This window comes from Uranotaenia lowii, chromosome 1 (genome assembly GCF_029784155.1).
Source record: "Uranotaenia lowii strain MFRU-FL chromosome 1, ASM2978415v1, whole genome shotgun sequence".
Classification (NCBI taxonomy): Eukaryota; Metazoa; Arthropoda; class Insecta; order Diptera; family Culicidae; genus Uranotaenia; species Uranotaenia lowii.
In genome coordinates this window covers 101,082,650-101,147,035 of record NC_073691.1, presented here as the reverse complement: position 1 = coordinate 101,147,035, position 64,386 = coordinate 101,082,650, and the positions used below count along the sequence as shown (strand labels likewise).

General features: G+C 42.0%; 4 protein-coding genes across 4 annotated transcripts; 3 read left to right on the top strand and 1 right to left on the bottom strand.

The window, feature by feature from the left end:
- The first annotated feature begins 12,570 nt into the window (after positions 1–12,570).
- On the top strand, positions 12,571–13,804 carry LOC129737666 (peptidylprolyl isomerase domain and WD repeat-containing protein 1-like). Its single transcript, XM_055728827.1, has 3 exons — positions 12,571–13,165; positions 13,230–13,422; positions 13,486–13,804. The coding sequence occupies exons 1-3, from the start codon at positions 13,149–13,151 to the stop codon at positions 13,576–13,578; spliced, it is 303 nt and encodes a 100-aa protein (XP_055584802.1). The 5' UTR covers positions 12,571–13,148; the 3' UTR covers positions 13,579–13,804.
- Positions 13,805–20,436: 6,632 nt separating this feature from the next.
- On the top strand, positions 20,437–23,686 carry LOC129737701 (uncharacterized). Its single transcript, XM_055728861.1, has 3 exons — positions 20,437–23,301; positions 23,364–23,462; positions 23,517–23,686. The coding sequence occupies exon 1, from the start codon at positions 20,437–20,439 to the stop codon at positions 23,074–23,076; it is 2,640 nt and encodes an 879-aa protein (XP_055584836.1). The 3' UTR covers positions 23,077–23,301; positions 23,364–23,462; positions 23,517–23,686.
- Positions 23,687–26,045: 2,359 nt separating this feature from the next.
- LOC129737667 (uncharacterized) lies at positions 26,046–37,707 on the top strand. Its single transcript, XM_055728828.1, has 3 exons — positions 26,046–26,217; positions 30,711–30,920; positions 37,470–37,707. The coding sequence occupies exons 1-3, from the start codon at positions 26,153–26,155 to the stop codon at positions 37,495–37,497; spliced, it is 303 nt and encodes a 100-aa protein (XP_055584803.1). The 5' UTR covers positions 26,046–26,152; the 3' UTR covers positions 37,498–37,707.
- Positions 37,708–53,150: 15,443 nt separating this feature from the next.
- LOC129737699 (uncharacterized) lies at positions 53,151–53,876 on the bottom strand. The gene is made up of 2 exons (XM_055728860.1): positions 53,352–53,876; positions 53,151–53,186 (listed from the first exon to the last, which is right to left on the bottom strand). Exons 1-2 carry the CDS (start codon positions 53,874–53,876, stop codon positions 53,151–53,153), a joined length of 561 nt encoding a protein of 186 aa, XP_055584835.1.
- Positions 53,877–64,386: the final 10,510 nt, after the last annotated feature.

Sequence of the window (64,386 nt, the reverse complement as noted above, 5' to 3'; positions counted from 1 at the left end):
AATCTCCTCACTGCCATCGGGTAGCTGTCTGGAAACTCCATGAAATCCGATTTCCACAGAAGGGGTGACTCGAAGCGGTTCCCGACACGTCTGGTAAACGTTTCTAGAAGCATCAAGGCTCGCTGATCTTCTTTTGATGCAGGTATCTCGGATTGCGGGTTTGCGCTTTCAACTACGAAGAACCTCTTTACTGACTCGTGCAGATCCTCGTCGCATGAGCATTCGCATACGTGAAGATTGTGTGTTACGTTACTTTGATCGCATCGTTGGCCGTACACACACCAGCCGAGTCGTGTCTTTACGGCGACTGGTCCGGCAGTTTTCCCCTCTTTAGTTTTCAGAGGCAGAGAGAGATGAAGGTTGTCTATGCCTATGAGGATACTAGGCTTGACATTTTGATAACTCGTTAGAGGTATCCCTTTTAAATGCGGGTGATGTTTTATTGCTTCTTCCACTAGAAAGCTTTGCGTGGGAAGCCCCAGGTGCTTCACGGTTCTAGCACGCATCGATTGCTTTCGTTTATGATCTTTACCGGAAATTTCAAACGAAACCATTTGGGACTCATGTTCGATTCGTGATGTTTCGGCTGTCCAACGTAGGCATAAAGGTTTTGTGGTTCCTCTGATGCCCAACTTTTCGACCAGATCGCCTTCCATTAAAGTTAAGTCTGAGCCTTCGTCACAGAAGGCAAACACGTCTATGCTTCCTTTTGCTCCATACAGCGTCACGGGCACTATTCGGAAAAGTGTGGGTGATTCTAGCACTTGATGTGTGAAGATGTGTGATGGGGCTTCCATTTTCGATTCCTTAGGAGAATGCAGCAGAGGGTGGTGACGATGGTCACAGCCGTCTACCTCGCATCGCTTTTTTCCCCAGCATGGTCTCCGGCCGTGCATATAGAGGCAATTTTGGCGCGCACTTTCTGCCATCTTCCGTCAACCGTTAGTGATTTGAATTGATCGCACTCGCGTACACGATGTCCAGACTTATTACAGATCACGCAAGTGTTTTCAATGGTTTTTTGGCGATTCTGATCAGCGTCGAAGTTTTCCGGATCCATGGTTCCTTCCGCATGTGAATTCAAGAACCCTTTCTGCTTTGCGTTATCTCGAGAGACGGTTCTTCGATAGTCGGGTTCATATGTAACGACACTTGACGCATCATTCGCCACTGCTGACATGTAGTCACCGAATGTTTTTAGGTTGACTGCCGAATGGTCGCGTTTGTACCTAGCCCACAGCATCTTCTGCTCCGTTGGAAGCTTGGCAACGAGCTCCTGGAGAAGCGAGGGGTTAGATAAATGATCCGTTGCGTCGGCTGCTTCTATGTGGTAACATAGTTCCTGTACGGCAGTCCCGAACTCGATGAGGCCTTCTAATTTGTCCGATTTCGGAGCCGGTATGGTTCGAACCTTATGAAGAAGGGCATTGATAAGCAGTTCTGGTCTACCGTAGCGTGTATGTAGAGCTTCTATGACGTGAGATACTCCTGATGGCAACAGCAACCGGCTACGTACTGCATTGAGGGCCGGACCTTTCAGACATCTCTGTAGACGAAGCATATTTTCGCCATCCGTAAAACCGCAGGCCTCGGTGGTGTACTTATAGTGAGAGATGAAGATGGGCCATTCGGCTGGATCCCCGGTGAATGTAGGTAAATCGCGAGCCAGAGACTGTCGTGCTGTTAACTGCTGCTGAGTAGGAAGACTCATTGGTACTGACGCTTGATGTGATACGAATTTTGAATGACTCGGAAGCTGAGACGAAATAGGTATTTCAAGCGGCAGTTCTGTTCGCGACTGGCAACCTGCCACCTCCTCATAATATTGAGTTTGAGGTGCATTAGATTCATCAAAAGGGGGAATTAGATTGATCTCATTTCTTTCTACCAGGCCGCCACTATTGGTGGACACCTGGTTCCGTGGGTTATTTTCATTGGTCGTGGTGGCATGTCTCGGAAAGTTGTTTTTTATGGGCTCTAACGTAGAACGCAGCTGTTGGTTCGGAATTGTTTCAGTATCCCGAGGATCAAATTCCTTACTGAAGTTACACATTTCTCTAAGACTTAGATGAAGGGAGTTCACTTGCTCTTGTAGCTGTTTGAGTTGTTCGGTCGGTCGGTCCGGAATTCCCTGCAGGCGTTCCAAAATTCTCGCAAGTTCCGAAACTGTTTTCGATTGTAAAGATGTGAAATCTCTGCTTCGAGCCGTAGATGGGATTTGTTGAACATTTGTTGATAGTGACAGCGCCCCACGGGCCATTGGCGGTGCTAGCGTGTGCACCGGCTGATAGGATGGCATCACAGTAGGGAGATTAGACGAGGAAGGTTCTTTTGACGTGGATGGAGGCGCATTGTACACCGGGTCGGAAGATTGTTGTACTATGCCAAATCCTTTCGCGTGAGCTGAATTGGATGTGGTACTGTCAACGCCGTGGACGGAGCGATTTCTTTGGGATTTTTCTCCTTCATAGCAGAGGCAGGAGTATCGTTTATCCACTGCCTAACACGTTGTTCAGCTCGAAGTCCGCTGCGCCTGGTACGATTGCTCCGTGATTCCTCAAGTGCCAAACTACTATCTAGTAATTGCTGTTCCTCTTCAAGGTGTTTTCTTCGTAGCTCCAGATCAACACGAGCCCGTTCCAACTCCTGTTTCTCCCTTAACTTGGATAAACTTTCAGCAAACTCGGAAACTGATCGACTGCCCATAGCTTGGCTGTTCCTTGTCGAATTCGCAATGTCATGCGTGCGGCATCCAGGGCACACCCACGCCACATCTTTGACCTATTCATCGACGTTAGCACAAGAATAATGCCACCACACGTCGCAGGAATCACACTGGACCATATCTTCCGCCGAGTCCGGTCGAGGACAATTTACGCAATGGTACTCTTCGTTGTCAGCATTCTGGAGTGTGGACATTTTGATTGATCCGTAGCCATCCGCCAATTGAAATTTTGAAGTTTGTTACGAGACAAAAAAAGGGCGAGCACTGCTTTCGATAGCGTTTATTAACCGCTTCAAACTTCGGGAAAAACAAAGTAATTAGCGCATTTAACAAGGGGAAATTGTGGTAACTTACATTTCAGTTGCGCTTTATAAAAAAGATTGAGCCCTTTAAATGCTTAAAGTGGAATTGATACGTCCTGCAAGGGCAATTAATATTTAATAAAATGTGGTTCATCCTAACCTCAAATGTGCTTACTTCGTATGTGCTTAACTGTGAATTAACTCCTATTTCCACTATAACTCGTAATGAACCGATTGATTGAGAATCAAAGCTTGAGCTACGCGAATCTGAGAGAAGCAAATTATAACAATAAATTTAACAATAATTAATAAATTTCAATAAGATATCCTGCACCTACGTCTTCCAGAGCTAACCGAGGGAAATACAGCGTAATAGTGACGGCTTTTTCGCTAATAGAGAACGTGGTTTCCGAATTGTCAATCGTCGAGTCGTTCGATGACACCAGTGTGGCCATCGTCGCTGTTTGATTCCGCAACATTCTCCCCCGGGTGTATTCTGGTGCTCTCACGGGATACACGTTTTTCCTGAACGTCAAGCAGCGCCAATCTGGATACGGGCCTGATGTGTCTAGAATTACCTACTTGTACGATTGCTCGGCGTTCGTATCCATCGGAGTTTGGTAGCATTTGGATGATGCGACCACGTTCCCATTGGTTCCGCTTCATGGGATCTACTACTAGAACTAGATCTCCTTGTTCCAGTGACCTTGAATGTTCGAACCACTTTTGCTGCCTTCGTATTACGGGGAGGTACTCATGTAGCCAGCGCTTCCAGAACGCATCAAGTTGGCTCTGTATTAATTCCCAGTGTTTCCCAAGTCCTTTGCGTAAGATAGTAAGTTCAGCATGATCCAGTTGCGCCTTTCTCGGTGTATCATTTCTGTGGTTTCCACTGGAGCTTAAAAGCAGGAAATGGTTAGGGGTGAGTGCTTCCGATTCATCTGATTCTAGAGGCAAGTACGTTAGGGGCCTTGAATTGACAATTCGTTCTGCCTCCACGATCAGCGTCTGCAGCCCCTCGTCGTCGTGTCGTGTATACTTATCTTAATTGTTAGCATCGGAATTGGATCAATGCGTGAAGTTTCTACAGCGTCGAATCAGCCTCTGCGCCGGCCTTTCTCTTAAAGGGAAACGACTCAATAGGAATCTGCAAACATAAAATGTACAAGAAATGATGAATAAAATTCAAGGGCCGAAATGCAAAACAAACCTGTAACGATATGAAGGTGATTAAGCAACAACACATTGTCCATGGCCCCTTCTAGTAAGTGACCAGTCTTCCAGTTTATCGGTTCTGCCATCTGTTGGTTGAATGAGATTTTAGAATTAAAAAAAACAGATAAATCAAAACATATTAAAAAAAATATTGTATTCGATTGTAGAATGAATAATCATATTTTGAAACCCGAAATCTTGAATTCACCAAAAGGGTTTTCACTGCGTTTAAATTATCAAGGATATTCCCCAACAAACACTTTTTGCTGAATAAACGCTGAAAAAATATCGTGGTTCAATTTTTAATCAGCAATCTGGCTGAAAGAAGGTATCAAAAATTCACTAATTCACGTGTCTTCAGCCTTTAATCATCTTGATCTGGAGAAGTTATTCAGCAAACGTCATTAAACGTCAATTGACGGATCATCCAAAAAAAAAAATAAAAAAAAAGTCAAATGTCTGTCTGTCAGATGTTTCGCACCCGCTTTTTCCCCTGTGTGTTGTTTTTTTTTCGTTTCAACTGCCCCGACTTTTATATTGGAGGTTTATGGCCATAGATCGAACTACCAAGAGAAGACTACTGGTATATTTAACAGGTTTATTAAGACTAACTTTTACTTGAACTGATCGTTTCTTAAATAGCTAAATTTACAGGTAACTACACGCAGAAAAATTTATTTTAGAAACAATAAGATTTCGAACGAAAATAATAAAATTTTTGGTTGGGAAAAAGCACAAATATATTTTTGGCCACATTGAATAAAAGTATCGATTTGATTTAAACTTATCGTTTGATTTAAAACGAAATACCCCCTTTTTGAAAATGATCCATCATACTTGTCAAAATAATAAAATTTAGCGTAAAGATTACAACACAAATCTGGTTAAAAAATAACAAGATTGTGATGTTTGAAATCAATTTATTTTTTTAATTTGACTTGAAATTAATTTATGTCTGTTTATACTGTATACTTGCATTTCGGATTTCTATATTGTATTTTAAAAAGATTTATAGCATGTTCAAAAGTTTTTATTGGAATTTATCAAAAACTTACAATTATTAAAATTTTCACGATCGCTCGAGCCAGTTGGGCAGGAGAACATCCTAACGGCTGTCATCGGGAAGGCCTGCTCTTCGACTTCCTGGTGGTGATGTTCATCGTGAACCAGATGCGCAGGAAAAGGACGAAGGTCTCTTCGTCCTGGAAAAGCCGAAGCGTTCCCCGACGGCCAACACATACGCCAAGAATGCCAACCGGGAACCTGATTTATAACACTCGATCGAATCCAGCAGCTCGATTGTATCCAGTTGAGCAGCAGTGGATGGAAAGGGTAGACGGCACGTTTTGGGTCGAAGCATCTGGAACAGAAATTTAAAAAAAGTTGAAGAAAAAATGGATGCTCTAAAAAAAGATGTTTTTCCAGCCGTTTTTGAGAAGTTTTCGGGCTAGTTAGGAACTATGAAACCTACCTTTAAAGCTGCTTTCAGCATAAGTTTCTTCGCCTTAACTTTTTTGATGACTTTTCTCGCTGTTGTGTTTCGGATCCTGAAAGTTTTTCATCTTTTTTTTTCTTTTTTTCAAGTTATCGTTTTTTAGTTACACGTTTATCGAAGAAACCTCATATTGGATTTAAAATAAACCAAATTGCATTTTAATGCAATAAACAAATGAGCGTACAAAAATAACAATATTTTTCGTTTATCTATATTCCAAATTTTTGTAAAAGTTATCCAAAAATCTGCTTTTAAAATAAAAAATAAAATAACAAAACGTTTTGTTGGAACCACTCCCCATTCTTTTTCTGCGTGTATGGTAATTTCAGTTGTTTATTATTTTCCCGATTGCTCAGTTTTCCACCGTTATCTCCAACACTCCTCCTCGATGGAAGTACTGAGGCTGCTTCTCGGAATTGCTTCAGTTTTGTTGCTTGTAGGGGCTTCGTTAACATATCTGCGATCATCTCTCCAGTCGGGCAGTAGGTTGTGTTGATGGTTCCATTTTGCTGCATTTCCCGGACGAAATGATGTTTGGTTTCGATATGCTTGGAGCGACGACCAATACCAGGGGCTATCAGTTGTTTGATGCAGGATTGATTGTCCTCCTTCACGTTCAGCGGTAAGTCCACCTTGACAGCAAAATCACCCAGCAAGCGCAATAGCCAGGCAATTTCTTGGCCACATTCAGCCAAAGCGATGTATTCTGCTTCCGTACTGCTCAAAGTCACACAAGATTGTTTCTTCGAGCACCAAAAAATTGTTCCGCCACCCAATTGGACCAAGAATCCAGATGTTGATTTTCGATCCTTGGAATCACCTGCCCAATCAGCGTCGACGTACACAATCAGCGGTTGAGTTGTTGTTCCCAATAACAACTCGTGATCGATGGTGAAGTGCAAATATCGCAGGATCCGTTTTGCTTCAACCCAATCGGCTTGTGTAGGACAGCTCACTTTCCGCCCAAGAATGGATACACAAACGGCTATGTCTGGGCGGGTGTTGACGGCCACGTAGAGTAAACCACCAATCAGACTGGCGTAGTCACGGTTGTTCGGCAGTTTACTACTCTCCTCCTTGGTTTGCAGATGGCCGGGATCCAACGGTATCTTCGACTGCTTGGCGTTGTCCAAATTGAACCTCTTCAGCAACTTGGAAATGTATCGATTCTGGTTCAGCGCAATACCATCCTCGTGTCTACAAATTTCAATGCCCAAGAAATGTCGTAGATCTCCTAGTGACGTGACAACAAACGATTTATTTAATTCACACAAAATTTCAGCATACTCCTCCTCGGACGGACAGGCCACAACGATGTCATCCACATAAATCGCCAGATACGTGCCACCACGGAAATAGAGGCAGCTGTCGTTGGTTGATTGTTGAAAATGCATCTTCTTCAAGGCTGCATCGAAGGTTTGGTTCCAAACTCTGGCCGATTGTTTCAAACCATACAGACTTCGTCGTAAGCGGCAAACCGTTCCATCTCGATTATTTGGCAGACCAGCAGGGATTCTCATGTAGATAGTTTCGCTCAATTCGCCATTCAAATATGCCGTCTTCACATCGGCATGCTTGAGGATCATTTTTCGCTGAAAGGCAATGGTAAGAAGGATTCGTAATGTTACCTGTTTTACCACCGGAGCGAAAACTTCGTCGTAATCCGTGCCAAATTTCTGTGTAAAGCCTTGGGCAACGAGTCGGGCTTTATATCGTACCACATTTCCGGCCTCGTCTTCTTTCCGCTTGAAAATCCACTTCGAGCCGATAACGTTGACACCAGCTGGCTGATCGACTATATCCCAAGTTTGATGCTGCTGCAATGACTGTAGCTCGTCGTTGATTGCTGCCAACCACAACTCCTTTTCTGGACCACATACTGCTTCGTTGTACGTTCTTGGTTCCGGGATTTGCTTGGAAACCAAATTCGTATACTCGCTGTACCTCACTGGCCTCACTCCTTTCGTGGATCTTTCGGACCTCCGGACTTGGATTGGGGATTGCAGCTCCTCACTGCTGATATAATCGAGGCTGCTATCCAAAGGCTCCTCCTCAATCAATGTAGACTCTGGATCCAACTCAATTTCGGTCTGCAAAGATTCTGGATTTTCGGTTTCTTTTTCTTGATTCGGTGCCAGTGGAGAGAAATATTCCACTATCTGCGACGGTTGAGCCAACTTTATTCCGGAACCACTGTTCAGGAAACGAGCATCACGACTGACAACGAATTTATCAGTCACAGGATCGATGAACCGATAGGCTTTGTGTTGATCGGAGTAGCCTACCAATATCATTTTCGTTGCTTTCGGTTCCAGTTTGCTTCTGGTTTGATCTGGAACATGGACGAACGCAGGACTTCCAAACAACTGCAAGTGTTCCAGCCTGGGAACCTTCCCAAACCAGACTTCGTACGGCGTTTTCGAAATGGACCTTGTCGGCAGACGGTTTTGTAAATAATTCGCTGTATTTACCGCCTCCGCCCAGTAGCGATATCCCAGCTTCGAATCCAGCAGCAAACAACGAGCCATTTCCACTAGGCTCCGATTTTTTCTCTCGGCTGTCCCATTCTGTTGCGGCGTGTAGGATGTGGTGTACTGCGGGGTAATGCCTTCTTCTTTGTAGAATCGTTGAAATTCTGATGACTTGTATTCACCTCCCTGGTCAGATCGGATCACCACCGGTTTTCTCCCAAAACGATTTTCAACAGAACGAACGTAGTGCTTAATAACATTTATTGCTTCAGATTTTCTTTGTAGGAAATACACTGCACTATATCTTGAGAAGTCGTCAATCATGGTCATGAAGTATCTCGAACCACCAGAAGAAACCGTGTTCATGGGACCACAGATGTCAGAATGGACCAGATCCAGTACACGATTTGATGATGTTCCAGATTCCTTGGGGAAAGGGAGCCGTGCCATTTTCCCCTCCAAACAGCATTCACAGGGTTGATTGGTTGCACAGGGACAGTCAGTAATTTCGATACCATCCGCCAGACTTTCCCTGACCAATCGTCGAATTGCTTCCGGATCACGATGGCCAAGTTTTCTGTGCCACTCGAACATGCACCCTTCAGTATGTGCATTGGCTGCTACTTCCACTCGGGTTTCTTCGAAGTAATATAACCCTTGCGACTTGAACGCAGTTGCCACCAGTTCATTGTTACGCCAAATCAAACACTCACTTCCGGAAAACTCCACTTCGGCACCTTTTTCAGTCAGCTTGCTTACGGACACCAGATTCGATTCTAGACCCGGTACGTACAGGACACCGGATAGGGTAATAATGTTCTTGCCTCCCTCAGCATCGCACAGCACCAATTTACCGGTTCCCTTGGCCTTCACTTCGGACATGTTTCCATCAGCTACTCTCACACTCATGCCAGATTCCGGAACCAATTCGTCGAAAAAATCCAAATTTCCGCACATGTGACTTGTTGCACCCGAATCAACGATCCAGGATTTGGTAGCACATTTCGTCGAATAAGTCACAAACGCAAACTCTTTCTCACGCGCAAAATTTTCTTCAGTTGCGACACGTGCACGTGGTTTGAATTCACGTTTGAACGGTTTCCTTGGCAACTTTTTCGCTTCTTCTTCCTTTTTCACTGCTGGACAATCACGCCTCCTATGTCCTGGTTGGCGACACTGGTAGCATAGCAACGGCTTCGATGTTTGGACACGTAACAAGGACTCACTTCGGTTGCCATGGTTTCCTTCACTCCGTTTGATTGCTTCGTCCAACAATCGAATTTTGACCATTTCGATTGTCAATTCGTTTTCCGGCTTGTTTTCCAAAGCCAGACCCAGATTGTCGTACGACTCCGGCATACTCCGCAGGACCATCAGCATCGAAATTTTGGCAGGGATTTCATACCCGGCCTTGGCGATTCTCTCGAACAAATCTTCCATTTGGTTGAGATGGGCTTCCAGATCTCCACCTTCCTGGTACTGCATGTTGATAACCTTCCGCAACATGGCCAGAACCGACGTAACACTCGAGGTTCGGAACTGTCTCTCCAGGGCGTCCCAGGTTTCGCTCGATGTGTTGCACCTCTGGATAATCCTTCGCTGGCTCGGCCCGACCAACAAAGCAATTGTAGCACGTGCTTTTTGGTCGCCTTGATTCCACGCCTCGGTAACCGGATCCGGGGCTCGACTCCTAACAAACTTCCACAGGTCTTCTCGCACAAGGAGCATCTCCACGTTGAAACTCCAGCTTTCATAATTGGTACTGTTGAGTTTCTCGATTGAGTACTTGCTTCCATCCATTTCTGGCAAATCCAATTGCGACGAGTTTTTCACCAACACTTCAGAAACGGTTCTTTGTACTTTCTTCACTCCTGGGCCCATAACCTATTGGAGGTTTATGGCCATAGATCGAACTACCAAGAGAAGACTACTGGTATATTTAACAGGTTTATTAAGACTAACTTTTACTTGAACTGATCGTTTCTTAAATAGCTAAATTTACAGGTAACTATGGTAATTTCAGTTGTTTATTATTTTCCCGATTGCTCAGTTTTCCACCGTTATCTCCAACATTTTAAACCTCCGGCTTGTTGGTCGCATGCCGCAGTACGCAGAACCAATCATGAAATCTGCGGCGCAATGAAAATTTGTCGTTCTTAAGCGACCAACATGCCTCTGAACCGAATATTTTTTTAAAATAAGTGTGAGAGAAATGATCTTTTTTTTCAGTTTTGGGCACCAAAAATAAAATTTTGCGAAAATTTATTCTTTATTTCAAAATTAAGCTAAATGAGAAATCATAAAAAAATCTCATTGCATAAAGAAAAGAAAAATTCCCCTCTCATTCCAATCAAGCCGCCATCATGCAGGGCAATTTACCACAGTTCACTGTCTGTCAAATTCCAATGGTAGCGAATGGTTGAACAAAGGCTGAAATAGTGTTATGGAAGCAACCCTTCAACTCCTCCTATTGGCTGCACTGTGACTTCTTTAAACGCTGAAACATGGTTATAGTTTGTCTTTATTCAACCATTAAGCTGAAGCAGCAATTACGCTTAAGCTCAGCTTTTGTTCAGCGAATTGCCGTTCTTAAGCAGCCAAAATGTTTATTGGGTCTGGTGAAGATATAAAAAAAACTTTTAAAAATACGACTAAGTTCAACCTTATACATACCGCGTTACCTTTCTTCAGCAGGAACTCGGTGAAATAGCAACTATCCTGCTAATGGCTAGTTGAAGCTATTTTTTCGGTTTATACTCTAGCTTCTAATTAACTGCCCGAATAGCAAAGATCATAGCAATAATATGACCATACTTTGATTTTCAATTTAACAATGAATTTCAACGTAAGATCTCAGTATTTATGAACCACTTTAAATCATGATGTCACCACATTTTTTTAAGTGACCTTGAAATATATAGTTGATCCATAATAGCTTCGTTCAACGGTTGGCAAAAATCGGTTTCAACTGGTTTCCGTCAACTGGTAGATGTTCAACGAAACAATGTTTTGGTCGAAACTAGTCAGGTCGATGTTCAATGGAGCAAGTTGAAACTAGTGGAAACTAATCCAGCTCGGCAGCAGGATTGGTTTCGACCTGGTAGAAATCGGTCGAAGTTAATTGGGAGACAGGTGATCAACTGTCAATCCATTTCTACTTGTTTCGACTCATTTCGACTAGGTTCCATTGAACAGACTTAATATTTCATAGTTGCCAAATAAACGAAAATCATCATATAACAATAGTTGTCTTATGATGTTCAATGTAACAGTGTTTTCAATGGTAAAACAATAATCGCAGACTCCAGATACCCAGACTGATCAGTGGCGGTTGAGCCCATACAACTGCGAATCGCCCAGTACCTTACGCCATCTATCGGGGCATCGTGAAACCATTGTGTTTCATCAAGAAAAAAAAATGCACTTGATAATTAACAAGCCAAATGAAAACTGGTTTGATTTAATCACCTATTAGTATTTGAAATTCCATCTTGAATATTTTCAATTTGGTTTTTGCCTTCAATGTTGAATTGTTTGCTCTAATTTACTGTATCATGATAAGAAATGAATGTTGTACACACAATGACCGTTGATCGATTTAGATGAAAAAATACAAAACTTACGTTATATCGTTCCTTAGTTGAGTGCCAATTATTTTGGTATTCAGTTTTGATTTCTAAATTTGTCCGGCTGAGTGACAGTTGGAAATTTTTAATGTCCGCATTAAATAATTTATTGAGTTCTGACAAAAAAACAAACACGCTATATTAAATCCTTGAAAAACTTTTATTTCAATTTATCTTAACTGTTTTTGGCTCATACCTTGATTGGTTTGAGGAGTGAAATAAGTTATTAACATTATCGTTGGATTGATTAGAACTTGTTTTGACAATTTGCAGAAAAAATGAAGCAGAATAATAGAGCTATAACGACGAATGTATTGGCCAGCTCTTTAATCCTATTTGCTGCTGGTAGTGTTGGTGATGTAATGCTGGTTGTTTCACTGTAACTTAAATTTTTATTTAGAAATATAACCTCAGAAATCTTTTAAGCATAATTCTGGACTAGAGGAAAATTAACCTAAAAAGCCTAATTTTTTAGACTATTTTTTCCAACCAACTTCAACTTTTTCTCTAAAAGAAATTTTTGAAAAACAAGGGCAAATATCCACTGAATTTGAGACATTGAAAAATGTGTGTTTCAAATCCATTTCTCTTTGTTTCCAAAAATTTTTCACCTTTTACATTTAACCGAATTCTTTGATTCAAAGTTTTGTTTAAATCATAGTCCAAAAGTAGTTAGTATTCAAAATGAATCCATTCTTCAAAAATTATAATTTTGAATGAGGTTCATTTCAACGTAAATAAGCAATAATTTCGCTGTATTATTTATCGAATTCAATACTTTTCCACACAGCCAAAACGAATTTTGAATGGTAAAAGAACATGACTATCTTGATGCAAACAAAGATCATTTTTATTTTCTTGTCGTTGCATGAAATGTCAAATAGCGTTTGCCCGTGTGAGTGAATTCGTTTTATGTTTTGATTTCGATGTGACGAATTCACGTTCGTTTTTTTATACCCATTGATAAAAACAATTACACGTGCGATATTCAATAAATGGTTTGAAATTTGACCAAAAAAAATAATGAAAACGTATAAAGCACTTTGTCAGTGTTGTCGAGGTTTTCAGGTTCAGGTTTTCAAGGCTGGCCAAAGTACATTCGCATTAAGCACCACAAGGCCGTGCAGCAGAAGCGTCTGAGGATCCCGCCACCGATCCATCAGTTCTCGTAGGTTCTGGACAAACACACGGCCCAGCTGCTGTTCGGTCTGTTGGAAAAGTGTTCGGAGTCTTGACGGGAAAACTACTCCGGGTGTACGACGAGTACTTGGCACGATATAGCGAAAGCCAACAGTTGTCCCAGGCCTCTCAAACATGGAATTTGGACGAAGGTTTGTGTTATAGTTACCCAGTGCCTAGATTCATGTAATATTCAATCAAATGATCTCATTTTAGGATGGCTAACGAACTGGATTTAGAGAAGTCGGAATCTTTTGCCCTAATCAACATTGCCTTCGACTACAGTGGTCATTTCATACTGTACCCCACCATACTCGGAAAAAAAATGGTTAATATTGAAACCAATATGTGCGCAAAGAATATCGGGAAGAATGATAACCTTCGTCCGATACATTTGACACTGTTCCAGGTAAACTACTTGAAACGGTTTAATTTGAAAATTTCTTAATTGATTTTTTTTTCATTGTTTTAGGGTCGCGTCAAAAACTCCAAGACAGCATTAACGCTGGAGCATGAAGGCCGTGCCGTGAGCCGTGAGACAAGGCCGTGCTGCAGAAGCATCTGAAGATCCCACCACAGATCTTGCAGGCTTTGGAAAACACACGGCCCAGCTGCTGTTCGGTCTATTGGAGAAGTACCTGCCGGCTAACGCTGAGGCCAAGGCCGCTGGCAAGAAGGAACCTTCGGCAAAGAAAACCAACCGCCTGCGTCAGGGCGCCAACACCGTCGTCGAACTAGTCGAGCAGAAAAAGGGTCAGCTGGTTGTGATCGCTCACGATGTTGACCGCATTGAGCTGGTCATTTTTTTAAGTCTAAGATAGTGTTTATATGACATTACAATTAGAACTCTTTTCAAAAACTGAGCTTTTTTTTGCCGAAAAGTACCTACCCGAAAAGACTTGCACCGTGAAAAAACCATGTAATCACAATACCATGAATTTGATGGTTTACATCATGACTTTTTACGATCCACGATACCGTGAATACACATTGAAGTCTATAAACTTTCGGTTGCTTTTTGATGGTCAGCAATATTGTAATAGGATATTTCACCGTGTAAACGCTTTTTATTGTCTTTTGCTGCTTCTAGATATGATTTTTTGGGATGGTCCGAACGGGTTTCTTTTCCTTGATTTCAGATGATGTCAAGCTAGTACTCATCCTGATATCGTTGAAAAATCATCGTTTTAGGGGCCGTTCAGTTACCACGTGGACAGAAAAATGAGATTTTTGACCCTCTCCGCCCCCTCAGCGTGGACATTTGGCAATCCCCTAACCCCTCCCCGGATGTCCACGTGGACAGATTTGAAATCGTTTTTTTTAATACCTATGTTTTGTCAGTTAGAAAACACCACTTTAAGCCTTTTTGTTATTGAAATGGTTGATTTTGAAAAAAACGAATAAAAATTTCCTGACATAAAATAATTTTAAAATTAAATTTCTAAATCATCATATTTATCACTTGCTTTCAAGTTGCTTCTAGGTAATTGTTTAAACTTTAACTGGAAAGCTTTGACATTTTAAGATTTTGATTTAAACATCTTATTATTTATTCACCTTTAGAAAATATTTTAAAAGTAAGTTTGTCCACGTGGACATGACCCAAACCCCTGCCCCCCCGCCCCCCTCCGTGGACAAGCGTAGACATTTTCATACACCCCCTCCCCAATGTTCTCCACGTGGTATGTGAACGGCCCTTTTGTCGTAAATTGTGGCAAAAAACTCCAACTCATAAAAGTTTACTAATGAACTCAAACATTAAACAAAGCGTCGTGCAATATTGCAAGTGTTAATTGAATTTATTTTGATTGATCAAGATTGAGATATGAGTTTCTTCACATATCGTTTAAAGTGAGTTTCTTTATGTCAAACACCAATGTAACATAAATTACGAAAGTAATTCTAACGTTTTGTTGAGATCGTAAACGATTCTGTCGAAGTCGATGTATTTTTTATAAGCTTTATGGTTGAGTTCTAACCAAATTAGGTTAATGCGCTCTAATTCAAAAATGTTTTTTGAGTGGTTTTTTAACCATATCGTGTAATTTTTTCTATCAAAAGTAGGTAATCAATAACGACCGTGTTCATCTCTAGATGTTAAAAAAAACAAAAAGCACAATGCAAATGTGTGTGTTATATATCAATAGCGTTTTAAAGTTTACAGAATAATAGTTATGTTTGTGTAAAAAAATTGCTTTAGTGTATGTGACCGTTAGTTTCACGATAACCCGTAGATAGCGCTGCGGAACAAGCGCCAAAATCAGCCTTCAGTGGTCAGTCTGGGTATCTGGAGTCTGCGCAATAATCCAAACTATAACGAACATTGGTAAAAATTTCCTCTTTTTACATTTTTATTATTTTTCGTGTAAACACAAATTTCGATCCATCGCGCGCCATTTTGCCGGATGATTTTTTCGCGATTTTTTCCCAGATAGAATCGGGCCTTCGGACAAGTTCTGTTATTAAAAAGTATTTTAGAAGCCGGGGCAAAGCTGGGATTCGATCGGAAGGCACAAACCTCGGTGGTCTTGGTGAGTACTTTTGGCTAACATAAATAGTAAACATAGAAATAAATTGAATACTATGTCTTTCCAGAAACAGATGGAGTTTGGCCACCCGAACCTGAGACGTGGATCTCATTATTGGGTGAATAGGAAAGACCGCTGGAGCACAACGCATAATAAAGTTCTCGCTCAACTTCGAGGCCTAGGGCTACAACATGCGAAATCCCAAGTTATGGTTGCTCTGGACAGGAGGGAGGCATCGAGCAGCCGGCAGGAAAAGCTTCAGGTAGAAATAAGAATATAAATAGTGGAAACAGTGGAAGTAAGTGTATTTAAAATTTTCCAAAAGCAATAAACATATTTGGAACATATATCTATAAATTGTCTCTTTTTATTAAAAAATGTATCCTTCGAAGAAGAAAATTAATGAAAACAAATTCCAACCATGAAATTCCACGGTTACGAGGGTTTATACATAATATGAATAAACATTGAAGTGCATCATAGTTGAAACGATGAAAAAACATTCGAAGACTATGAATTCCACGGTTCCCATTAGAAAAAATGGAAGCTGAAATAACCATCAACTAAATAGTTTTGTGTTTTCAAATGCATGGTTTTTCATGGTTAAGTTGCTTAACAACCCCCCTTTTTCATGGTCAATTCTTCCAAAACCTGTAAGTTTAAAACCTACCACCCCACCGGCGTTACAGGGACTCCCTTTATTAGGCCTCAGGGCGGCTCGCTTACCAAAAGAAATCGCAGGGAGTTCGAACTCTAAGATCAGGAAAACCCCAATTATGCACTTCTCTACCTTTATTTGACAATTGCCATGCGCAAACTAGTAATGACTAGATAGTACGGTACCTTTAAGGGCCAAGCCCTGGTTGTCGCTGTTGAAACTGGCGGATCTACGGCGATGATGACGCTACTGCTGACCAACTACTCTGTCAGTCCAATTCCGGCCGGCAACCGGGATTTTCCTTCCGCGAATCTCTACACACTTAGATTGCATATTTTCTCCTCGGGATAATGACTCTCTGAAACACAGGGTAATGGCTGAATTCATTCGAAGTTCGTATGGGAACCCTCCCGAATCTTGGGACAGTTGATTTCTCCTGAAATCCAGGACATAATATTCACGAATGCACAGGCACTCTAACTCCTGTATCATGGGAAAACTTCAGCTGTCAAAAGTTTTCTGTCGCGTTTTCTATAGTTCATCCTTTTCTGTCTTACGTATAACGTTTCGCATAATTTTCCCTTTTGAAATAAACTAATAGTCGTTCGATTAAAGCGGGAGTGGCTGAAAGTCTAGCGGGCGGTAGAGATCAACAGGTCGAGGAATTGGCCGTTGGAGAATTATATACCGATGCTGCTGCTGCTGACTGCCGGAGAAGTTGATTGCCGATGAAACCGCTGCTGACTGCTGGAAATATGCTTCACAAAATAAGGCCGCGGATCTAACGGATAGGTAAAATCCGGTGGAATCAGCAGCAAGTTATGGTGCTGGGGCAGGTTAGTATTTTCATCCAATTTATAATCGACTGAGAACTGATATTTGGCTGTTCTTTGTTTGCAGGTAAATCCAACATAAATTACATAACCATCAGGAAAGGCAGCTGCTAATGTGCTAATTATGACAAAGGAATGTTAAGTATAATTGATTGTGAATAAATGTTAATAATAATAAACAAAAGATTTTGTTATTTTGGTGTAAACATATCTGAAATTCTTGTAAATACCGGATGGAAACCATTCCGAACCTACAGGAATACTTCGAAACTCCCTGCAAATTACAGGAGAAAACTGTTTCGAACCTACAGGTGCATGTGACAGTTGTTTTCCTGAGCTGTTTCTCTGTCCTGAAATCGTCCTGTAATTTCAGCTGTTAAAAATACAGGACGAAATCCTCCCGACCACAGGAGAAAAGATTAAGTGTGTACGGTGAGGACGAATGAGCGGGTTGGAGAGCTGGTTGGTCGTTCCGAAGGGTTCGTATTGCGGAATCGACAACCACCTTCGACGTGTGACCGTCCGGCAGATAACTTCTATCCGTGACGACCGGGACTAAATACAAGGCCGATTCAGGACCAGGGTTCAGGGACCAGGTTGACTGTCGTCCCGCCAAATGGTTGCTTTTGGCCAAAGACTTAGGGGTCCTGTTGATGAATCAGGCGTTAGTGTTCCGGAAAGGAACAAAATGGCGGTTCGGCGTCTCCTGGCTTACCTGGTGTCTGGCTTTTATCACTTAGATATGGGTTTTGTGTGCTGGATGTGTCGTGCACTTTGTACTTCACAGTTTCGTAGTACTAATCGAAGTGAGCCAGCACCAGGAAGCCGCCTTTGTCCGGCCTTGAACCGCGAGTATAGGTCGTTGCTCTCCCATTGTGGCGGACACGATCGTTCGCCTTCGTGAACTCGTCGGGCGTCGCTACCGATCGGGATGGTTACCAAGCAGCGCGGGTTACCATAGATGGCCCTCTCGTTGTCAGGTGCTGAAGCTTCGTGGCTGCATACTGGTGGCTTGTGGCGCTGTCGTCGGCTTTGAAAACTACATTATTCGGGGAAAACCATCACCCATCATTTTCCCTCACTGCGATATTTAAAAACTACAATTACCCGCGACAAATCACTACAACCTCGATGGAAGTGTTATCTGACGCTTACACTCTCCCCCGGACCGGGAAAAAATATTTCTTATGTAATACCGAAGTATTACTAGAAATATTTTTCGCCTACCTGCGCATTCGCAGCGAACCAAACCAATAACACACGCCATCTGAACCTTGCCTTCACAATTCAAGATTCACTCGGCCAATTTAACAGGTATTTACGGTAACTTTGAGACATTCACCTACAATACAAAAGTTTAGACACCCAAATTCGTCTGAACAACGCATAAATAAGGCTTGGTATTGTCATTGAGTATCGGGGTCATAAGGCATCAGCATCGTAATCGACTCCGCTCTGTTTAAAGAAATTCTTTACTGGCCATCAACGTTCCTTGAACTCCGGCCTCCAGCGATTAAGTTCCACAAGGGAAGCCTCCGACAGATACCGCCTATTCATTTAGAAAGCTTAAAAAGTTTTGATTTACTGTACAAACAAACATGTGAACTAAATTAAAATACCAAGTGCAAACAAAAATTTAATTAATAATAAAAAGAAATTATTCTAAATCACAGTATATTTTGGAGCGTATTTATTATTTTTCATTATCAATATTACACAAGTTTAATTTTCCGTGTTTTATTCTATTGTCGGAGTTCCAATCTTCTTGCGTGGGATTATAGCCCACAGATTGGGTTTCCAGTTTGAGCGTGTAGGAAAAAAGCGGTAAACGTCAGATGAAAAATAACGGATTTTATTGTATTTCTGGATCTCGTCGCAACGTGTTTTGCAAACGTTTACTAAGTTCCAAGTGCTTTAGCTTTTCGCGAATTTGTAGTGGATAATATTAGGTTTCTGATATCTCCAAGTAAGTTTAAGCCTTTTATATAATCGCCTTCAATACTAATTGAAAGGTTTTCCAAAATCTAGCGATTTGTCGCTCGAGGTTGACGAAGAGCGTTCTCGTTGAACATTCCGGTTTCTAGGGCCAATTACACTGTGATTCAGCTCAAGTTGCCCCGTTTCCATGTAAGTTTTTTTTTATATAGAATTGGAATATTTGTTAATCTAAACATCTTATCAGACGCTAGGCAATCTGTATCCGGAACGCCGGAACGTAGCACTCGAGTACAGACGAGTTAAGAAAGGGAACTATTTGTAAGTAACCGAATTTGTTTTTGTTATACCTCAATTTTAAATAAAAATGCCTTTGCAGTTGAGTCCTGTCGAGGACAGTTTCCCGTCATTACGGCATTAAGTCTATCCGAGACAGACTACAGAAAAACCCAAACAAGCTCAAAAATAACCTGCGGAATGAGTGCTACGGATTCCAATCAACATAACCTGCAAATTTCATCCCAGCATAATTGCATAGGATGCACGCAGCCGGATGAAATCCAGGATATGGTGGCATGTGACGAGTGCTCCCAGTGGTGGCATTATAATTGCGCCGGAGTAAATGCCTCTATTGCCGACAAATCGTTCCGTTGTGCCCAATGTACCGGAAAATCCAGGAAAACGAATACTTCTTCGTTCCATACAATGCGATCCACTTCCTCAAAACATTCAACATCTTCGCTGGCCCGGCTCCGGTTGCAACAGCTGGAGGAGCAAAAACAGTTGGAAGATAGATTGAGGAAAGAAAAGGCAGAGCAATCAGAAAAGGATCGATTGCTCCTGGCAGAGCAAGCAGAGAAGGATCGATTACTCCTAGCAGAACAAGCCGAAAAAGATCGTTTCTATCTGGCGGAAAAGCACCAACTACAATTGGAATTGCTGGGCGAAGAATCTCAAGCAGGAAGCGAACGTAGTTTCGAGTCACGGGAGCAGCTGACCGAAAAGTGGATCCAAAGTCAGGACATCGGTAATGGAAACCTGTTGGCTTCATCCACTCCTGTAGCGGCACCTGTACATACTGGTGCGGTGCCGAAAATCGTACAGCTGCCAGCGATAGAGGAGGAATATTGTTTACCGGAAGATTCACGAATAGTCCAAGGAAGGCGACCACAGACAGCAACTAAGCCAGCCGTGGCAGTCTGCCAAATGCGGACAAATTGGAAACTCTCGTTAGCTTCGGACGTGAAGTGAGGAATTTGGTGACGTTCATTGAAGCTGCTCGTTTGCAGTCCCACCTAAACAATCCGGAGCTCCTTTCCGAACTGGTGTTTAAACTGCCTCCAAATTTACGCCTCGAGTGGGGAAAGCTCCTAGAAAACATTCCGGAGCCGTCGCTAAGAGATTTCTGCAATTATGTGTCATCGCTCAGAAGAGCTGCCTGCAAAGTCATTCCACCAGGCGACCTTGCAATGGATGGTCAAATTCGAAGAGGAACCCGCAAAGAAAAAGAAACAGGCTTTCTCAATACTCATCAGGAGGTTTTCTCGAAAACGGAGAACACTTTGCCGAAGCAGAAAGGAGATCCCAGACCCTGTTTAGCGTGCGATAGGAAGGGCCACAGGGTCCGCGACTGCGAGAGATTCAAGAAATCTTCGTTGGACGATCGTCTGAAAGTAGTGCAGGAGAAACAACTGTGTCGACGATGCTTGGCACCACACGGCAAGTGGCCGTGTCGAACGAGACAACCCTGTGGTGTGGGCGGTTGTCAGGAAATGCACCATATGTTGCTCCATTGTAAGCCATCGCCATCCACCTCGTATGGTGCATCCGGAATTGTAACAACACATCGACACAAACAAAATTCCACGCTTTTCAAAATCATACCGGTTATGCTACATGGGAACGGCAAGTCTTTATTGGTCCACGCATTTCTCGATGATGGGTCCGACTTGACTCTCATCGAAAGCAAAGTCGCCGATGAACTGGGCCTAGACGGAGTAGAAAGACCTCTATGCATAGAGTGGACAGGTAGCGTATCACGGAATGAAGATTCTTCTCGTGTCGTGCAGCTGACGATATCCAAGCCGAAAAGTGAAGAAAGACATGCCCTGACGAATGTGCGCACCGTTCCAGATTTGGGATTACCGAAGCAGTCGTTGAACTACGACCAATTGGCAAAAGATTTCCCCCATCTTCGTGGTTTACCGATTTGCAGCTATACCGATGTTACTCCCAAAATATTGATTGGAGTCGACCATGCAAGACTGAAGTTAACGCTGAAAAGAAGAGAGAGAAGTGCTGGTGAACCCGTGGCAACCAAGACGAGATTAGGCTGGGTTATTTTCGGTGGACAGAGTGCTACGAATAATCTCGCCCGAACCATGGTCCACACCTGCAAGTGCAGCAAAGACGACGAATTACACGTTCTTGCCAGAGGAAACCTAGCAGCCGCACCTAGTATGGGCATTGCCGAACATGCTCCGCCAGAAACCAGCGAAGATCAACGTGCCCGAAGAGTCTTGCAAGAAACTACAAAGCGCATTCCGTCCGGGAAATACGAAACTGAAAAATGTTCCGCTCAATATACGAAGAGTCTGAACGCTTCCGAACATCGTGTCCGTTATCCAGAAGCAGCAGCCGCCATCGTAGAAGGCACGTATGTCGACGACTTTCTCGATAGCAGAGATTCAGCGAGAGAAGCTGTCGAAATTGCGCAAGGAGTGGTCACAATAAACGGTGCAGCTGGCTTCCAAATCCCGACGTGGCAATCGAATTCCATCGAGGTTCTTCGAGAGATCAGCAACGAAAGCGAAAACTCCACGAAACGTTTTTCTGTGGATGGAGTGACTGCAACGGAGCGAGTTCTTGGGATGGTTTGGCGGCCAAGCCCAGACGTCTTCGTATTTGAAAATGTATTTCGTGATGATCTTCAGACACTGCTAACCGGACACATCATTCCCACCAAACGTCAAGTTCTTCAGGTGGTAATGAGCCTTTTCGACCCCCTGGGAATAATCGCAGCCTTCACCATCCACGGAAAAATCCTCATGCAGGATATATGGAGGTCAGGTGTGAATTGGGACGAGTCTATCCGGTTGACGGATTTCGAAAACTGGAAGCGCTGGATAGGAGTGCTTCCCGATTTAGCGAAGGTGACGATTCCAAGATGTTATTTCCCGAACTACGATCCTATTAGCTATGATTCTCTGCAACTGCACATCTTCACAGATGCAAGCGAGACAGCTTACGCTAGCGTAGCATTTTTTAGAATAGTCGATCGAGGATCACCGAGATGCTGTCTAGTAACTTCGAAGGCGAAAGTTACCTCACTTCGACCACAGTCGGTTCCTCGGAACGAGTTGAATGGTGCAGTCATTGGAGCGCGACTAATGGAGTCCATTGTCGACAGTCACCAGTTGAAGATATGCAAGCGATATTTTTGGACAGATTCATCCGTAGTGATTTCGTGGCTTCATGCCGACCCACGAAAGTACCGGCAGTATGTAGGATTCAGAGTCGGTGAAATCTTATCGAAAACTCAAGTCAACGAGTGGCGCTGGATAGCGTCAAAACTGAACGTTGCGGATGCTGCGACAAAGTGGGAATCCGAATGGCCGTCACCATATTTGTTTCATTTTTACCATCGCTGTCGAACCAAAAATAGAACTGAGAGTACCATAACATTAGTGCCGCTGGACTCTCCGGATGATCCTGTACTTACTCCTAATTGTTTCCTGCTTATGACATCGAGTGGTTCCTGTGCACCGAAGGTGGAAATTGGTTCGACGAGTAACCTGAAAGCTAATTGGAGAACGATGGAAGAAATTTTAAATCAATTTTGGAAACGCTGGATCGAGGGCTATCTACCAACAATAGCAAGGCGGACCAAATGGTACCATGATGTTCGACCGTTGCAGGAAGGAGACCTTGTTGTAATCGTGGACGAGACCGTGAGGAACGGATGGTTACGAGGGCGTGTAAGCCGTTCTTATCCAGGATCTGATGGGCAAGTTAGGAGAGTAGACGTAGAAACTAGCTCAGGTATATTACAGCGAGGAGTTGCCAAGGTAGCACTGTTAGATCTAGATGTGACAGGTAAAACCTACTAGCGTAAGGTGTTACGGGCGGGGGTGTTGCGTGGGATTATAGCCCACAGATTGGGTTTCCAGTTTGAGCGTGTAGGAAAAAAGCGGTAAACGTCAGATGAAAAATAACGGATTTTATTGTATTTCTGGATCTCGTCGCAACGTGTTTTGCAAACGTTTACTAAGTTCCAAGTGCTTTAGCTTTTCGCGAATTTGTAGTGGATAATATTAGGTTTCTGATATCTCCAAGTAAGTTTAAGCCTTTTATATAATCGCCTTCAATACTAATTGAAAGGTTTTCCAAAATCTAGCGATTTGTCGCTCGAGGTTGACGAAGAGCGTTCTCGTTGAACATTCCGGTTTCTAGGGCCAATTACACTGTGATTCAGCTCAAGTTGCCCCGTTTCCATGTAAGTTTTTTTTATATAGAATTGGAATATTTGTTAATCTAAACATCTTATCAGACGCTAGGCAATCTGTATCCGGAACGCCGGAACGTAGCACTCGAGTACAGACGAGTTAAGAAAGGGAACTATTTGTAAGTAACCGAATTTGTTTTTGTTATACCTCAATTTTAAATAAAAATGCCTTTGCAGTTGAGTCCTGTCGAGGACAGTTTCCCGTCATTACGGCATTAAGTCTATCCGAGACAGACTACAGAAAAACCCAAACAAATCTAGTACAACATTAATCATTAAAATTTCATTTGTGTATTGTCAATTGCATGAATTTTTAGACTATTGAGAGAATCTGATTTGACAGATAACAATTCCGCACTCACTAACACCATCACATTCTTTATATAAACTATCATGTGCTAAAAGTTGAAAAGGGACTATATGAAAAAAGGACCAACATCAGAGTTCAGTTACCTCAAATTATTTCTACCAAAAAATCAACTTTCATATGCACCGTTGCCGTCTTTAACAAACTGCGCTGATTGCACCTATTTAGACCCACGTGCAAATAATTTGCGCGCAGTAAAATTTGCTCACAGACCTATACATAGACAATGACACATATCGATATTCTTTACATCTTTGGATAAAATTGAATTAAAAACAATTGCGACTGGTGTGTCAGTAAAAATTGTCAGTGAATCCATATTGTTTGGCTAATTTTTCAGTAATTCGAACAACGTCCGAAATGCATGATTTATTTGTTCCACTTACATTCTTGTACCCAAATGTACAGAATGCATTTTGTTTTCTGTTCGTTTCTTTTCATTTGTTGATCGGTCAATTTTCGTTATTAAACTCCTTGGTTAGCATTTCAATTTTCGCCAGAACAATAACGATTATGCCGTTTGGAAATGTGATTCGAAAATCAGAAGCGAGCAACGGCTGATTTGAAAAACTGACACAGGTTGTCTATGTGTGCGTCAGTGCGAAAATATTTCTGCGTGGAAATTATTTGCACAGGAGTCTAAATTGGGATTGAGCCTGCTAAAAAGAATAAAGCTTGCTCTTTACTCTTACACAGATTTCCATAAGAATGACAGCTAATCGGAGTGAAATTGGAGTGAAGCCTATTGCTCTCTCTGTTTAATACATGAGAAATCGTATACCAGGATTGCGAGCGCGCCCATCGCCTATAGGTGCAATTTCCGCAATATGTGAGAGATTTTCGGGTTAGATTTCGAACTGTCAAATGCTGTCAACGATTGGAGACGATCGAGATGATCACCATGGCACGTGTGAAAAATGTGGTTGCTCTGGATGCTGGTGCTGGACGTGATGGACGGTAAGTGGCATGAATTTTGAGTGTGCCGGCAAGCGAAATCGCGCTTTTCTTGTTTGTGAGGATCTATTGGCCTTATAGATCCTTCGAATAAGAGTGGTGTAATGATTTCAGCTTATTTGTACACTTTAAATTTTTTTGCCCTTGCCCCATCACGAGGATTATTATTCGTAAGTATGGATTTAAATTTATTAAATTAAACAAATAAAAGCATGATTTTCTTAAACTCCTGACTATTGTTTGCCTAATTGCATGAAAAGTTTTGATTTATTTAGTTATTTTCAAATCATAAAATCGCGACCTAGGACAATTTTACTAAGTGCATGACCTTGAACTTGAATGTATGGATTTAAATTTATTGATTTGGTTAAATGAAAGTCACTTTTTCTGATACTATGGACTATTGTTAACCGTATGGCATGAAATTTTTTCACTTATTTAATATTTTGCAAATCATAAAATTTCAAACTTAGAAAAATTTTACTAAGTGCATGACCTTGAGCTTGACCTCTACTCCACCTTCCATGATGTGATCATAGGGTTACCATTGAAGCACATCTATCTTATTTTGTTTAAAGTGATTAATTAACGATTCTTAGCCTAATTGAATATATTTTTATGAGGACAAGAACTACGAATAAGAAAAACACTGAAATTCCAACACTTTCTCAACACTAATTACCTAATACTTTTTTATTGTTTTTTTATTGTTTTTTTTTTAATTTTTTTTTAACTTAACTTATTCTAACTTAATGATATCTCTAAAACCTATCCTTATTATAGCTAAAATCATTTAATTGTAAAAAAAACTAACTAATTTTTCATATTTATATTTACAGGTGCTGCACAGCTATGATGATCCTTCTGCTGGTTGATGGAAATCCTAGCTGAAATTATGGATGCCATGAACATGATGTGGACTCCTCCACTCTGTTTTTATGCTTTTCAGGAATCATAAGTTGCAGAAACATGTATGGTGATTTGTGACTGCGGCTTAGGTCAACGGAGGTAATTTATCGGCTTCTGGTTATTTCAGCACACACAACCCTTATTTAATTGATGATCTCGTGTGATGAAGCTTAATTAATAATCCTTATTAATGGTTTTGAAGCTTGAATACTTGCTCGTAGATCACGCTAACACTCATTTTTATTAACAGTACCCCTGTAATATTTATTTTTACATTGTTGAGATTTTTCTATCCTTTTTTATTCTTTTTTTGTATGCTTTACGCTTTTAGGTCGGCTGCGGAAAATGTGCCGAGAGATTTCCCTGATTCATCTGCAACCTCAAAACAGTTGGTGCCTCTTTTGGCGATGATGACGCAGGGAACAAATTGTGGGCCTATCTTGGCGTTGAAATGGTTACCCGCCGAGGATTGTCGGAAGCTCCTTTTGAAGACGCGCTGGCCTACCGTAAAAGAGGGTAAGTTTCTATGCCTTAGATTATAGCGCCTCATGTTGTCTTCGTGTGATTTTTTCAAATGACTACGCACATGTTCACCTACTTTCTTACTAAGGCCTCTCCATCTTTCAATTCTCTCCTCTTCCGATTCCTCAACCACCGGCTCCAATGTATGGTCCGAGCCTTTTGACACGATTTCGTGCCCAAAAACTATTCTATGAGGAGAGAATTTAGTCGAGGCATGAACTGTGTTGTTTATCACAAATTCCATTTCTGATACTCTTGTGTCCCAAAGTTTTTGATCGCATTTTACGTACGAACGGATCATACTGTTAATGGTTCGATTAAGTCTTTCTGCGGGGTTGGCTTGACTTCGATGTCGAGCATTGGCCCAACGTTGGATGTCGTACCTATCCAGTAACGCTCGATACTCCTTTGAGAGGAAGGTACTAGCATTATCAGAAATTACAATCTGTGGGGTTGCAAATCGCCTGAACCACGACTCTTCCAGTATTTTGCAGAGACTAACACTCGAAATCTTTTTCACTGGAGTAAGTAGGCAGTACTTAGAGAAGAGGTCCATTACAACTAATAAGTGTGCATTTCCCTGCTTACTCCGTGGTAAAGATTGAATGTAGTCCATGCAAATTATCTGGAAGGGTCGGGCTGCAATTCTCTGCTTGCCCATTATTGGTGAACTAGATACGGTGGAGTGCTTGTTTATTTTGCAGTTTTCGCATTTTGCAATGTATTTTCGAATATCTGTACTCATACGTGGCCAGTAATACCGGCGTTTTATTTTCTCAACACACTTATCAAACCCGATGTGGAGATTTTGATCATGCTCTTCTTTGAGGACCTGTGTGCGCATCGAAGTCGGAACACAATGCTTCCACTCAAAACGGTAGTCCATTGTGTCTTCCTTCGATGCCACGAATTTGAGCAGTTTTCCGTCTACAATTTTAAAATCTACATAGCTCTCAGGGTCGGACTCAACTGCGGAAAGCAATTTTCGATACCACCCGTCCTCGGGCTCTGCATCCAGAGTCTCGATGGATCGGGACAACGCATCTGGTACAATATTGTCCTTCCCTTTGCGATGCCGGATGTCCATATCGTACTGCTGCAAAAGGATACTCCAGCGGCTCAATCGAGAGGATGACCGCCACTTTGCTCGCATAATGAAAGTCAGAGCGGCCGAATCTGTCACTAAAGTAAATTTAGTTCCTTCAATGTACCCTCTAAATTTCTCGATACTGCGAAGGGCAGCCAATCCTTCCTTTTCAGCCGCGTGGTATCTCAATTCAGCTCCTTTCAATTTCTCTGAGAAGTACACGCAGCGAAAAGATTTTTTAATTCAAAGGAAAGTGCCGCAAAAACAAAGGAAAATTTCCTTTGAATTTGGGATAATTAATTTTTGTTTTGTTTCAAATACATTTCCCTTTGTTTCAAAGATTTTTTCTTTTGAAAAATCTTTGATTCAAAATATGAAAGCTTTGATTCCAAAAACAGTTTCATTTGTTTCAATGTTATTTTCTTTTGCCACAATGTAACCTAGATTTAGATTTAAAAGCATTTATTCATTGAACCATTTTCATTTATTCCAATTGGAAGAAATATTTCCTGTTGTTTTGAAATTCCTATAAGGAATTTCAAATAATGAAAAGAAAGAATTTTAGATGCTAAATATATTTTTATTTTCAAATGAAACACTAAAAGTTACAAACTGCTTCACTAGCATCGAATCATTCGGTCCTAATTTTCGTCGACCTGACCGCTGGATTTGGAGTGGTGTCATCTTGTGCAGCTTTCACCTCCGTCGGCCCTGGTCCTGGAAGAACGCAATCACTTATAGAAAATCTTCAATATTCACTCTGTAATTGACATACTTACCATCATCATGAATCCTTATAATTTAGCTAACTCTTATCTACATTTTCACACGACCAGCCAAACTTGATTCGATTTCCGAAAGATCTGTTCTTCTTGCAAGTCAAATTAAAATATCTTTGGAATCAAAGGCTGAAGTTTTTATTTAAAGGAATCATTTCTTTAAGTTTAAAAGCATTTTTCTTTGGTTCAAAAAAATTTGATTTAGTTTCAAAAGAAATAAGCTCAATTACCATTTATTTAGAATCAAAGTATTTGCTTAAAATCAAAATCCAAAAATATTTAGTTCAAAGAATTAATTCCTTCTTTCAAAAAATATTTTTTTGAACCAAAAACAAAAGTTTTTGATTCAAATAAAACAGGAGTTTGATTCAAAAAAATTAAAGTTTTGACTCAAAATCAGTTTTGTTTTGTTTCAAAAGCCTAGTTTTCTCTGCGTGTACGCAATGACCTTCTCCTCACCGTTATGCTCTTGTGTTAGGACACCGGCAATCGCGTTATCGCTAGCGTCAGTTTGGACCACGAAGGGCAGCGAAAAGTTTGGGTTGGCCATTACAGGAGCGGCGATAAGCTGCTCCTTAATGGTCTGGAAGGCTAATTCTGCTGTCGCACTCCATTGCACTCTCTTGGGCTTGTTTTTAAGCAAGTCTGTGAGAGGTGCAACGGTGCTGCTAAAATTTGCGATGAACCTGCGGTAGTAATTAACCATACCGAGGAATCGTCTTAGCTGTCGTACCGATTTAGGGGCCTGGTATCCGATGATCGCTTGAATGCGATCAGGATTAGGCCTCAATCCATCTTGGGATAGGACGTATCCAAGGTACGGCAATTCGCGGCAACAGAATTTAGATTTCTGCATGTTTATGCAGAGATTAGCTTCCCCCAAACGTTTCGCTAGCTCCTTCAGTTTGGCCAGGTGGTCTTCAAACGTCAGCGTAGCCACTACAATATCGTCTAAATAAACGAAAATTGCAGGTTCTAAAGCTCCAAAACCGAGTACGCGATCCATGCACTTACTCAAAGTAGCAGGACTCCCGACCAGACCCATTGGACAAGATTTGTACTGAAACAAACCTCGTCCTGGTACTGAGAAAGCCGTGAATTTCCGGGAAGCGGAATTCAACGGAATCTGTAGAAAGGCCTGTGATAGGTCAATGGTCGTGAGATATTTTACAGGACCCAAATGACTGAGAATGCGATCCTGGTGCGGCAAGGGATACGCATCTCTTTTAGTCCTCTCATTCAGCTTTCTGGCATCTAGGCACAACCGTACTTCTGCACTATCCCGTTTAGCCACCGGGATGATAGGAAGAGCCCAATCGGATTCCGATGGTTCAACAATATCATCCCGCAGTAGGTTGTCCAGAGCTTGTTGTACTTTCGCATGAATGTGAGGACTCCAGGGGTATGGGTTTTTGCGTACAGGTTCTAAATTTTTACATTCATCCTTGATTTGGATGGAATGTTCAATCACGTGGGTCTTCGTGAACTTCCCTGGACCAGCCACTATAAAGAGCTTCTTTACTTCCTCCAGGTGATGTTTTTGTTCATCGGACAGCTCTTCTTCCTGGTCTAGCTCTTCATTAATACCATCATCCAAAACGTCTACTGGCTGTTCTTGAATGCTGGGGGAGATCCCGAACTTTAACCAGAAATCATACCCCAGCACACATCTGCGTTTGAGATTTGGTGCGAATAGAACAGGCAAAATTTTCGTGCAACCGTTGAAGGTAATCGGAACTTCAGCACATCCCTCAACTTCTAATTTATCTCCCGACGCAGTCTGCAAGTTTACAGACGCCGGAAGCAGTTTCAAATTCAACGATTTCCTGATTCTATTCGCACCGAATCCCAAAACAGTCCTTGCTGCTCCGCTATCTAGTAAACCGATCAGCTCAATTCCCATCAGTTGGACCCTCGCAAAAGGTCTGGCGTCTCCACTGAGCTTAACAAGCAACGTGGCTATCTCGTCAGCTTCTGGAGGCGCTTCCAATTGCGAGTACCCCAACTGTCGAAGAATTGTAGCTGGGTCGGAATCAGAATTAGCTTGAGGGCTTTTGGGATTTTTCTGTTGACTACCCCGCCTCACTGGGTAGTCCCTTTCGAGTTTTTTAACTCACAAAAAGGACACTCAGATGTGGCGAACCCTGGGAACCCACAGGACCAACAGAAAAGGTTTCTGTTCTGTCTACAGTCCTGAAAACTATGCCCATCCTCATGGCAATTGAAACAAATACCCTTTTTAACAGGAATGTAAGCACGGACTATCCGTTGTAAGGCGTTAGTCCCACTGGGTCCCGGTCTTTGTCCGCTCTGTCTGTTATGGGAAACCCATTCAGATTGTTGCTTCGGCTTCGTACCAGTATTTTGGCTTCCACCTACTCTTTGATTTTTCTTACTTTGCTTGGCAAAGTTTTGTGAAATTCCGCGGTTGAAATTTTGATTTGAATCAGGGTCGTGATAGTCAACCTGAGACCTGTACTGTCTCTCACTATTTCCGGGCCAATTGTATTGCTCAATCTCGTCGATTGAATCCGATGATCTATTGGAAAAACGATTCTCTTTCCTAGCATAAACTTGCCAATTAATGGCATCAAATTTTTTTCCAAACTCCCTCATTTTAGCGATCGTATTTACGTTGGCAGCCAACATCGCAATTTTGCAATCCTCGCGCGTGTTCCGGAAGAGGACGTCAAATTTCCGGCCTTCATCCCACGGATAAGACATGTTCCGGAAAATTCGAACCATATCGAGATAATAGTCCTGGAACTTTTCCCGAGGACCTTGCCTACGAGAGTTCAATTGGCGTTCGTATTGGAAGTCGATGTCTACAGGTAAAAATTCGTTTTTTAATTCACGTACTAAATTCTCCCATGTTTCGAGCTCGTTATTACCGTTTACCTCAATAAACCACGAACGCGCTTTACGCGTAAACAAATAATGCGCGCAAGTAAATAGTTCGTGTGGTATTCCGATCTGAGCGTGTACCCGATCTGAGCGTGTAGCCTATCTGACTTCGCCTGTTAATCGGGTAACACTGCGTCGCCGACGAGGCCGTCGGCGCCGCCACAGCAAACCGTCATCGAGCCGAAAGCGGCGAACCAAGGAATCGGCCATTTCTCCATTAGACGTGCAGGCGAGCAGGTGTGTGTGAACCCGCTGGGCGGTTTTCTCCCGAGTTTGCTCTGAACTAGAAGAGCCACAATGGCGACCGAAGCAGGCTATAAAATTTGAAAAGAACCCTTTTTGTTTCGGGAGAAAACCGTCCAACGTGGTAGTTTTAGTGAGTGCGTGTTTTATATAAAGTGGAACAAAGTGCGTGAATCGGCCCATCATCATGAGCTATTCGGTAAGTCTTCAGACATCCATTTTGTTTTCACCCTAACCAAGAACACGTGGTGGCCCCCATTTGGAAAGAAAGGGATTACGCCACCTACCTAATTAAAAATTACAATTATAAATCTGGAAAAATAACACATTGTTGTTAATCCTTTTTCACTTTCGTAAGTGTGTCATTTGAAAATAAATTTATCTTACAAAAAAAAATATGAAATTCAGTTTTTAAACACTGTATTCCATTGCCACTTTGACTAAACAACAAAATCACTTACTGTTCATCACCTGACGCCGGTTGTGAGCACAGCGCTTACTTTCGGTTGTTAAGTGCGAAAGACCCCTTTTTCTATTGTCGGCAACCCTATAAAAACATAATTTTCACTCTAGCGTGGGAAGAAAATCGCCATTAAACAATTTAAAATAGTGGGAGCCGTTTTCTCCTGACGGATTGACAGTGTATCTTGTCCGATGATCATCTGCACTTATGTCCTCTGGATGAAATGCACATTTACGTTCTGCTACTTTTGAAGCGCCAAATGTTTTTGATTCACGTCAATTTACAAAAATCAACACCAAATCAATTAGTTACTCTACTCCTTTTATTATATATGCCTTTTTATGACGACATTAAAAAAAAAAATTATTATAATAATGAGGTGAAAATAACAAAGAAAACAAAAAAAAAACAATTAATGAGCAACATCCCATTGGCTGAAATAATGATTGAAACTATAAAATAATTGAACAGCAGCTTAAACTCTTTCCTACAGAAAGACGATTTACTCATTAAGAATTCCTAACTCAAGATGGGTATTTGGTTCAACTTTTCTAGATAGTAAAATACGCAATAATTAAGTATTCATCCGGATACCGATTTCGTTACATATTTTTCGAAGCAGAATTTACATTCTATTATTATTAAAACTCAGACTCCAAATATCCCAAATTTTATTTATTTTGTTCCATTTTGTATTTTTAAATTTAGAAAAAAATGTTAAAACTTAAGCAATCAAAGTTTGTGTTTCTAATCATCAAAAATCCAAATTTTTAATATTTTTTTAAGGCTTAAAATTTCAAAGCAACTATTTTTCTTTCTAATTTCGTCTCAAATTTCCACAATTATTTAAGAGGAAAAAACCTTCAGCCAAATAAATAAACTAATAGATAAACATGCATCCTAGAATGAAAAATTGAAAATACAACATTTTGACACTCCTCTACCGTGAGAGGGCAAAGCCTCTCCGGGTCAGTAGTCCAAGAAAATAAAGTTGCTAGGCTATAATGGTGAAGAGACTTAACCAAATTAACCTTCATATTTCTCAAACGAGCTTTAAATAACTCTACGAATTCACCAAACATAAACACAATAATGATCATTGATGTAGCGTAGATCAACTACGAAAAAAAATCGATCAGGACCCAACATGAGTATGGATGGCTAAAATTCGATGGTGATTTCACGGAATGAACTCGATACGGGTTGGAACAACCGTCAACGTGAAACGGGACGTAAACTACATTGACACGGTGTGGAACAACCGTTGATGTGGAATGGGACTTCTACAGAGTGGGTTGGAACAACCGCCAACTGTGAAACGGGACGTTCACTAAATTTCCACGGTATGGAACAACCGTTGATGTGGAATGGGACTTCTACAGCACGGGTTTGGAACAACCGTCAGCTGTGAAACGGGACGTTCACTACATTGACACGGTGTGGAACAACCGTTGACGTGGAATGGGACTTCTACAGCACGAGTTGGAACAACCGTCAGCTGTGAAACGGGACGTTCATTACATTGACGCGGTGTGGAACAACCGTTGACGTGGAATGGGACTTCTACAGCACGGGTTGGAACAACTATCGACTGTGAAACGGGACGTTCACTAAATTGACACGGTATGGAACAACCGTTGACGTGGAATGGGACTTCTACAGCACGGGTTGGAACAACCGTCAGCTGTGAAACGGGACGTTCACTACATTGACACGGTGTGGAACAACCGTTGATGTGGAATGGGACTTCTACAGCACGGGTTGGAACAACTGTCAACTGTGAAACGGGACGTTCACTAAATTGACACGGTATGGAACAACCGTTGACGTAGAAAAGGACTTCAGCACGGGTTGGAACAACCGTCAGTTGTGAAACGGGACGTTCACTACATTGACACGGTGTGAAACAATCGTTTATGTGGAATGGGGCTTCAACAGAACGAGTTGGAACAACCGTCAGCTGTGAAACTTTCACGGTATGAAACAACCGTTAATATGGAGAGGGACTTCCATAGAATGAATTAAAGATGAGCACACCCCATATTCGAACAAAAAAATCAAAATTGTATGGCATATAACTATCCGTCATGTGGGATGGAAAACTTAAATGTATTGGAACTACCGTCATTGCGGAAGGGAACCTCAACAGAGTATAATCTATTCGACCCAGTTAATTCCTGCGTTTAGGTAGTATGAGACATCCGCATAAAGCTTTATAAAACGGAATTTATTTCATTAAATTTAACAATAATCAGGCATTTGCTAACATAGAAACTTTATTTTCATGGTAAAACACTATAAATCTAAACACAGTATTCTGTGACGAATACTCCATACAACCGTTCTTCTTTTTCTCAACAACAAATAACCAGGCATACAAAATGGAAGAATCGAGAAAATTTGTGAGAAACCCAGCTGATTCAACAGATGAAGTACTGTCGGAAGAATGAGAAACTTTTGAAAGCAATTGCGACGACAATGAGAGTGTATCATTCGTATTCACTAGTGGAACAAGCTACTGACAGGTATTGTATGCCTAACCGTGAATCCGAAAAGCCTTACTGTACAAATCAATCGATCAACCATTTGTCTAATTTCCCACCCCCCATCCAACAATCGCAAAACGACCAAGTCTCGTCAATGCTCTCCCACCTTCGAACCGAAATGGCTAACCTTATCCAGGCCATTAAGGACCACTCTATACTAAGGTTGCCAGAATTTTGGCATTTTTTCAAAAAAACCTGGCAAAATCCGGGCATGGATTTCAATTTTTCAAATTCAAAAACCGGGCAAAATTTAGGTGTTATTATACATAAAAGCAAAGAAAAAATGCAAAAAAATTAAATTAATATTTTATTTATGTAATTGCAGACTTCCAAAAACTTTTTGGAGCACTTAAATATGTAAAGGTTTATAAAAGTAAATCAGCAAAATAATTTGAAACGACCGTTGAAAATTTCCATACCGTTAGTCGATTTTGCTAAAACTTGCTCAAAATCTTTGATTTTTTTGGTTTCTTTGTGAAAATTGTGAAAAAATCCGGGCAATATCCGGACTTTTTTCACGATATCCGGGCAACCGGGCCGGGCCGGACTTTCTCGAAATTTTGCATCAAATATCCGGGCAAACCCGGATAAAACCGGGCAATCTGGCAAGCTTACTCTATACCAATTCAAACCAAAATTTCGGTCTGACAGAATCGTGGGATCTGTCTAAATCTTTGCCGGTTTCCAATGTTGGAAACAATTTTATTAAATGGGAACCAACCCACCAATTCTCGAAAAATGTACCATCCAGTCGCGTGTGGGAAATGTGGTCGAAAAATGTCGAGCATTTTGAATTAGCTTCTTCCTTACGGAATATTACAGACCAAACCTATCGAGCAAGACTGTTATACTTCTCGATAGGAGATGAGCTACAGAGCGTTATCCGAGCAGCACATTTGTTACCTAAACTTGATGACCAAATTGTTACACTACCTTGATCGACAACATGAATAAACATTTAAAATCAATGATGGACCCCGCAGCACAGCATGCCTTATTTGGTCAAATGAGGCTACTGGCTGAGGACACGACGGTAACATTCCATGCGCGTCTTATGGACAAGAATAAGCTTTGCTATTTTGGATCTTCAGAGTCAGATAGAACATTTGCAGATCGCAACCAATTAATTGCTGGAATGGGTAATAAAAAAAAAACTAGCAATGTCGGCAAGAATATCAAACTTTGATCTGACTACCATCATACAACAAGCGACAAGATATGAAGCCCACTCTGTCCTAGATACCCTCGAGTCAATATCTTATAGAGAAGATCCCCAGGAAGGTACCTCAATAGAACCAATAATTGCAGCAATCGATGAGAGACGTCAATGGCAGAAGAATAAGAAGGGGTCTACGACTTTTGCAATACACCTCAACGCACCACGATTACGATATTCTTACATCTAGAGACAAAGAAGCCAAATTAAGAGGGACAATGAAGGAGGACACTCGCCGTGGCGCTAAATCGGGCCGCATAAAACGTGGTGATAAAGTGATCATTGAGAGATTTCCAAGAGTTAAAGGAGAATCCCGTTTCTACCCTAAACAGTATACAGTTCTGGAAGAAGAAAACGGTAGCTTGACTCTATCAGACATTGACGACCTTACTTTGAAACGACACGTCTCGCAAACAGAAAAGCTTGTGCCCTGGAGGAATACTGACACAGAATCAGGGATACACTCAGATCTTCTAACCATTCCTTCAACTAACAACCCTGAAATTAATCCTGAAGATATTCCACCCCAACATCGCCCTACAAGAGAAAAGCGTGTCCCTGGCTACTTGCAACAGTATGTTAGGTTGGTCGAAACAGAACTTAACGAGTTATCTAAGTTCCAAATGTCTGATGCACCCAACAAACGTCAGTAAACAATTACCATCGAATACAATATACATGACTTTAAAGAAAAACCCGAATCTCTTCAATTTCTAAGATATTTAAAACCATTCCTTGAATTGTTAATAAAATGTACATTTTTCCAGAGAAGAAGTGAGATGTGGTATTCCGATCTGAGCGTGTACCCGATCTGAGCGTGTAGCCTATCTGACTTCGCCTGTTAATCGGGTAACACTGCGTCGCCGACGAGGCCGTCGGCGCCGCCACAGCAAACCGTCATCGAGCCGAAAGCGGCGAACCAAGGAATCGGCCATTTCTCCATTAGACGTGCAGGCGAGCAGGTGTGTGTGAACCCGCTGGGCGGTTTTCTCCCGAGTTTGCTCTGAACTAGAAGAGCCACAGTTCGGTATTTGAATAACCCTCCGATCTCGCGTTAAACTCAACCTCCTTCAAAAATTCGTTTAATTTCCTTCCGTTATCCAACCCATCGTAACGCACTGACCATTTGTGGATTGGTAGACGATGATCTCGTTTAGATCGACCGTCGACTTCCTCCCCCACTCGGTTTGCGCTTACGTGGGTGGATACCGGACGGAATTTCTCTCCGTGGCTTCCTAGAGAACTGCATCTTCCCTTTAACCAATCACAAAAGTCCTGCTCAATAGGTGCAGTCTTGGCCTCCATTTGAGGTGGAGCGATTTCGTTCACACGTGTGCTATTCGAAATTTTAACTGGCACCGGTTTCGTTGGATGCTCGTTTACACGTGAGGTTTCAAGTACCTCTATGCGTTGAAGCAGCTGACTAACAACCACTTTTAGTCGCTCGTTTTCGGCGGCTAGTCGAATCATTGATTCGTCCCTAGATTCTCTCAAATCTACGTTTTGATTTTGAAATTGTATTTCTGACCTATTCTCCTCTTCTTCTTTTTCCGCTAGCTCTTCTACGCTTCCTCTTCTTTCAAGATCATGCATTTGATTTATTCCTTGTTTATCAATGAAATTTTCTTCCCCTATATTTCTATCTATTTCTATTGCGAGTTCATTCTGGAAGCTTTCATTAATGATACTCAGCTCGGTTTCTCTAACTTCTGCAATCGGTGAAACAATTGATAAATATTTTACCAACAGTCTCATACATTCAACAGCTATCATAGTTAAACAGTTCAAACTTTCTTCTCCCTCAACATATGCTTTTAATCGTTCCATGCGAAAGAAAATGTGTACCAGTTGTGTTTTATGAATTTGATCTGGCACTTTTTTTGCTTTAGGGCTTTCAAGTACTTTTTGGATACCTTTCAGCTTCTCACCACACCACTCTAATTCGTCCAGAACAGAGTCCCAGCCAATAAAATAATCAATATTTGTTCTATCTTTTTCCGCTTTCAAGATTCCCCGTAGGGTGCGTTCGCGTTTAGAACGGGAATCCTCAGGCGCAAAGGCCTTACGTATGCGTAACTCATGGCTGAGTTCTTCCTCTGAAAGGTGAGCAGTATTTAGCGAAGAATATAACGTTTTTAAGTGAGTAAGATCCATTGTACAGCTTAGGAAATTAAAACGAAATACTATTTGAAACAAACTATAAAATGGCCAGATAACGAACAAACAATTTAAAAATTATGCTATAAGGAACCTAACAATATTAAAAAACACAAGACCGTCTATATCACAGTTGAAAATGGAAGAAATAAAATGATTTGTTTTGCTGTTGTTTTTGTTTTCTCCCGATATCACACTTCACAAATGAAATTTTGCTCCAATCAATTTTAAATTTAAATCTTAAACAACTTCACTCCGATAATACCTTTTAAACAATCGTGTTGAACAGTACCCTTTGGACATCAGAACCCCTGTATGGCAAATGAATATTTCAAGGTTGTGCAAATAGCCGTTAAATTTTCCTATTACAGCAAAAATAAAATTGAGAAACATGGGCGTTTCCCCAGAGATGCATGCAAGATATCGGTTGAGCCTCGCTGCGAAGTCCGTGGTAAGTCTATGGAAAGTTGGGCGCCAAATATGTAAGTTTAAAACCTACCAACCCACCGGCGTTACAGGGACTCCCTTTATTAGGCCTCAGGGCGGCTCGCTTACCAAAAGAAATCGCAGGGAGTTCGAACTCTAAGATCAGGAAAACCCCAATTATGCACTTCTCTACCTTTATTTGACAATTGCCATGCGCAAACTAGTAATGACTAGATAGTACGGTACCTTTAAGGGCCAAGCCCTGGTTGTCGCTGTTGAAACTGGCGGATCTACGGCGATGATGACGCTACAGCTGACCAACTACTCTGTCAGTCCAATTCCGGCCGGCAACCGGGATTTTCCTTCCGCGAATCTCTACGGTGAGGACGAATGAGCGGGTTGGAGAGCTGGTTGGTCGTTCCGAAGGGTTCGTATTGTGGAATCGACAACCACCTTCGACGTGTGACCGTCCGGCAGATAACTTCTATCCGTGACGACCGGGACTAAATACAAGGCCGATTCAGGACCAGGGTTCAGGGACCAGGTTGACTGTCGTCCCGCCAAATGGTTGCTTTTGGCCAAAGACTTAGGGGTCCTGTTGATGAATCAGGCGTTAGTGTTCCGGAAAGGAACAAAATGGCGGTTCGGCGTCTCCTGGCTTACCTGGTGTCTGGCTTTTATCACTAAGATATGGGTTTTGTGTGCTGGATGTGTCGTGCACTTTGTACTTCACAGTTTCGTAGTACTAATCGAAGTGAGCCAGCACTAGGAAGCCGCCTTTGTCCGGCCTTGAACCGCGAGTATAGGTCGTTGCTCTTCCATTGTGGCGGACACGATCGTTCGCCTTCGTGAACTCGTCGGGCGTCGCTACCGATCGGGATGGTTACCAAGCAGCGCGGGTTACCATAGATGGTCCTCTCGTTGTCAGGTGCTGAAGCTACGTGGCTGCATACTGGTGGCTTGTGGCGCTGTCATCGGCTTTGAAGACTACATTATTCGGGGAAAACCATCACCCATCATTTTCCCTCACTGCGATATTTAAAAACTACAATTACCCGCGACAAATCACTACAACCTCGATGGAAGTGTTATCTGACGCTTACAAACCATAAATTCCATTGTTGAAAACGATGAATTTGAGAGTTTATTCAAGGTTTCATGAACAATAATAATCATAGTGCAAACCATAAATTTCACGGTACTGTGAAAATGAAATTCATGGTTTATTCACGATGTTTTTCTATTCGGGTGTTGACGTACATTCTATTGGAACTTATTGACGTTCCGGAACACAGAATATCCTGGACAGTGTCCATTCCCATCCTGGATGATGGGATAAAAGATCTAAATTTTCTCTCGTCGTACCTACATAAAAATAAATCGGAAACTTTTTCAAAATCTTTTCCGGCTAGTCGTGTTCCTTCATCGTTTTTGCGATAGCCTAAAAATGGACATCCGTTTCTGCCTGGGAACGCCAACATCACTTTTCTTTCTCAAAAGTTAGTTCCTTTTCGATGATTTCCTTCCGCGTCGTTATGTAATTGTAATTGTTATATTATGTCCTGAAATCAAATAAAATTCAGTCCGGAAGATCCGTCATAAATAAATTTTATTCATCATCATTTGACTACGGTAGTAAAGAGTTTACATTTACCTACATACCAGCTTCCGGTACACCACACGAACCACAATCGATAACGAACGAAAATATGCTCCTGCAATTGATTCACATTAATTTCTATGATTTTTCTTTTATGATTCCCGCGAATATTTACAAATGAATGCTTGGCACTTGGCACTCCCATGCAAAATGCATGCTTCCCTAATTTGCTTTGACATCCCCTTCCAACTGATTCCAACAACAGCAACTTTTTATACAGAGCTGAATAATCGAATTTTATATTGCTGATCCACTCTTTTTTTCTATTTCTGCGATAGCTGATTTGGGCTCCCGTAGGGTACCACTGTAAAAAAAATTACAGTATTCAAGAAAAAAATTAGCATTATTCTACATAAGGATTATTTATCGACTGAAATTAAATCGGATGAACAAGCGGAAAACATTTAAAGATGATTTAATAAAAAGTTGTCAAACAAACATGTATACCAAATATTATTATCGGATTATCTATTGTTTATAAAACAAAAAATTGTGTTTGCCTTGAGCTTGGTCAATCAGCGGTCGAAATCACGGAAAAATGAATAATAAAAAAACTGTTTGCGATGGGGTCAATCAGCGGACAAATTCACGAAAAAAAAGAAAACGCTGTAGTTGTTTAAATAAGTTTAGAGTTCGACGACACGGTAGCGATCATTGATTGAATGTTGGATTTCGTGCTATGTTTTGCAATCGGAGTTATCCGTATAAAGTTTAACTGAAAAGCGGTTAGCGTGTAGAAAACCGACAGATTTTATAGTCCTATTTGCAGCTGGTAGTGTTCGTGAAATTATGCTGGTTGTTTCATCAACACTTTTCATTTTTGGGACAATTAACCTCAAAAACGACCATGTGCGTCGACTGGCTGCCCGTTTTTTGTACCGAGAGTTTTTGAGGTTAATTGTCCCGTCTCATCTGTACACGCTCAGCAAGTGTGCGTAAGAAATGTCAAAAACAACTCTATACTGATTTGACAGATCGCACAAGTTTCGCAGTTATGAGTGCGCAGTCCAATTTTTTGCGATGCGAATGGTATTATTTCCTATAATAGATCATTATCCGTACACAACTCCTTTTTTTAACTTCTCATATACGATTTGTTACATTTTAACGACAACATATATTATGGAGGCTTTCCGTGGTCGGTGCCACAATCAAAAAAATCAAGCTGAGGTAAACTTTACGTGTATTGGGCAACATTAGAAAACTCAAACCCCCCATTATCCCCGAAATAGCGTGTACTCACTCGTTTCACAAGGTTGCAACATGCTTCCTCCTCGGCCTGGACTTCCGATGTCTCTCGCCTCTGATGCGGCGACGAAACTTGCTGTGGATGCTGCACCCGATGATCGCCTGCTGTGGCGGTCAGAGGCCCTTTGCTTCGGCGGTGGCTTCCAGCTGTAACGCCGCGGATGCAGCGAGGAACTTTGGCGGCTGCTGCACCCGATAATCGCCTTGCTGCGGCGGTCAAAGGATCCTTGCTTCGGCTGTGGTCACGCCACAGGTGCGGCGAGGAACTTCGGCGGCTGCTGCGCCCGATGATCGCCTGCGGCGGCGGTCAGAGGCTTTTTGCTTCGGCGGTGGTCACGCCACAGATGCGGCGAGGAATCTCGGCGGCTGCTGCGCCCGATGATCGCCTGCGGCGGCGGTCAGAGGCTTCTTGCTTCGGCGGTGGCCACGCCACAGATGCGGCGAGGAATCTCGACGGCTGCTGCGCCCGATGATCGCCTGCGGCGGCGGTCAGAGACTTTTGCTTCGGCTGCGGTCACGCCACAGGTGCGGCGAGGAACTTCGGCGACTGCTGCGCCCGATGATCGCCTGCTGCGGCGGTCAGAGACTTTTGCTTCGGCTGCGGTCACGCCACAGGTGCGGCGAGGAACTTCGGCGGCGGCTGCTGCGCCCGATGATCGCCTGCTGCGGCGGTCAGAGGACCCTTGCTTCGGCGGCGATTCCCGGAGGTTACGCCACGGATGCGGCAAGGAGCTTCGGTGGCTGCTTCGGCGGTCAGAGGCCCTTTTCTTCAGCGGCGATTCCCGGAGGTTACGCCACGGATGCGGCAAGGAGCTTCGGTGGCTGCTTCGGCGGTCAGAGGCCCTTTTCTTCAGCGGCGATTCCCGGAGGTTACGCCACGGATGCGGCAAGGAGCTTCGGTGGCTGCTTCGGCGGTCAGAGGCCCTTTTCTTCAGCGGCGATTCCCGGAGGTTACGCCACGGATGCGGCAAGGAGCTTCGGTGGCTGCTTCGGCGGTCAGAGGCCCTTTTCTTCGGCAGTGGCTTTCGGCTGTAGCGCCTCAGATGCGGCGAGGAGCTTCCTAGAAGGAAATTGGGGAAAAAAGGGCCGCCTTCGCAAAAGCCCGTATTAGTCGCCAGCCTCTTTTTCCTGATGATTGGCCAATTTACCTTTTGCGACCCTTTTGGAAAGGAAAGCTTTTTTCCTCCACACCCGACTTCCTTGCGAATAGATTTCTCGGCGCTGGGTACCCTATGGGTGATTTATTAATAATTTAGATGTGTGGAATGGCTTGCTGGTGGCGAATTTTACCTTGGCTTTCCTTTTGTTTCGCCTGACTCGGTGCACGTCGGTAAAATGCACTCTCGGTAAATGGCACTCTCTCTTCATGTGTGCTGCAATTAATTCGCATTTTTGTTAATGCCGAACCGCAAGAGGATGATTAGTGGTCCTACCTACCTCCGGATGTGCTGGGAACGGCTCTGGCACAGCTTTTCTTGGCACCACAATCCGGAATCACGCGCACTACCACGCTATAAATGTGGCGACCGACCGTCTCGTTTTTTCACCGGAAACTGACTTGACGTTTCGGCGGTTCTGTACGCTCCGTATTTTTTACACATTTTTCTGCACGCTCCGTTTTGCTAATTTATTTTCTGCACGCTCAGTATTCTTCATGTGTTTTTGCGTTTATACCTTGTACACGCTAACGCTGCTTAATATGGGGTTGGGTTTTTGGATGAGTTTTTTTTTTTTTTTTTAACTTAACTTAGCATTTATTTCTTTGAGGTAATAATTAAGTAAGAAACCTTAATGAACTTGCGTTCCTCTAAAAGGTTTCGGTTCCAGTTGACATTTCAGAACTTAGTTTTACGATGCTTACATTAACCGCTCTAAATTATTTTTCATGTAATTTTTCACTCGAGTTTTGAATATAGGTACATTTTCACTCAATTGGATATCTCTACTTAAGCGATTATACAATATAGGTCCTGTTGAAGCTATTCTTCTCTCTCCGACTCTTGTTGATGCATTTTCTACAACTAATCTGTCAGTAGATCGGGTGTTGTGGTTATGGCTGACATGTTGGACATTGAAGTTATGGTGAATGTCCTTTATCTTCACAATTCGGTGCATTATGGTTAAAGTTTTCAAATCTCTCAAACAGTTTATCGGTAGAATATTGTGCCCAGGCATTTTATACAATTCCAATGTAGGATGCATGTGGGGAAGTTTGTAGATTGATTTTATGCATCTATTCTGCTGAACTTTTAGGGTTGATAGGTTTGTTACATTGGTATGTCCCCAAGCACTTATGGCGTAAGTATACCTACTATGCACGAAACTATTGTAAAGCTTTAGCAAAGCATGCCTTGGCATGAAGTAAGATAATTTACGTATTATTCCACAGATTGGAGCACAGTTTTTTATCAGATTCAAAATATGTGGTTTCCATGTTAATCGGTTATCTAGGCACACTCCCAAATATTTAAAACTAGACACTTCTTCAATTATATTTTCCTTGTGAATAAGTGGTGAGTGTGGCGGCAATTTAGTTTTAATTCCACGATAAATAACGTATTTCGTTTTAGCGGCATTTAAAGTGAGTAAGTTGTTTTGCAGATATTTATCCAAAATATTCAGATCATTCTCCATTTCTCGTATTAAAGTTTCTACATCGCGATTCGAGTATTCTAAAACTGTATCATCTGCAAAAAGCCTCGGAATTCCAAATAGAGAAAGTTTTGCTAGATCATTTACGTAAATTAAAAATAACAATGGACCTAGGTTGCTACCTTGGGGTACCCCTACAGTTATAGATAGCTTGTCACTTAAAGTGTTATTGATTTTGACCAGTTGTTGACGATTTTGTAGATAACTTCGCATAAAGTCGTTTGCTAGTCCCCTAATTCCATACGCCTCTAACTTTTTTAGCAATAAACTATGGTCTATCGTATCGAAGGCTTTCGATAAATCAAGAAATAGAGTTGCAGCAATTTCCTTTTTCCTGTCCATGTTGTGAGAAATACTGTTTACTAACTCTAGGACGGCAACTTCAGTGGATCCTCCTTTACGAAAACCATGTTGGTGTTTATACAAGAAGTTTTCACCTTGGAGAAACTCTATTAGTCTTGTCGCGATTAGTTTTTCGTAAACTTTACTGAAAGCAGACAGAACTGAAATAGGTCGATAGCTATTCAGTTCTTTAGGGTCACCAGATTTGAACACAGGATGGACTGCAGCGAGTTTCAAAACTTCGGGATACTCAGCCATACACACACTTTCATTAAATGATGATGATAGGATTGGGGCTAGTTCCATGTGATGAGTTTGTAATGCTGACACCGGGAAACGATCTACTCCAGCCGCCTTAGTAGGATCTAGATTCAATATTATTGCGATAACTTCTTGGATAGTCGACGGGCGAAGAAATATGCTGTTTCTAATCCGCTCGATTGTATGATGCTCATCAATATTGCCAGTAGAATTATGTTGACTTGCTAGATGGGTTCCGATGGAAGTGAAGAAGATATTGAATGCGTTTGCCACAACTGAAGAGTTCTCCACTATTCGTCCATTTATATTTAATGACAAATTTTCAGGCTTGGAATCTTTCCCAATCATTTCGTTAATCCTTTTCCACATAATTTTCATGTTGTTAGTATTCATTTGTTGTTCGTAATATTCCGATTTTGTCTTTCTTTTAACACTCTGTAGTTTTTTATTAATTTGTTTCGTTTGTTCGGTTAACTGAAGGTTTCCAGGATTTCTCCTCCATTTCCGTAAAATCTTGTCTCTGGTTTTCAAAAGATGCCATACTTCTAGGGTCATCCATGGACATACTTTTTTCATCCGTACTGTGGCTGTAGAGATACTTGTATGTTTTTCAAGCAGTTTTTGGTAGTGTTCTCCAATAGATTGTAGTGTAGAGTTCGGGTCTTGATTCTGGAAGTTTGAATTCCTGAGGAAGTCGGAAAAGTCTCTCTGAAGATTTTCTCGATTAATATAGCTTCGCGATAAGAGTTTAACTCCCGCTGCTTGTTTCTTATTGCTATATACAGTAAGGATGGGCCTGTGGTCGCTGATATCACACTCAAATGTGTAGTTAGTTATGGCATTTAAGTCGTTGAAACGTACGATGCTGTGGTCTAGCAAATTATTGCTTGCGGGTCTTGTAACTATAGTATTTGAGACAGCCAAACCGTAACAGTTCAGGAGACTTTGGTACTGTAGAACACAATTTTCGTTTTCTCTATTGACTGGGACATTTAGGTCACCCAAGACGAAAATAGGTTTACCGGAGTCTGCATCGGAAAAAATGGGTTCAATTTGGTTTAGAAATCTGGAAAAACTGTAGTCTGGAGGTCTGTAGATTCCATGAACAGCTATCTGTTCACCATGCAAGGTCAGGTCAACTTCAATATGATGATATCCATCATCTTCAGTGTTACATTTCAAGTTGAATTTTATATCGTCTCTCACATATATCGCTAGACCACCGCCATTGCCACAGCGAGAAGAAAAATTAGCTTTGTATCCTGGTAAGTTATATAGTGCAGCGTTCACACGTTTAATCCAGGTTTCACTAATAACTATAACATCTACGTTTATATTTAAGTTCTCCAGAAATATTTTGAATGAATCAAATTTCTCCAAGTTATTCATTCCTCGAATATTTATCTGCAGTAAATAAGCGTTTTTGTATGCACAGTTTTGCGGAATAGAACCTACAGAATCACTAAAGAAATTTAAACTTTCATTTGTAAGCAATTCATCCGTCATATTTGCTGAAGTTCAGTATGAATGATTTTTGTTATTTTATTGAGGTATGACTTTCCTCAAATCCGAACGTGATCGAACAACAATAGGTTTGCATGTTGGAGTTTTCTTCAAAAGAATGTTTCCATCAATGCCAATCCAAACGTACGCAATATTTAGCTGGTTCTGTTTGCATCGCAATTCTTGTAGCAGTCCATGAACCACAGGAGTAATTTCACTACGAACAGAGACATAGGCATCTCCTTGTTGTACATGCGAAACATTTTTCTCCAGTTCGCTGACATGAATACGCCCATATTTACGCTTGTCTTCTAAGATTTTGAATTTAGTGACAGGATCTTTCAAAATTACACGAATTGGGGGCTTGTTTTTAGTTGACAAAGTAGATTTGAATCTTTCGCATGAAACAACAGAGCCTTCTTGAATATTACTACTGAAAGTTGATAGAGTCTTTTTAACCACTTCGGGTAATATTTCATCGCTCATAACAGGAACACCAGTGATAATAATGTTGTTTGCAACAGAGGCTTTCTCTTGATTACTAACTAGAGACTCCAGAATTTGAAAACGATCTTCGAGGGTTTTAGTTACACCAAATGATGCTGAGAGTTCTTTTTTCAAAGCAACATTTTCCCGCTTAAGCGCAAGTATTTCATCGCTAAGGACCTGCAATTTAGCTAGTGTTTTGTCAACGAGAGTAGACATAAACTCCTGACTTCGTATTATCTGGTCGGTGATCTCGTCAAACTTATGACCCATTTTAGACAATATTTTTTGATTCATTTTGTCTTCCGTCATTATGGCAACACGGAATTCAAATATCTTGAGGCTTGCAAATCTGAGATGCAGATGGCGCTGTGATCACAAAAAATTGACAGAGTTCTGTCAGAAGCTGTGTTGTTTCACGAATGACTTCCAAGCAACTCAAAAAATAGGTCTCGTGCTCACCTTATGTGTTGCGGCCAAACGCCTATTCCATGTGATGTTGGGTTCAGGTTTTGCTCTTCTTGGTTTATGTAGGGCAGGTATTGAGCTAACCTTAACGTCAGGAGTTTTCCTCGGGTTCAAGCTTTGGTGGTTCTATGATGACAGGACGGTGGTTTAGCAGGAGCGGGGTGTGACGGATCCGAATAAAAACAACAAGCGATGAGGAGATTTTATTTGGTAGCAGATCGAAGTTCTACATATATCTTCGTAGGGCACTTTACGATTCAATGTATGTATGATTTCTTGAAGGCTTTTTTTAACAGCAGCAGCAACAGCAGAGGGTAGTGAGCAACAGAAGCAGAGCAGCAGGGAAATTGGTACGTCGATCGAGTATCTTACCGTGGTTGGAGGGCTTGGTGCAAGGTGGCGAGAGCAGTGGGCGGGTGGGGGCGCGCTCGATCGACCACTATCAAACCAGCGTAAATTTAGAATGTGTTTTACATACCATTCCAAACCAGCGGTGATATCACGATGAGCGTAGTTGGCCAGATATGTGCTTATCTCGATTTTCCCAGGTGGAACGGCGCAGTTGGGTCAGTTCTACGGGTATAAATTGATGCAAAATCGGAGCGGCTAAAGCAAGCGAGTGTTGACCAGAGCAGGGTTGCCAGAACTGTCATAACAACATAATCAACAACATAATTTGGGAACTTAACTGGTTTATACTAAGAGCAACAGAAGTCTAAGGAAAAGAGGGATTTAATCCTCTTAATTACCAAGGGCCCGGAATAGAGGTTAAACCGCGCCTCCAGATCGCGTTCCTTTTGATGTTTCCTTGGCAACCCCCTTGACAACTGTGCATGATCCATTATGTATCATTCTATGAGGTTGGTGATTTGTGGTCAAGTCTGAATCGGACAGTTGAACTGTCGACACCATTTCAGGCGAGGGTAATTTGTGGTTCCGCTGCGCGTATTTTGGGGTGTGGACCGTGGTAGATGGTGTTCTCATAGCTTGTGGTCTTGACAAAGTTGGTAGATAGCTTTTGATAATTTCGTCTAGATCGGGAAGTCGTAATCGGAAGTTGACATGGTTGGTTGAAGATGTTCTTGATCGGGAAGTCTTAATCGGGAGTTGACATGGCTGGTTGAAGATAGTCTTGATCGGGAAGTCTTAATCGGGAGTTGTCATGGTTGATTGAAGATGGTCTTGATCTGGTAGTCATGATCGGGTAGTCTTTATCGGGTAGTCTTTATCGGGTAGTCTTAATCGGGAGGTCTTAAACGGGTAGTCTTAATCGGGAGGTCCTTGTGGATGTACTTGTTCGGTTTTCTTATTTCTGGGAAGCCTGGTCAGCTATGGTCCTCCGGACTAGGAGTAAGTCAGCAGGAATCTTGCAACCTCTTTCAAGCTACCCTGGGCGTTGTCCTGATTCGTCCTGTTGATACTGTGCTGAATAAGCAGGGTTCGTGTTAGCGGGACAAAATCGGATATTGCTGCTGCTGCGAATGAGCTCCCTCAGACGGGCCCTTCTTCCGGAGTCTTCGAGCAAAGCAGATGGTTGTGGTGCTGACGATGAACGTGTTTTTCGCATCGGCGATGCTTTTGTTGGCAACCTTGGGTAGCGGACATAGCTAGACTTGTTACTGTACTCACGAGGAGGTAGATAAGAGATATTGCTCACTGCGTTTTCCAGATGCACGATTTTTCCCGATCGGCCTAACGGTATTTCCTGCGCTGTTGCGCTTGGTTGACAGGCTTTGGCTGTGGTCATAGCTGAAGGGTTTTTGTATTGATTCGGAGATTTTTGGGGTTGGTGGATGATCTCCTGTTTGTGGTAGTAACGACTGGCGTGTTTTGACCTCGTTAGGCTCTTGTTGACTACCTTGGGTAGCGGTCATAGCTGGATTATGGGCGTGTGGCTTTTGACAGTTAGCGAGAGAGAGTCGATATGGTAGTAGCGGCCGTCATGATGTCTACTCCTCACAACTTCTTCGCTTAACTGTATTCTATGGTGCTGAATCCTCTTCTTGATGTCCTGACAATCCTTTCAATTGCAGCGACGTGGTGTTTGGAGCTGCTGTACTTGACTTTCCGAACATTCCAATATCCCGAACCTGGATGGGTTCTCTGCGATGGTGTGTAGCGCCTGGCTACGGTGGCTCACCAGTACTACTATCCCCAGCGCTGCTACGCTGCTTCAGATGACAGGATTGCATTCTGGACAATGAGTGGCGGCAATCCCACGCAAGGTTGCCAGCCCTCTCCAAATTCTGACGAACTACCTGGCAGAGTTCTCAGAGTCCATTCAGCCGACGCTGGTCCCGCGCAAGGCCGTTGTCTCCTTCATACACGCCTGCTTAGTTGTGTTCGTCGGTGTCCTAGCGACGAATTTGCATCAGCTGTGCTCCATCGAGTTGTTCGAATAGAAGAGTTCTGCATAATTTATTCCGAGTTGTTGGGGGCGAGGTTTCAAAGATGATGTTGGTCCATCAGCCTTCTCCATTTCGTGTTTTGTGCTCCGAGTGAGCTTGTGGTCAGCGTTGTTGCTTACATAGCTTGAATACTAGTCTGGTTTGATGTCCTTCACGTGGTAGCGACCTCGCTTTCCGGTGACGACATCCTCCAGAGTGTAGAGATTGGCTCCCAGCTTTTCTTTAACGATAGCCGGAATGAATTTGGGGTCGTCCAGTTTCTTGTTGATATGGTCCGCCTTCGAAGAAAGAACAAACGAGCGGCGCCATACCAATTTGGAACAGGAGCTCACTCCTTCTCTCCAGTCCATTGCAGTTGAACTTAATGCCTTAAGAGCAACTGTGCATAACCCTTCCGCAAATGCCGACCTTATTGATGAGCTTCGATCCATTCACGATGCCGTTAGCACGAAACCTGTCCTTTCCCCACCTGCACCAGTGACGAGCCTGGCCGAGGAGCTGAACCCTAAAGTTGTCTCAGGTTGGCGACTTTTGGGCACAAGGAGGGTGTGGAAAGCTGACTGGTCAGCCTACGATGCAAGGCAAATGCGTCGCAAGGAACAACAAAAGAACGCGGATAAAGCAAAAAAGAAAAAAAATCGTCAACGCAAGGCGCGTAACCGAAATGCGGGCCTAAACCAACGAGACTACCCCAACAATAAATTAAAAAGCCGATCTCCACCTTCCACTGACAAGGAACTGCTCGCTGCCGCCAAGGTTACGTTCAATAGAAAACCTCAGCCGAAAAAGAAGATGCCGACCTTCATCAATTTTCAACGTGGAGAAACCTTAAACCCTGGATCCTCTTCTGTGCCATCAAATACACCACCACTGGACCCCGGACCCTCTCTTGTGGCACCAAATACGCCACCACATCATGATAGGCTACCGGCTAGGTTCCCGACTACTTCTGCGGCAACGACTTCACCGTACCAAGCGAATATGTGCACACATCATGCATCGACTTCCATGCCACCATATACAACGTTCAATCCGGTCCCCACTTCATTCAGTGCACCCTTTGCCGGCCCCTGCTGCTACCATGGTCCTAATGCATTTGATTTCAACAACCCGGTAATGTATCCATATTTTCTGCCCCATCGACGCGTGCCGCTATAGGTACTAGCTCTTTAATTAATGTTGACCAAGCGGATCGCGTTACAATTCGTTCGCGCGACCATAGAACATCTTCTGCTCTGAATACATCCGCTATAGTAAATAATAATGAAATTGTTGCTTACTGTCAAAATTTTAACAGAATGCGAAGTGCATCGAAATTAAATATAATTTATAAAAATTTAGCAGCTAGTAGTTATACTATAATTTTGGGAACAGAAACAAGCTGGGATGCAAATATAAAGAGCGAAGAAGTTTTTGGTTCTAGTTTCAACGTGTTCAGAGATGACAGAAACTTTCTTCTTTCTGACAAGAAATCTGGCGGTGGTGTGGTTGTGGCAATCAGCTCTGTCTTCGATTCTGAGCTCATTCCTACGAATAAACACAAAAATTTCGAGCAGGTGTGGGTCAAAGCCCGCATCTTCAATGAAACGCATATTTTCGGGTCGATTTACTTTCCGCCAGAATATGCCACTAAAGAATATTTTCAAAAGTTTCTATTTGACATTACCGAAATGTTCGCAAATTTTGAGCCTGAATATAAAATTCACCTTTATGGCGACTTTAACCAATCAAGTCTCCAATTCTTAATTGATGAAGAGAATGAAAGCATTCTCTTGCCAGTCTGTGGTGATAATGAAACACTGCAAATTCTTTTTGATAATCTGGCTTCGTTGTGTCTCAATCAAATAAATCATGTAAAAAATGCCTGTAGTCGATATCTGGACTTATTATTTTCCAATCTGACTGATGATTTTTGCGTTGTAGAAGCTTCAGATCTAATTTGGAAAAACGAGGTCTTTCACACTGCTATCGAATTCTCAATCATATGTCCTGATCAAAAACGTTTACCAGATGATTATGAGTTTATAGAGACTTTTGACTTCTTTCATGCTAACTATAATATGATTAAAACAAAATTACAAGTTGTTGATTGGCAAACAATATTCCGAGCTGAGAACTCAACAGACAATCAAGTGGAGATTTTTTACAAAATTCTTGGTAATATTCTCAAAGAATTTGTTCCAACAAAATTGAAGCGACGAACAAATAATAACAAAAATCCGCCTTGGTTCACGAAAGAGCTTGTGCACTTAAGAAATAAAAAGCAGAAGGCACATAAAAACTGGAAAAAGAATCCATCATTAGTCACTAAGTTCGAACACCAAGAAGCCAGTAATCTACTAGCAATACGCTTAAGTACTTCTTTCCAAGATTATAATATAAAAATTGAGCAAAACATAAAATCGAACCCAAGAAACTTTTTTAGATATGTTAAAACAAAATTAAAAAACAATAGTTTTCCAACTCGCATGCACTTTGGCAACATAGAAGGTCAAAATTCCGACGAAATTTGTAATCTATTCGCCGACTTCTTCCAAACTGTTTACACTAGTTTTTCCGAGCAAGATCGTGATACTTCCTTTTTTAGTTATCTCTCTGATTCAACGGCATTAACTGTAGTCGAATCCATTTCCTTTGAAGAAATATGTAAAGCCATTTCCTCCTTAGACAGCACTAAAGGGCCCGGGCCTGATGGAATTCCTCCACTTCTTTTAAAAAATCTAGTAAATGAACTGAGTATGCCATTATTTCTTCTATTTAACTCTTCATTGAAATCAGGTGTTTTTCCTCAAGTATGGAAAGAATCATTTCTTGTACCCATATTTAAGTCAGGAAAAAAATCTGACATAAAAAATTACAGGGGCATTGCCATTTTATCGTGCATACCAAAACTTTTCGAAGCTTTAGTGAATGAAAAAATATATAACCAAATTAAAACTCACATTACTGAAAAGCAACATGGATTTGTTAAAGGAAGATCTACAGCCACTAATTTACTGGAGTTTGTTACCTATAATATTAGCTGTATGGATCGCGGTAATTCTGTTCAGGCTTTATACACGGACTTCAGTAAAGCTTTTGACAGCATTGACATCCCCATGTTAATTTTTAAATTAAATAAACAAGGATTCAGTTCACACCTACTGAAATGGATAAGGTCCTATTTAACGACCCGCTCACAAGTTGTTAGATTTAATGGTTCACTTTCAAAAAGTATCTTCGTCACTTCTGGTGTACCTCAAGGCTCCCATCTCGGCCCCCTATTATTTATTTTATACGTAAATGATATAACTTGTCTTCTCAAGCAGTCAAATGTGCTAATTTATGCTGATGATATGAAGCTTTATATGAAAGTAAATAGCGAAGAAGACTTCAGAATCTTTCAAAACGAAGTTAATGTATTTAACGAATGGTGCATTAAAAGTCTGCTCAAACTTAACGTGGCAAAATGTTCAAATATTGTATTTACTAGAAGAAAATGTCAGTCATATGAAATTGTCAAATTGGGAGATGATCCTGTCGAGAGAGTCAACAAGATTAGAGACCTTGGAGTTATATTGGACTCAAAACTTACCTTTGTAGATCACTATAACTCAATAATTCAGAAATCGAACAGTATGTTAGCATTTATAAAACGTTTTAGTTATAATTTCAAAGACCCATACACAATAAAAACATTGTACACAGCTTATGTTAGATCCATTCTTGAGTATTGTAGCGTTGTGTGGTCGCCTTTTCAAATATCACATAAAAGCCGTTTAGAATCAGTCCAGAAACAATTTGTTCTATTCGCTTTACGAAATTTAGGATGGTCTCAGAGCCAATTACCTAGCTATGAATCACGTTGCCTGCTTATTAACATTGAAACATTAAGTGTAAGAAGAGAGTTTGCTGCAATCTGTTTTGTAAACGACATAATTAATCAACGCGTTCAGTCTGCTTATCTACTAAATCAATTAAACTTTTATTGTCCTTGCCGTCATTTAAGAACAAGAAATCTTTTCATTATAACCTCTACTCGAACTGATTATGGAAAATATAGTCCAATGAATTGTTTAATGTATAGTTACAATAAATATTATGAGAACATAGACTTTACTATGTCAAACAGCAGCTGAAAAAAGGTTTTTACGGTAACAGGCACCGAAGAACCTGACTTTGAAAATGTAAACAAAAATCATTATTATTAAGCCTATTTGAAAATTGTAGTCCCTAGCTTTAAGTTACTATATATGTAGCCTACAATGTTTGGCGAAATAAATAAATAAATAAGCCATACTAGCTCGCCCGGTTGAAAGGACACAGTCCGCTTTTGTAGATCGTAGCGCTTCTTTGTCTTCTCGTGGGTCTTCTTGATCCGCTGTTGGATGAATTTGTGAATCCTGTTGATCGTGGATAGCCGCATCTCCTGCGCGACCTTTGGATCGTCTGACACGTTTAAGTCCTGCAGAGTGTAGAGGTCCGTGTGCAACAGAAGTTCCCTTCCAAAGTTGGCGAAGTGCGGGCTGACTCCGGTTGATTCGTGCTTCGCACTGTTGATGGCTGCGGTGATGGCGGCCAGATTCTTGTCCCACTCTCGATGATCTTCCTCCAGCAACGATCGAACACAAGTGATAAGAACTCTGTTCACTCGCTCGGCGTTGTTGACCTGCGGTGCGTAAAAAGCGGTCTTCATGTGGATAATGTTGTGACGGCTTAGCAGTGCTCGAAACACCTGCGACTCGAACTGCTTGCCGTTATCTGATAGAATAATCCTAGGTCTGGAGAACTTGAGGAACACCTTTTCTTCCAAAAACTCGACCATCTTGCTCGAATCGGCGGCTCCCCAGCAAACATTTTAGAGGGTATATCGCAGGAACAACAGAATTAACCTTCCTAGGCCGTTCGGGTCAATATGACCCGAAGCGAACTTTAAAATCGTCATAACTCTTTTGAAAAAAATCGGAAAAATATGAAATTTGGAACACATTACTTAAACCACGAGATACATAACCTGTAGAAAAAGCAGCTTCCGGTGACCATCGGAAATGCCACAACTGGCAAGCCGAAAAAAAAAGTTACACATAAGCCGTTCGGGTCAATATGACCCGAGAGTTTGCGCACGTTCCCCTGATGATATATGTTACCCGATTTTCATGATTTTACATTCATTAGTTAGGAAATTTAATCTAGTTTCTGAATCTATAAAATTTTAGTTGATGTAACTTATCCGAACGTTTGGAATCTGTTCCGAATGCAAAAAACCCCCGAAAATAATGCCTTTTCAGAATTCCCATATCTTCTAATTGCTTTGATGTATTGGAATTATTTTATAAGTTTTGAAATTGTGAAAAATAAATCTTTTTAAACATATAGAAAAATTGAAGGTCATATGGAACTTTTGGTCGCTAGCGTGGAATTTCTGAAAAAAAGCTTCTTTTTTTGAAATTTTGCTTTGCAGTGTTGTATCTCATTCCTAATTGAACCGATTTCCAAAATTCAAATTTTAGTTTTATTTTGATAACATGATCATCATTTTCATTGAATACACATAGTATCTCAAATATTACTGTTATTCGTAATACGAGAATGAAAACAAGAAAAAAAATCGTAGTTTTCGTACCCGGCTGTTACGATGCGCGCGTTTCTCATTTTGTTATCGCGATTCCTTAAAACTTTTCATGAAACCTGCCCACTTTTTATATACCCAATGATAGATTTTAATCTCTACAATCGATTGATATGCTTTTTATGTGGTTTTTCAAAAATTTGTAGCAACGTTTTTCGAATTTACTAAAAGATATCGAAATTCTACCAGATATTCAAACGCCTAGTAGCAAGCAAGCACAACCCCCCGGGAGAGCATAAATCGAACAAAGTCCATGGCTCTCCCGGTCGTGCTCTCGAAATCTGCCTTCCTATAACAGACTGAAGGAATCGCCCGAATGGCTACGTAGGGTGGTTTGTGCTGATACTTATGAAATTTTTTACGTAATTCATAGCTTAGTCATTGACTTCATCATTTTGATTGTTTTTCAGCTTTTCAAAGTTACAGAGACCTAGTAAATGTTTTAAGATATTTTTAAGAATCCTCATTTTGCAAAATAATTTCGGTGGCATCTTCTTTGATTTTTATTATAACATAAAATTTACATACATACATACATACTACTTTTACACAAGTGTGAATGTTTTCGATGTTAATTTTTGAAATATTTCAAAAACCATACGTATTAAAATAACATTTGCTGTTTATATTTCAGATTACTAATCTGAACTTCAAATCCGAATGGTGAATAAATTTTAGAATAAATAATTCAATATTCACGATTCATTTTTCTTTGATCACAATTATTTTTTTCTGAATTCAAAACTCTTAAATCGAAATTATGAGCTTCTTATTCACTTTCAAAAATTCATTGTTCACAATACTAAGCTTCCAATGGTGAATTTTGAATGAAAAGTCCAAAATTTTCCATTCTTTTTTAAACCCTGATTCAAAAAAGAATAAATTCACGATTGAAAAATCGTACTAAAAAATTGTTAGTTTCATATTTATGGTACTAAATTCGAAAATGTTAAATTTTAATTCGCATTCTGATTTTTGTTGAGTTATGAATTTAGAATTAAGAATAAGCAATCCTTTTGTCTTAGTTTCCAATTATGAATTTATTCATTATAAATTCCGATTCTGAACTCTTAGAAAAATGTTAATTTGAATTGCAAAATTCATACTTGGAAAGTCAAAAATTTAAATAATAAAACACGAAAAACTAGTTTATATCTCACAATTCGAAGCACAGTATTATGAATCCATAAAATTATTTGTGAAGTTTGAATCATGAGTTATTTATAATTTATTTGAAGTTTTTTTTTCAAATTTTTGTTCTGAATCCTGATATTAAGTTAAAATGATGAATCTTTTTGAAGAAAATATGAGTAAAATATTAAAACTCACATTTATGTAAATTAAGAATGTCTATTTCAAATAATATCTCTGAAACAAATAAAAGATGTCGTTCAAAATATTATGCAATATGACAATTTCCTGGAACACAATGTCTTAACCTTTTAAAACACGACTTTTTTATTAAATTGATATATCAATTACTGATTCATTAAAAGCATCTTTTAATTCTCATAACACCACGAAGAGTTCCAATTATGATTTAAACTACTTTTATGCATATTTGGTTTAATATTTCCATTGTAAATTTAAACTCGATATTTATAGTATTATAAACTTAAAGATTAAATCGTTGTAATATTGGTTGTGATTGTTTTGAATATAACAATATCCACGCGCTTCCGAAATAATTTAAATTAAGTGTCGTTTTGAAACCACACTATGCAATAAAGATAAAATAAATTCTGAACTAGGTCTCTGTAACTTTGAAAAGTTGAAAAACAAACAAAATGATGAAGACAATGACTTAGCTATGAGTTACGTATAAATATTCATACGTATCAGCACAAACCACCCTACGTAACCATGCGTGCGATTTCTTCAGTCTGCTATAGGAAGGCAGATTTCGAGAGCACGACCGGGAGAGCAATCTATTTTGTTCGATCTAAGCTCTCCCGGGGGGTTGTGCAAGCTTGCTACAAACGTTTGAAAATCTGGTAGAATTTCGATATCTTTTAGTAAATTCGAAAAACGTTGCTACAAATTTTTGAAAAACCACATAAAAAGCATATCAATCAATTGTAGAGATTAAAATCTATCATTGGGTATATAAAAAGTGGGCAGGTTTTATGAAAAGTTTTAAGAAATCACGATAACAAAATGAGAAATGTGGGCATCATAACAGACGGGTCCAAAAATCACGATTTTTTTTCTTGTTTTCATTCTCGTATTACGAATAACAGTAATATTTGAGATACTATAAGTATTCAGTGAAAATGATAATCATGTTATCAAAATAAAACTAAAATTTGAATTTTGGAAATCGGTTCAATTAGGAATGAGATACAGCGCTGCTAAGAAAAAATGTTACCTCTTTTGAAAAGTGAGAATTTTTTTTCCGCTAATTCCAAGATTACGGCCAAAACTCCCATGGGACCCTGAAACTTTTATATATTTTTGAAAAGATTTATTTTTCACAATTTCAAAACATATAGAAAAAAATTGATACATCAACATATACTGCAGATATAAGAATTTTAAAATGATGTCTTTTTTCGGAGGTTTTCCGTTCAAAGCATTCTATAGGTCATCTGCTAAGTCAAATCGGTTTAAATTTTATCTATTTAAAATCTTGAATAAATTACCTAAACAATGAATCTAAAGTCATAAATATCGGTCAAGATATGTGACCAGTGGAACGAAATCAATTTACTAGTCAAAACAAGCGAAAAATAATTTGTTCAAAATTTTGCGAACGGCCTAGGAAGGTTAATCAAACGAATATACCAGATGAAAAGATTGTATTAAACTTACCAAAATAGCATATAGCTACAAAAGTGGAGGCGATATATCTACAATGACAAGATTTTAACGATTCGATTTCCCCACAAAATGCAAAATATATGATTTGAAGTAATTTGAGTAAAACGAAAAAAAAAATCCCCCGACCGAGATTTGAACTCCAGCCTCCGAGTTGTCTGTCCGGTATCTTACCACGATGCCAACTCATCAGTTGAAATGATTCGCGCTATAGCTCTATATGTAAGATTTTCTGTTCACGAACCGGTCAAAGGAAGAAAGAAGGAAGGACCGCCCATTTATCGTAAATCAGTTCACTCAAATCATAAATATCGAATTATTGTATTCTCAACTATTTGGAGACATATTTACGAATTGACTAAACTGCTATCCGATTCAACTTTTTTTGGGCAAAGCTTATCGTAAATGAATGTTAGAAAATCACTCAATACCAACTTGTTTACGATGGTTATTGAAAATGTCTTAATATTCGATTTGGATTATCATTTCTATTACGATTTCATGTTAGCTGGGTCGCATCGGGTGAGCGATGACGTATTTCGTGATCCAATCGACGATGACCAGAAGAACTGTGTTGCCCTTCTTAGATCTGGTGAGCGGCCCGACGAAGTCAATGGATATTAACTCCCACGGTACCTTTGCTGGCTTGAGCTTCCCCATCTGCGGCATCATTCTTATATTGGGCGCTTTACTAGCCTTGCACGTAGTGCATGCTTTGACGTAACGGGCGACGTTGTCCTGCATCTTCGGCCAGTAATAGTGCTGCTGTAGTTTGTGCCATGTCTTCTGGAAGCCTAGATGCGCTGCTGATGGTGCGTCGTGATATCGACGAATGAGTTCTGCTCGGTGGTTTTCCGGAACAACTTTCTTCCATCGATGCGTGATTAAACCAGCCTCATCCTTACAATGACAATTTTTGTAGAGCTCGTTGTTCGCGATACGGAAATCGGGATATTTGTCGCCTTTCCTTTCTACCTGCTTGACGATGTTCTTGTACCATGGATCATTTTCCTCGGAAATCGAAAACACTAGCGAACAGACTACTCTGGATAGCGCATCTGGTACGGTGTTGCAGCTGCCCTTTCGGTACCTGATTTCGAAGTCGAACGCGTTGAGTCTCAAAAGCCATCTGCTCATCAAGGCTGTGGGGTTCTTTAAAGTTTTCAGGTAGCTGAGGGCGGAATGGTCACAATAGACGACGAAGCGTACCCCTTCTATATACCCACGAAACTTTTCTATCGCACGAATAACTGCTAAGCACTCCTTTTCTGTAACTGTGTATTTTCGCTCCGACGAAGATAGCTTCTGGGAAAAATAACTGATCGGGTGTTCTTCTCCCTCGATGTCCTGCGTCAATACAGCACCAATCGCGACATCGCTAGCGTCGCATGCTATTGAGAACGGTTTTGTATAGTCCGGCATCGCAAGTACTGGCGCGGTGACTAGAGCTGACTTGAGTTTGAGAAAAGCTTCTTCTGCTGCTGTTGTCCATCGAAATTTGATCTTGGCTTTCGTGAGCTCCGTGATTGGTGCAGCGATTCGTGAGAACTCTGGAATGAAGCGTCGATACCATCCGCATAAGCCTAGGAATCTTTGAACTTCCTTTCGTGTACTTGGAACTGGAAATTTGACGATGCTCTCCACCTTTTCCTCGTCGACCCTCCATCCTCCTTCGCTTAGAACGTAGCCCAAATATTTTATGCGTTGGCGACAGAACTTGGATTTTCCCGGAGAAATGGTGAGATTCGCTTGACGTAGTCTGGTTGCCACTTCCTGAAGAACTGCTACGTGTTCGTCAAACGTTTTGGAGCAGATAATAATGTCGTCCAAATAATGAAAGACGAATGGCTCCATGTCCGCGAAAAGATGTGTCATTAGTCTTGCGAGTCCTTGACTTGCCGTACATATACCAAAAGGAACAACCTTAAATTGGTAGTGACCACGGGATGGTACAGTGAATGCTGTTAAGGGTCGTGACTTTTGTTGGAGCGGCATTTGCCAGAAGGCATCCTTCAAGTCAATTGAAGATATGTACGAGCACCCTCCGAGGTTATTAATGATTGCGGAGATCTGCGGTATCGGATAACCTTCGTTCACCATGATTGAGTTCAGGTGTCTTGCGTCTAAACATACCCGGTATCTTCCATCTTTCTTCTTTACCGCTACCAGTGGATTGTTCCACGGCGAGAACACTGCTTCTTCGATCACGTCTAGGGATAGCATTCGGTCGACTTCCTTGTTAACTTCCGCTAGGACGTACTGCGACATTGGGTAGTACCGTTGTTTCCTTGGTGGCGCATTTCCGACGTCGATTTGATGTTCGTAGATTTGCGTCCTACCTAGTTTACCATTTTCTGCCTTCGGAAATGTGTGTACCACTTGGTCTAGTCGCTTTTGTTGTTCTGGTGAAAGCACCTTCATCGGTTCTGCATCTTGTTCAATTTCATTGTTCATTATCGAGAAGCACACTGCCTTTACGCCAAACGTTTGCCAGAAGTTCATGCCCATGATAGCGCAATCTGGCAAGCTAGGCACGAGTAGAACCGGCAAAATTTCGCTTCGATTGTTGTACGATATTGGCAGACGTGTGAAGTGATTGATCTGGTGTGGCGTTCCATCCGCTGTCTTGATCCCACCGTTCAGTGTTTCTTTTCGCAGTCCAAGCTCTTCTACGATCTGTGCTTTACTGCCACCTAACAAAGAACAGTTTGCACCACTGTCCAACAAAGCTGTAACTTTCTTTCCAAGAACGTCCAGAATGGCGTGTGGGCGATTGTCATGTCCGGGATTGATAATGATAGAGTTGATGTCTAGTAAGTCGGGAGGTATTGAAGGTTGATAGCTGTGTTGCGAAGAATCTGGCCCTCCATCTACCACCTCCTCGCTGCGGCGTTTTCCGCTTCGCTGTTACAAACAAGACAGCTGCGTAACGTGTAACCTTTTCGACCGCATCTGTAGCAAAAGAGAATTGCCTGTGCCTTCGTGCAATCCGGAAACCTATGCCCCTCCTCATCGCAGTTCCAGCAAAGCGCTGGGCGGTACGCTGTATGCTGAACAGGATCTAGATCGTACATGTTGCTGCCTGCTTGCTGAAGCTGCTGGTTCTGGAGCTGTGGTTGATAATGCTGTTGGAATTGCCGTTTAGGCTGCTGTTGTTGAAGCTGCTGCTGTTGAGGCTGCTGCTGTTGTTGAAGCTGCTGCCGCGGCGCCCATTTAGCTTGCTGTTGCAACGGATGTTGTATTCTATAGTTCTCCGCTTGACTGCCTTGACGATTCACCAAATTGTTCTGACCTGCCGAAGTTGTAGGCGGTTGTTGACGCTGTTCCGGTCGTTGTACAGAGTGTTGCTGCTGTGGCCCTGTATTGAAACGGTTCGATCTGCGCTCCAGTTGAAGCTTCATGGCACAAACTTGCTCGTACAGCTGGTTGAAGTCCCCTTGCAAACCGTTTGCATCTTCTGGATCCACTAGATCTGCTTCAGTTTGAATAGCTGACGTTGAAGCCGCACCTTGCTGGGCCTCGTTCTCCACCGCATGTACTCTGTTGAGGCGTGGCTGTTGTATTGGAAGCCGATGCGATGGTGCTGAGTATGATGTGGCTCCATACAACTGCTCGTCCGCCTCCACTGCTTGCAATCTCCCGAAACGCTGCTGCTGGTGTTGCTGAGACCGACTTGTTGTTGCTGGTGTTGCGAAGTTCGGTTCTAGTAAGTGGTTGTGCGGAATTGGAATTCTGCGCTGCTGGTTCAGCAATAGCCTTGTTTCGTCGAAGTTGCTGCAGACGTTGACCAGGTCCATTAGTGTCTTTGGCTGAGCGGCTGTTACTATTGTTGCATAGTCCATGTTCATATTTTTCTTGACTATGAACAACTTCTCCTCTTCCGTAAGTGGTGGTTCGATGAAGCGGAAAAGTGTAGAGATGTCACGGAAAAACTTATCGAACGTTTCGTTGGCACCTTGAAAACGGAAGCTGGCTTCCAACCTCAGGATCTGAGCATACCCGCTAGGCAGGAATTCCCGTCGAATTTCTTGCTTGAATGCTTGCCAGGAATACAGGCGACGTTGGGCAAGTGCTCTTGAGTACCAGTCGAGGGCGTCTTCAAGCAACAGGTGCTTGATAGAAGCCAGAAGTGTCTGATCGTCGATTCCCTCTGATCTGGCAAACGTCTCCACCCGGTCCAAGAAAATGTTGAGGGACGTGGTGTCCTTTTCGCCTCGGAACTTGAAAGGCCAATTGTGAATCGCCTTCTGCATCCGCCTGTCGTAGTTGCTACCACTTCGGTTTGTAAAGCTGTCGTTCAACTGCTGCTGCCTCCTTTGTCGTTGTTGAATGTCGAACCGCAGTTCGTCCAGAACGTTCACAGCAGCCAGACCAGCCGAACTACCCGACCTCCGGATGATTACTTCCTCCGAGTCCCTCTGTCCTTGTCTGCCTCCTTGGAACGGAAGAGAAGACGGCTCAACATCCGCTTCTTGCATCCGTGCTCGTGCTCCTTCATCATTTCCGGCTGCTTGTGGCCTCGGTGGAATCGTCAACGCATCGCAGGCATCCCTACTGCTACTGTTCTCTGCCTGGATGGTCGGGACACTAGTAGAAAGACTAGTGTTTTCCGTTTCACTTAGCACCATATTGACTGCACTGTTCACGCACTCTATCTGAGCTAGCAGCGTCTCTACAAGCTCGCACACGACCCTACGCGTTTCCTCTAAATTCGCGACCACTGGAATCAGTGATAATCTTTGCCGGTAATGAAGCAATCTCGATTTCGCGCAAGCCATTTGATCGGCGTTTCTATTCTGGGTAGCTAAATCGACCTGATTCCTCAATTCAACAACTGCCCTTTGGCAGACCTCGATGTTCAACTCCGGCGACGTTACGTGTTCCGAATTAACATAAATGGTGTCTCTAAGGGTGTCCTCTTGGACAAGGGCTTTTAACTTGACCACCCTAGCTCTTCTAGAGCATGGGGCTAGATTTGTAACATGGCGCAAGGCCAATTCATATTCCATCTCCTCATCATTAAGATGATACAATTCAATTAGTTTGTTCATGATTATTTATTTGGATCCAAAAAACCAGATAATTTAACAATAAGTGGACTTACAGATTACAAAATTGATACGATTGAATAATTCGAACGATAATAAACAAAATAAGCATAACAGTTCCTTTAACTAATGAACTGTTTCAAAAATCATACTCATATCATTGCAATTACTAATGATATTGAAATTTATCTAACTAAATCATAAGGTTCGATTTAGTTGGGCGCCATTTATTATGGAGGCTTTCCGTGGTCGGTGCCACAATCAAAAAAATCAAGCTGAGGTAAACTTTACGTGTATTGGGCAACATTAGAAAACTCAAACCCCCCATTATCCCCGAAATAGCGTGTACTCACTCGTTTCACAAGGTTGCAACATGCTTCCTCCTCGGCCTGGACTTCCGATGTCTCTCGCCTCTGATGCGGCGACGAAACTTGCTGTGGATGCTGCACCCGATGATCGCCTGCTGTGGCGGTCAGAGGCCCTTTGCTTCGGCGGTGGCTTCCAGCTGTAACGCCGCGGATGCGGCGAGGAACTTTGGCGGCTGCTGCACCCGATAATCGCCTTGCTGCGGCGGTCAAAGGATCCTTGCTTCGGCTGTGGTCACGCCACAGGTGCGGCGAGGAACTTCGGCGGCTGCTGCGCCCGATGATCGCCTGCGGCGGCGGTCAGAGGCTTTTTGCTTCGGCGGTGGTCACGCCACAGATGCGGCGAGGAATCTCGGCGGCTGCTGCGCCCGATGATCGCCTGCGGCGGCGGTCAGAGGCTTCTTGCTTCGGCGGTGGCCACGCCACAAATGCGGCGAGGAATCTCGACGGCTGCTGCGCCCGATGATCGCCTGCGGCGGCGGTCAGAGACTTTTGCTTCGGCTGCGGTCACGCCACAGGTGCGGCGAGGAACTTCGGCGGCTGCTGCGCCCGATGATCGCCTGCTGCGGCGGTCAGAGACTTTTGCTTCGGCTGCGGTCACGCCACAGGTGCGGCGAGGAACTTCGGCGGCTGCTGCGCCCGATGATCGCCTGCTGCGGCGGTCAGAGGACCCTTGCTTCGGCGGCGATTCCCGGAGGTTACGCCACGGATGCGGCAAGGAGCTTCGGTGGCTGCTTCGGCGGTCAGAGGCCCTTTTCTTCAGCGGCGATTCCCGGAGGTTACGCCACGGATGCGGCAAGGAGCTTCGGTGGCTGCTTCGGCGGTCAGAGGCCCTTTTCTTCAGCGGCGATTCCCGGAGGTTACGCCACGGATGCGGCAAGGAGCTTCGGTGGCTGCTTCGGCGGTCAGAGGCCCTTTTCTTCAGCGGCGATTCCCGGAGGTTACGCCACGGATGCGGCAAGGAGCTTCGGTGGCTGCTTCGGCGGTCAGAGGCCCTTTTCTTCGGCAGTGGCTTTCGGCTGTAGCGCCTCAGATGCGGCGAGGAGCTTCCTAGAAGGAAATTGGGGAAAAAAGGGCCGCCTTCGCAAAAGCCCGTATTAGTCGCCAGCCTCTTTTTCCTGATGATTGGCCAATTTACCTTTTGCGACCCTTTTGGAAAGGAAAGCTTTTTTCCTCCACACCCGACTTCCTTGCGAATAGATTTCTCGGCGCTGGGTACCCTATGGGTGATTTATTAATAATTTAGATGTGTGGAATGGCTTGCTGGTGGCGAATTTTACCTTGGCTTTCCTTTTGTTTCGCCTGACTCGGTGCACGTCGGTAAAATGCACTCTCGGTAAATGGCACTCTCTCTTCGTGTGTGCTGCAATTAATTCGCATTTTTGTTAATGCCGAACCGCAAGAGGATGATTAGTGGTCCTACCTACCTCCGGATGTGCTGGGAACGGCTCTGGCACAGCTTTTCTTGGCACCACA

Excerpts from the sequence above, each read along its gene's own strand:
- LOC129737666 (XM_055728827.1), top strand. Across the intron at positions 13,423-13,485 it reads TACATTTGACACTGTTCCAG|GGTCGCGTCAAAAACTCCAA; the intron begins GTAAACTACTTG and ends TCATTGTTTTAG.
- LOC129737701 (XM_055728861.1), top strand. The coding sequence starts at position 20,437 with ATGGATGGTCAAATTCGAAGAGGAACCCGCAAAGAAAAAGAAACAGGC.
- LOC129737667 (XM_055728828.1), top strand. The coding sequence starts at position 26,153 with ATGGTTACCCGCCGAGGATTGTCGGAAGCTCCTTTTGAAGACGCGCTG. Across the intron at positions 26,218-30,710 it reads CTGGCCTACCGTAAAAGAGG|CGATCGTATTTACGTTGGCA; the intron begins GTAAGTTTCTAT and ends CCCTCATTTTAG. Across the intron at positions 30,921-37,469 it reads TTGGAAGTCGATGTCTACAG|ATTCCCCGTAGGGTGCGTTC; the intron begins GTAAAAATTCGT and ends TCCGCTTTCAAG.
- LOC129737699 (XM_055728860.1), bottom strand. The coding sequence starts at position 53,876 with ATGGTCGAGTTTTTGGAAGAAAAGGTGTTCCTCAAGTTCTCCAGACCT. Across the intron at positions 53,187-53,351 it reads CCTTTCAACCGGGCGAGCTA|CTGCTGTTTGACATAGTAAA; the intron begins GTATGGCTTATT and ends ACCTTTTTTCAG.